At 43.4% G+C, this 71,874-nt stretch overlaps 2 protein-coding genes across 5 annotated transcripts; one reads left to right on the forward strand and one right to left on the reverse strand.

The window, feature by feature from the left end:
- Positions 1-18,935: 18,935 nt before the first annotated feature.
- Positions 18,936-35,723, reverse strand: YPEL5 (yippee like 5). Of its 4 annotated transcripts, none has more exons than XM_043604215.1 (4): positions 35,612-35,704; positions 32,652-32,879; positions 22,369-22,533; positions 18,936-20,850 (listed from the first exon to the last, which is right to left on the reverse strand). In XM_043604215.1, the coding sequence occupies exons 3-4, from the start codon at positions 22,507-22,509 to the stop codon at positions 20,626-20,628; spliced, it is 366 nt and encodes a 121-aa protein (XP_043460150.1). In that variant the 5' UTR covers positions 22,510-22,533; positions 32,652-32,879; positions 35,612-35,704; the 3' UTR covers positions 18,936-20,625. The 4 variants fall into 4 exon arrangements, with proteins under 4 accessions (XP_043460150.1, XP_043460152.1, XP_043460148.1 ...); XM_043604217.1 differs by lacking the exon at positions 35,612-35,704 and adding an exon at positions 34,538-34,660; XM_043604213.1 differs by lacking the exon at positions 32,652-32,879 and having other exon boundaries at positions 35,612-35,723.
- Positions 33,654-41,739, forward strand: LOC122467111 (translation initiation factor IF-2-like). The gene is made up of 4 exons (XM_043553338.1): positions 33,654-33,662; positions 34,542-34,880; positions 35,053-36,102; positions 41,359-41,739. The coding sequence occupies exons 1-3, from the start codon at positions 33,654-33,656 to the stop codon at positions 35,944-35,946; spliced, it is 1,242 nt and encodes a 413-aa protein (XP_043409273.1). The 3' UTR covers positions 35,947-36,102; positions 41,359-41,739.
- Positions 41,740-71,874: the final 30,135 nt, after the last annotated feature.

Here is a 71,874-nt window from a genome sequence, read left to right on the forward strand (position 1 = left end):
GGAGGGAGAGACCACAGAGAGAAGGCGCGGAAGCCGGACAGCTGTCAGCAATGACTGCTGTGCTCCAGACACTCTTCTGAACACTTTACCTGATCTCACTGTTTACCTCATAGCAGCCCTTTGAGGCAAGTTCTAGTGTCCCCATCCTACAGATGAGAAGGAAGCACAGGCATGTCACATAACAGCCCAAAGTAGGCACCCGGTGGCCCTAAGACCTGAACCCTCCTTCAGTCTGACTCCTGTTCTTGCCCTGACACTGGCTGCTTTCCAGGTAGTGGGAGCGGAAGCAGTGGGGAGCGGTCAAAAGTAGATAGAGAAACAGAGTTTTGTGACTGTCAGTGGGACTAGGGTCAGAAACTAGGGGCACCCACTTGGGAGGGGAAAACAAGAGGACCGGGTCACCAGGACAGCACTGGTCCCCGAAGGACAAGGAGCCCTTGTTCCGGGCTCCAGGGGTAGGTGGGGCCTAACCTTGAGGGTTTTCAGAGCTCAGTCCCCATAGCTGCCTTGGGCCTCAAGTAATAGCAGCGGGTCTTTGTTTCCTAGGGCCTGAGAAGGCCTAACTGACTTGCTTTATTATGTTAATTGTGCAAGATAATCATCTTGAGCTAAATGGTCGGAGAGAAGAAAAAGAGATTAGGGTAAATAAACCGGGAGCTCCAGAACCCAGCTGAACGGCAGCTCGAAAGACAAAGGAGTTGCAAGTCGAGGGACCTTTAAATCAGACAAAGCGTCTGTGTATCAAGGAGTTGCAAGTCGAGGGACCTTTAAATCAGACAAAGCGTCTGTGTATCAACACCACTGCCCAGTTAATCCCCATTGTGTTTCACAGTTTTCCATGGCTTTTCGTGTCCTCTGTTTGTCACATCAACCCTACGAGGCATGCCAGATAGGTACTACTATCTCATTTTACAGATGAAGCAGAGGCCCAGCGAAAGTAGGGTTTGCCTAGAGGGCAGCTGAGCCAGAAGGAGAAGCCCCGGTTTCTCAGGGGTGAGCAGGGTGCATCGTGTCAGCTCTCTAGAGGTGAGTGTGTGCGTCTTCTCCCAACTCCACATCACTGAAACCAGTCATGGTGAGCGTATTTACACCATGGAAATCAGCAAACAAATTCCGGGCGCCCCCACTCTCCCTGCCCGCCAGAGCTGGTTGTTCAACCTTTACTGATACACCATTGAGAATATCCCCATCATTTTTCAGGTTGGTGCTAAAGAAAACATTATGCCCCTTGAGATAGAAGTTAAAGATAATAACTGAGGTAGGAAATCCGTCTTTCCCATCCGGATGGCCAACAGGCACATGAAAAGATGCTCAATGTCGCTCCTCATCAGGGAAATACAAATCAAAACCACACTCAAATATCACCTCATGCCAGAGTGGCCAAAATGAACAAATCAGGAGACTACAGATGCTGGAGAGGATATGGAGAAACAGGAGCCCTCTTGCACTGTTGGTGGGAATGCAAACTGGTGCAGCCACTCTGGAAATGAAAGGCCTGAGAAAATTGAAACTTAAAAGCTTAAGTTACTGGAAACTGAAACCTAACCAAGCTTAACCAGCTTGTTCCGCTTCTGTACAATTGCTTGGCGCGCCCATGTATTCCTGATCAATCATTATTGCCTGGCACATCCGTATATTCTTGATCAACCATTGTTACTTGGCACATCCGTGTACTCCTGATCAATCATTGTTGCTTGGCACATCCGTGTATTCCTGATCAATCATTGTGATACCCGTACCCCCAGTTGTGGTCTGACCTAAAGGCAGGAACCAATCGAATACTGTTAAGTGTCCAACTTTAAACACCAACCAATGGCAGCTCTGTAACTGTGGAAAATTCCTGATTTCCCCATGACTTGTTTGTACCTGTCTATAAAAGGGGTGTAAAAACCTCTCTCAGGGCCTCTTGGCGTCACCGGCAACGGGGGCGCAGAGGTCCAGGTTCGAACCTGCAATAAATGACCCTTGCTGCTTAGCTTTGACTCTGGACTCTGGTGGTTTGTTTTGGGGGGTCTCTTAGACTCTGGGTGTTTCAGAAAACAGTGTGGAGGTTCCTCAAAAAATTAAAAATAGACCTACCCTATGACCCAGCAATAGCACTGTTAGGAATTTACCCAAGGGATATAGGAGTACTGATGCATAGGGGCACTTGTACCCCAATGTTTCTAGCAGCACTCTCAACAATAGCCAAATTATGGAAAGAACCTAAATGTCCATCAACTGATGAATGGATAAAGAAATTATGGTTTATATACACAATGGAGTACTACGTGGCAATGAGAAAGAATGAAATATGGCCCTTTGTAGCAACAAGGATGGAACTGGAGAGTGTAATACTAAGTGAAATAAGCCATACAGAGAAAGACAGATACCATATGTTTTCACTCTTATGTGGATCCTAAGAAACTTAACAGAAACCCATGGGGGAGGGGAAGGAAAAAAAAAAGAGGTTAGAGTGGAAGAGAGCCAAAGCATAAGAGACTGTTAAAAACTGAGAACAAGGGGCGCCTGGGTGGCGCAGTCGGTTAAGCGTCCGACTTCAGCCAGGTCACGATCTCGCTGTCCGTGAGTTCAAGCCCCACGTCAGGCTCTGGGCTGATGGCTCAGAGCCTGGAGCCTGTTTCCGATTCTGTGTCTCCCTCTCTCTCTGCCCCTCCCCCGTTCATGCTCTGTCTCTCTCTGTCCCAAAAATAAATAAACGTTGAAAAAAAAAATTAAAAAAAAAAAAACTGAGAACAAACTGAGGGTTGATGGGGGGTGGGAGGGAGGAGTGGGTGGGTGATGGGTATTGAGGAGGGCACCTTTTGGGATGAGCACTGGGTGTTGTATGGAAACCAATTTGACAATAAACTTCATATATTGGAAAAAAAAAAAAAAAAAAGGAAATCCGTCTTTCCAAATGGGTCAAGTTCCCCCTTTGTGGCAGAAATCCTAAGAGCTAACATTTATTTTGTGCTTGCTAAGTGCCAGGCTCTGTGCTGTGGGCTTTATTTTCTTTTTAAATGTTTATTTATTTATTTTGAGAGAGAGCATGAGTGAGGGAGGGGCAGAGAGAGGGAGAGAGAGAATCCCACGAGGGCTCCATGCTTGTCAGCGCAGTGCCTGATGCGAGGCTCAAACTCATGAACCATGAGATCACGACCCGAGACAAAATCAAGAGTGGGATGCTTAACCAACTGACCACCCAGGCGCCCCTCTGCTATGGGCTTTATCCGTTATCTAATGGATTCCTCATCTCAAGCCTTCTGTGACAATGAGGACATTTGAGGACTAACTTGCTCAAGGTCGCACAGCCAGAATGTGGTGAAACTAGGATTCAAATCTAGGTCTGTACCAACCTCTCAATCATGGTGCCATCACCATTATTATTTCATAAGGAGGGTAGACTTTTCTTTTCAGTTCTATAGCCCCCCTCCTGTTCCCATCTTGTAAACATATAACAGAATTATAACTAAAATCAATCAAGACAACTGATTTCTAACACACAATGAATATTTTAAGGGCGGTCTGAAATCTCAATAAAATTCCATAACCTATTAAACCGTTTTAGCTAAATTTATAATCATGGCCTATAGAGAATGTCAGAATTAATATTCGGCTCTCTTATTATTTCAGCCATCGAAGATATCTTACGTGATAATTGGCTCTTAGCAGCCACAATCTAATTTAATTTATTTATGAATACCTTGTATTTATATTTCATGGATATTGTTTTAATTATTAAGTCACTACATCTTAGAAAGAAATGTAATTTTGTTATACGGCAAATGTTCTTCATGTCAACATCTGTAATGTCATTTTAGAAGTGTATAAGGCCAAAGAGATTGCTTAGGCTTCAAAGACAAAATTTGTTGCATTTTGCCGGAAACCATTTCGTCAGAAAAGAAATACTACAATAGAGACCTATTTGGAGATCTAAAACAACTATTGTGCGGATAAAGGTACAAAACCCACCTACTAATGCACTCTAACCTATAGTGTCTGTGGTGTCTAAATGGCGTGTCTCTCAATCGGATGGGGGCCTTCATATGTGGGGGGACGTGGGAGCTGGAGAATTCACCGGAGGCAGAACAAAGAAGATAGAAGTTTACTGAATACACCGCAAGAGAGCAGTGTGCAGAACAACAAAGGAGAGGCTGTGGGTGGGGGCTGTTTTTAAAAGGGGAAGACGAGTTATGGTCAAGTATGGAATCTTCCCTTTTTTGGTAACTGTGCCTCGTTGTAAGTAGCTCATTGGTCAGTTAGGGCCTACAGATACTTTGACGTGGGTCACCTGATGTGCCTGTCTGTATTCAGGCCACAGGTCGTCGCTGTGGACCCTTTCTACATTCCAGTGCTCAAGCCTATTTGCCAAAAAGCTGCCTCTACAGTGTCCAGAATTAATATCGTATTTCAGAGAGGTGGACTGACTCGAAATAGGCAAAAATAAGCCATCACAGAGTCAACAGAACATGGATGTGGGGTTGGTAGCTAGATCCTGGCTTCAAATTCCAGATCTGCCATTTTCTATCTGTATAACCTGGGGTGAGTTACTGAATGAACCCACTCGGAACATCCGTTTCCCATTCTAAAAATGGGATCAACAATACCGACCACACAGTGGAGTTATAGTGAGGGTAGAACTGGGTAAAATTTTCAGAGTACAGTGCAAAATGAAAATGCAGGGTCCCTTGCTCAAAAGTTGTTAACAATTTCAAGACAACAACAGCAGAGCAGTAAACCAAGTGTGGGGGCCCTTCTGAGAGTAGGGCCCTCTGAACTGCACAGTCATTCACCCCCGAAGCCAGCCACAGGTAAGGATCACATGAAGTGCTACATGTAAACTGTGTCCACTTGGGAGGTGCCTGAAGAATGTCAGCTACCCGTGTTTTGGCTGTTTGCCACCTTATTTTTATGCAGCATGGAAAAGAAATCTAGTAGTCACTTTTGTTTTGAAGATGGGTATACCAGAATAGTTTGGTAGATATCAAGCACTGAAAGAGTTCAAAGTCACAACAGTCTAGGCGAAATGGGGCACAGAAGCCACGAGAGTGCCCCCCACCTTAGATGTCTATCAATTTTTGGAAGAGGAATAGAGAACACGGGATTCTGTTTTCTAGCAGAGGTCTTGAAACCATAAAGCTAATCTCATTGGGTTTTGCACTACATTGAATTAAAGCCCTAATTCTAATTTCACCAAATAGGGTTACCGGGAGAACAGGAAGTGAAGCTTGATAACTGAGTTCCACTGTCCAGAGGAAGTCAAGAGAGAACAGAAAATCAATTTCCTGACTGCGGAGAAACTGGTAGAGTTAATCCAACCTGTTGGGAACAGTGTGTTTCTTTGTAAGGAGGCGAAGACATTTCTGCAGAGACTTTTCATGCAGAGGGGGGCCATATGGTTTTCTACACATTTCTCTTTGGGCATCCTCTATCACCATGGACTGATGGAGCCTCTGCTGACTTTCTTGGTTCTTACCTCCTGCAGGTGAGAACACACTGACCAGGCTATAGATAGGAAAGGTGGGTGTCCCTGGGGTGGAGACATTCATCCATCTCACCTACCTCTTCCAGAGAGTTCCTTTTTGATTTTTTTTTTTTTTAATGTATCAGTACCCAGCTTCTGCCCAAGGTCCCCTTTGATCCTTACAGCTCCCTATTTTCTCACCTAGGCCACACGGGACCACCCCAGCTTCTCATTGGTTTCAGTGCGCTACTTAGGTAGAATATTTCTACCTAACCAACAACTTAGAAATGTATTGAACTTCAGTTTAGACACACCTTATCCAGCTGGTAGACTGAGGCCTTCACTTCATTCTGTGTGCCTTGAAAGTGGGAGACAACAATGAGGGTTGTTTTCTAAAGTACTTGTCCTTTATGGAGATGGTCCCTCTTTTACTTTATTTTTTTTTTTAGGTTTATTTATTTATTTTGAGAGTGAGAGAGTGCGAGTGGGGGAGGTGCAGAGACAGAGGGAGACAGAATCCCAAGCAGGCTCCGCACTGCCAGTGCAGAGCCCGGTGTGGGGCTTGAACCCATAAATGGTAAGATCAAGACTTGAGCTGAAGTCAGAGGCTCAACCCACTGAGCCACCACTCAGGGGCCCTCCTTCCTTTACTTTGTTTTTTAAATTTTTATTTATTTTTAATGTTTATTCTTTTTTGAGACAGTACAAGTGAGGGAGGGGCAGAGAGAGAGTAGGACAAAGGATCTGAAGTGGGCTCCATGCTGATAGCAGTGAGCCCCATGTGGAGGTTGAACTCAAGAACGGTGAGATCATGACCTGAGCCAAAGGCAGACGCTTAACTGACTGAGCCACCCAGGTATCCCTCCTTTACTTCAGAATTCTCTACAACCTGTGCCCAGAGCCTTATGTGCAGTAGGTACTGAATCATTAGTTGTTGAATGAATATATTCCTATGACACCATTCCTTTCATCAATGTAGTTTTATCATGCCATGTAGACCAAAGGCTCCTTGAAGCATTCGTTTATGGAAATATTTATCGAGTGCCTGCCACATGACAGGAAAGTTTCAAAAACAAAAGGAATGAATACCATTAACCCTATCAAATACTAACTTATCAATAACAACATGGTGGGTCCTCAGAGGGAAAGTGACCCGCTGGGCAGGCAAGTGCAGGTGCGGTCATCCAACAATAAATCCTCCCAGGGACTGGGGTTGACCTCTCTGTGAGAGCCAGAATCTGGAAAAAGTGAGGGTCTCAGTGAACACAGAATGGAGAAGGTCAGCTGTGGGATACTTTACGACAGTAACTATAGAATCAGACTTGTCAACCGGGGGCTTCCCCAAACAAGCCATAACCTTGTGTCTTCATCCATTCAGGCTGCTATAATAACAATACCGTAGACTAGGGGGCTTATCCCTCACAGTTCTGGAGGCTGGGAAGTCCAAGATCAAGGCACTGGTGGATGTGGTGCTGAAGCACACCACATCAGAAAGAAAATACACCTTCCCTACTTTTCTCCAATCCCCTAGAGTGTGGTCCTGCCTCCTCTCCAGTTCTACTGGCAAAGGAAGCAAGTATCAAGGATCATTCCTGGGCCCAGGGGTCTGCAACTCACAATGCATTGAGCTTTACCTTCTCACCCTGTCGGAAGACCTCTCCCCTCAGCCCCTACCCAGGCCTTATACCCCAACAAGGAATGGGGTTGAGTATTCAGGATGTGTTCTGTCCCTTTTCTCTCTCCCCTGAAAGCCTGGCTTTTCCTGGGCCAGGAAGAGATAGCAGGACTCCTTTGATAACCTTGAGTCTCGGGCTCAGAGGAGATGAGGGCCACTAGGGCTCTCCATTCTTTCTGGAGAACACCGAAGGAGAGCAGAGAGGTACGTTCAGCCATTGTGCTCACCTCCCAGCAGGAACCATGGCCCCACACTCTGACTCCAGCTGTCTCCAGCTTGCTGTGTGGCCCTCTTTAGGGCTGGCTATCTGGTCCTTAGGTGCACTCCCTGGTTTCACAGCTCTTCTGCAGTTGGGGCAGACCCAGTTGCCAGGTCCTCATTTCTGGAGGCTGGTCCTGGGTCTGCAAGTATGTGCTGAGGGCCCCCCAAAACCTCAAGCATGAGATGGGAAAGGTCAATGGCCCTCCTGCAGCAAGACCCTCACCTGCTGACTAGATGCAATCACAAGGGTGCTTGCTGACAGGGTGGGCTGGGGTCACCAGGACAGCAGACAGAGCAAGCTGTCTTCTCAGTGGCAAATAGGCCATTTGGAAGGGACATAGAAACCCTTCCCAAATGGTGCCTCACAACCACAGCACCCTGACCAGGGTCTCTGCTTTAAGCCCAAGAACAGGGGAGCCACTGAGGAGTTGTATCCAGGCCTGCCTGGAAACTTGTTTTAAAGCAGTGAAGCATGGGGTGCCTGGGTGGCTCAGCCAGTTAAGCATCTGGCTCTTGATGTCATCTCAGGTCATGATCTCACAGTAGGTGAGCTCGAGCCCCGCATCGGACTCTGTGCTGACAGTACGGAGACTGCTTGGGATTCTCATTCTCTCTCAGCTAAATAAATTTTTTAAAAAACTTTTTAAAAAGTTGTTAAAAAACATTAAAAAAATAATAAAGCAGTGAAGCAGGACTCTGAGCCACATTTCCTGGGCTTCCTGGCTACAGGGGTAAGGGGCCTGCTCTGAGCTGATTCTTGGGTTATTCCCTTGGGATCACCATCAGCTCTGCTCACAAGGAGCAGGGGCCTGAGGTGGCTGGCCTGTTTCCTGGCCAGTCTGGCATTTCCTTTGACCCAACCCGGATGTGCCCCCTATTTGAGGGAGAAAAAGGCTGGCATGGCCTGACCAGAAAATGGTCCAATGTCGCCCCCTGCTGTTCACATGCTAGACTGCATGGATTTGCAATGGAAATGTCAATCTGCTGTTACTTGGGGGACTTTTTTTTTTTTTTTTTTTTTTTTTTTTAACCACTATGTTAGTTAACTGTTGCTGTTTAACAAATGAGTGGCTTAAAACCAATAATGTATTCTATCTCCCGCTGTTTCTTCGGGTCGGGAATTTGGTTTGGCTGAGCAGTTCCGGCCCCAGGTCTCCCACAAGGCTGCTATCAGATGTTAGCCAGGCCTGCACGTCTCACGTCTCATGGTTTGACAGGTGCTGGGAGATCCACTTCCCAGGTGGTAGACTTGTATCAGGCAAGTTGGCGCTAGCTGTTGGCAGGAGGCCTCCTCACCCCTCCATGGGGGGCCTTTCCAAGGGCTGTTTGCATCTCAACACTTGGAGGCTGACTTCCCCCAGGGCAAATGATTCCAGAAGCTGAAGTGGGAGCAGCCATGGCTTCCTGACTTGGTCTTCCACTGTATTCACACTAATTCACACTGGCTGTGATTCGGTATAGGAGGAAACTACACGAAAATACGAGTGCCCGAGGGTGAGGCTCCCTGGGGAACCATCTCGGAGGCTGGCTACAGTAAGCATCTATCATGGGCTAAGCAGTGTATAAACAATATATAACAACAGCTGGAGCATACAGTTGGCAATTATCTCATGTTAAGCACTTTCCCTGAGTTAGCTCATTTATCCTCGCAACAACCTGACAAATCTGGTCCTTCTATTACACGTTGGAGAGATGAGGAAATTAGGGCTTGGGGAGGTTGGGGACTGAGGTCACACAACCAGTAAGTGGTTGACTGAGCATTTAAGACTTTGGCCTGTGTTCACTGTGCCGGAATGCCTCCGTCGGCGTTTAGAACTAACAACCAGAGACGTGGGCACAGATGAGGAAACTGAAACTCAGAGGTCAAACATCACGGTCAAGTTTACCAAATCAGTATATTGCAGAGCTGGGGTTGGAGTAGAGGCCTGATTCCAGAGACCATGCTCTGTCTAGCCCATCGCATTGCTCTGGAATGGGGCAGAGAGACACAGAAAGGAGAGAAGAATGCAAAGAACAAGGTGGCCAGCCCATCCAGTGCCTCCGTGTCTATCAGAAAGAATGCTCCCTCCTGGGTGGCTACAGTTCTGCAGATGCTTCTGGGCTTGGCAAGCTCTGCCCCCACTATCCTCCTGGTCAGGGCAAACTGTGAGTGTGGCCACCCTGGGGCAGGAAGGTAACATGAGAGAGATGCGGTTAGAGTGTAAGAGGCGGTTGCAGGGGCTAGAAAAAGAGGGGAGAAAAAATAAAGAAGAGAGAGAGGGGAGGGAGAGAGGGAGGGAGAGGGAGAGAGAGAGAGAGAGGGAGGGAGAGGGGGAGAGAGAGAGGGAGAGAAGGAGGGAGAGGGGGGGAGAGAGAGGGGGAGAGAGAGATGAGATTGTGAGATGAAGCAAGAGGGGGAAAAAATGGCAAAAGAAAACCAGACCAAGTACGTGGGATCTGATTAGTCCTCCGTAGCAGATGCTTGGGACCTTCTCTCCCAGTGGCTGGGAGCTCCAGCATGGCTAGCTGGGGAAGCAGAAGATCAAGTGCATGGGGTCCTGAGACTCCAGTTCACAAGCTCCTCCTCACCTCCATCACTAGTTGGAGGAACGGGGCATCAAGAAGACACTCCAGCATGTAGCTGGCTGGAGGAACACCTAGTTTCAGGGAAAATGGGGTGGCTGCCAGGTCAGCAGCCTCCCAGGAGAGCCAGGGAGACCCAGTCCAGATGATAATGGTTATAGCATCAGAGAGCTGATTGACAGATTAACTAGAGCTCAGACTGGAAGGTGTAACTGGTGGCTTCACTATTGTGTGTCTGTCTCTCTGTAGTTTGATCCCCAAAACGAATTGTTTAATTGGTGGGTTCAGCTTTGTTACCACTGTTCAATTAACGTCTGCTTGCCTTTGCATCTGAATTTGTCAAGTACGACTTTCACACCACACATGGAGTCAGAACCCACCCGGAGTTGCTGATCATTTGAAGTAGGAAGGTTATGAGACTCGGAGGCAGAAAGTCATGGCTTTGAGTCCTAGTTTTAGCAGCAGCTGTACATGAGGGATCCCCCACCCCAGAAACCTCAAGTGCTCCCACAATCAAGCCTCACTGGGGCTGCCTGTCCTGAAAGTTCAACAGCCTCCTGGAGGCCAGTATCTGGCAGGAGGGCAAAGAGGAAAAAACACTTTTTTTCCTGCCTCCAGCCTCTCTCTACTCCAGTAAGATCTTACAGTTGCCAACTGGTTTTCCAAAAAAATGTTTATTTCACCCTTCTGTGTTATACTCTGCCAATGCTTTCCATCCACTTACAGCTCAAAGTTTAAATTCCTGAGCACAGCAAGTTGGGTCCTTCCTGGTCCACCTGCTCACTACCTTTATATCTTGGATCATGATGCTCCTGTGTACTTCGTTACCTCTGGGCTTTTGTTCATGCTGCCACTTTTCATTAAAAACTCTTCTCCCTCTCTCTGCATGGTATACTCCTTTTCAAACTTCAAACTGATTATCCAATCATCCTTCCAACCGTCCAACCATCCTGCATCCTGAAACTCGACTTCAATGTTTCCCAAGCTTATCTGCACATTGGTTCACCTGGGGAGATTTGAAAAACATACTAATGCCCTGTGTCCCACCTTCAGAGACTGTGTAACTTAATTCATCTGGAGTGTGACCTGGGCTTGGATTTTTCAAAGATGGCCAGGTGATTCTTTTTAAAACAAAACTTTTTTAATGTTTATTTTTGACACAGAGAGAGACAGAGCATGAGCAGGGGAGGGGCAGAGAGAGAGGGAGACGTAAAATCCAAAGCAGGCTCCAGGCTCTGAGGTGTCAGCACAGAGCCTGATGCAGGGCTCCGACTCACAAACTGTGAGATCATGACCTGAGCCAAAGTCGGACACTTTTTAAAAAAATTTTTTTTTAACGTTTTATTTATTTTTGAGACAGGGAGAGACAGAGCATGAACAGGGGAGGGTCAGAGAGAGGGAGACACAGAATCTGAAACAGGCTCCAGGCTCTGAGCTGTCAGCACAGAGCCCGACGCAGAGCTTGAACTCACGGACCGTGAGATCATGGCCTGAGCCAAAGTCAGCTGCTTAACCAACTGAGCCACCCAGGTGCCCCCAAAGTCGGACACTTAACCAACTGAACCACCCAGGGGTTCAATGCCCAGGTGATTCTAACGTGCAGACAAGTTTCAGGACCACTGCCCCTCCCTGTACCAAATACTGTAATAGCCCGTGAGGACTTAAAGGTATAAGTTGGTTTAGACTAGATATTTAGTATTGGAGAAATATATCAATAAATATATAATTACCCAACAATACGCACAAGTGTTATGACAGAGGTAAGCCATGGACGGTACTCTCGAGAAGGTAGAGGAGGTATACACAGCCCGCACTGGTGGGATTGAGGGGTGGCCAGAGCTGTTGAGTCTTCTGGGACAAGGAGGTGTGTTCCAGGCAAAGAAGGGGGTGGGTACCCTAGTCAGAGGGAAAACTGAGCATAGCACGGTGAGCCAGAGAGAGCAGGTCACTTTCAGAGGCGGACAAAAACTCAGTAGGACTACAGCTTTGAGGCTCATGAGCCTGCAGAGTCAGACGTGGTCTTGGAGGGAGCAGGGAATGGACAGTCAACAAAGGGGGTGTCAGGGATGTGGCCTGGTCAGACTTAGTGGCTGTGAATGCCCAGGAGATAACAGCAGTTGGTGAACAGGGAGGGGAGACAGTAGGAACCAGTAGGAAGGCCTTCCCTTCTTCAGAGAAGTCTCCCTTACGTCTTCTCCACCTGTACACTCCAGCTCATCACAGACACCCTATCTTGGTGCCTCCGGCCCATGGCAAGGTCCTGGTGGAGAGTAAATGATCATGCCTCACGCCACATGGGGAGGTAGAAACGCCACAGGCTTCCGAGTCAGGCTGACTTGATTCAAGACCCTGTTCCACTCCTTACAAATGGTGTGATGCTGACGACGTCAGCCACATTCTCTGGACTTGGTTTTCTCCACTATAGCATGGAGAAAAGGCCAAACTCATATGGTTCTTTTGAGCATTAAAAAAAAAAAAATGTATATCAGTGTTGTTTTTTTTTTATCATGTAGGCCCCCCAGGAACAGCAGCTTCAGCATCACCTGGGAATCTGTTAAAATGCAAATTCTCAGGCCTTACCCAAGACCTGCTGAATCAGAAAGTCCGGGAGTGCAACCAGCATTCTGTGTTTGAGCACACCCTCCAGCTGATTCTAATGCACGCTAAAGTTTGAGAAACACTGGTGTGTGTAAACCGCTTCATCCCTGGACTTGCTTTTCCGGAAGCCTACACTATTCCTGAAAAGTAGAAAAAACCACCCAGCCACCCAGCTCTGGCCTCTGTTCCAGCCCCTCCCTTTGCAATTCTTCTCAGGTTGGTCACTGAGGATATAAGGCTGAGGAGGCCAGGAAATCGGTATGTCTGAGAGGGAGTGCCATACCCCCTGCGTGTGCATTTGTGCATGCGTGCAGACGCAGATTTTCGACCTCTAAGGAAAGCTGTATGACCTTGACCTCTAAGCGTGCATGTGTCTGTACGTGGGAGGGGTAATGCTAACAGGCTAGTCATTGCTCTAAGCACTTTCCACATTTTAACTCATTGTATCCTCACGACAGCCTTACGAAGTCAGTGCTATTATCAGCACCATTATCACTATTATCAGATGAGGGAGTCGAGGCACAGAAAGCTTAAGTAACTTGCGTAAGGGCAAACAGTTATTAATTGTTAGAGCTGGGATTCAGGCACAGGGACTCTGGCTGCAGGGTCCATGCTCTTAACCAGTCTGCCTCCCAAGGCTGCTGTGAAAATGTTAGCGTGCTCAGGCTTTAACATACTCCTGTTGGGCTCTCTGTTGTGTTAAGATGCCTCACCCCGAACAGAGTCTTCTCTCTGCTACTTAAGATAGCAGAGAACCTGCTACTTAAGATAGCAATAAGAACTTGGCTTTGTCATTTCTCCTCTCCTGGCCTTAGTTTCCAAATGTTTAAAATGTGCAGTTGGGCCAGATTAGGGATGTAAGCTGGAGCCCCAAGGCCCCAGAGAATAAGCTGTGTTTGGCCAGCTCTCTTGATCGGAGTTGAAAGTGATGGTCTTGAAATGGTATACGTTCTCACTCTCCACGCTGCAGCCCTACCTTCCATGGTCTTACACGGGCCCACAGGCCTCACCTCAGTGAACTGTCCAGCATCCAAAGGCACTTGAGTTTGAGATCACTCATCAGAAAAATGCCTAAATCTGAGGGCCCATGAATTTACAACTTGCCCCAGCCCCCGCTCCTCCAATTTAAAGAACACTTTACCTGAGATGTTTCTTGTGCAAAGAAGGCCCTGAGGCTTGGCTCCCACCTTTACGGACATCCTCTACTTGGAATGGCTGTCAGATGTGAGCAGTGTCCTTTCTTATGGCCATGTGCCCTGGAAATATTGATTTACCCTTCTCCTGGTTTGCCTCCTCCTGGAAGGGAGACAGATGAAGCTTGTTTTAGCATGGAAGGCCAATCCAATTTCAGAATCCATTGCACCTGCAGAGATGATTTCTGTCATTTTTATTTAATCTGGAAGTTTCCATCTTTTCAAACTTAGGAATGAATCGATTCCTGGAAGAAGGAAGATGCTCCATCAGCTTTTGCACCCCTATGTTGGTTGCCTTTCATTTCCTGCAGGAGGGATACAGTCAGTATTGATAAAGTAGCTTGGAGCATTTTTACTGGGCTTCATCTGGGTGCTGGGAAGTGGGTGCCAGGTGCTGCTGAGTATTAGCATATTGTCTTACACGGGGAACAGGCACTCAAACATTGCTGGATGGATAAAGGAATGAGCGAAATACTTTCTAGCAACTGGAGCCTATGCTAAATAACTCATTGACTCTCACTCAATTTATAGGAATGTATTTTATTTTTGGACTACTATATGGCTTATAAAGAATTTTCACACACATTCCCCATAAATTTTTTTTTCCATATTTTAACGTTGAGGCAACGAGGCTTCAGGAGGTTAACCGACCTCAAAGTCACACTGTGGCGTTCAGTTTTCTGTGACTCACGTTGTCATTTCCAAAATAAAAGCTAATATTAAAAAATAGCTGTTGAAAAAAATACTGCTTGAAGCTGTGTAAGCTGAAACTTTAGATACTAAAACAAACATGGAAGAAAAAAAATCACTTCTCCCCAAAACTAGAAACCAGACTATTTTTATAATCTTTGTAGTTTCCAAGCACGTTCTCACATCTGATTTCCTTTGACCCCCACAACAACTCTACCCTGTTGGAGTGAAGTCCTCTCGCATTTGGGGGCACTGTGAGACTGTCTCAGATGTTCTTTTCCAAGAGACAGGTCAGACTGGCAGTTAAGGGCGGAGCTTCTTGCGTACTCATGCCATCTACTGGTACTTTCCTGGGATCATGAGTCCCAGCTGATAGTCTATTAAAAAATATTTTTTCTTCATTGTAAACTTCAGCAGGGGCCACTCAACTGTTTTACTCCTTATTACTCAAGTCCTTGAAAATACTGCCTCCTCTCAGTCTTTGAAACTTGTTTTCTATGGAGCCTACTTTAACACAGGACCTAAGGTTTACTCAGAAAGGGATTGGAAAAGCTTCTGGTTCCTCTTGGCATATCGGCAGGTTTTACAAATGCGTCTGAGCATCTTCCAGTTGGCTTGGAACCTGTGGGAAGGGAGATGGCTTAGCTAAGGAAGGAGAACTCTCAGAGAATCTTCATGTGTTCACACTAACATCTCCACTTTGCCCAGTATTTTCTGGGAGGGCTACAGGTAGTGTTGCTTAGCTGAGAAGGTTGGTGGCCAGATGCTGACAGCTCACCCCATGGTACCTCAACAGTTCGTGGAAGGGGAGTGAGATTCTGGGGAACAGCTGAAGCCAACCTCCCGATGCAGGGGCACACCATGTGGGGTTTCTCCAACTGCACCAGATCCTGAAAGCCTCTGGCCAATCCTCAGGAACACAAATACCTCCTTTTTCAAAGCTGGGCTTTGCTCTGGATACGTTTTCTAAGTTATTAGATGGAATTGGTCTTTGTACTTTGCTTTAAATCCAGGGAGAAGACATGACGTGTTCGTTATCTTTGGGGCAAATCTACAAAGGAGGATCAAAATGAGATGATTTGGTATATAAACCATTTTTGCCATAATCTTGGGACTCTAAAAATTGGATCAATGCTATTATAGCAGTAGTGTGGAATAGGCTAAGACAACACAGGAGAAAGAAAATTAGGTTTGGAGTAGTCACTACCTATTAGTGAACATTCTTACAGGATTCTTCTCAAAAGTTATCTTGTCTGGCTGCGGGGGAAATGGAGGTTTTATTTTTTCTTTATTTACTTTATCATTGAAGTTATATTCAATGAACCTTTTACCTTTTCTTCCTTCTGTTCCATGGTAGGAGAAAAATAGGAGCTTTGACAATTTTTTAAAGCAAAGTAAAATGTCTATTCTTTTGCCTATGAAAGGCAAAAAGGTCAAGATGATAACATTTGATAAACAGCAGATTTCTTTCCCTAAATTGTTATAAAGGCATATTAAGACCAGGAAGGATTTCAAGAGCTTTGAAAGCATTCTGGCCATTCTTTAATTCAGAGTAAAATTGGAGTAAATTGTGAAGGATTGTGAAGGATTAATGAAAAACAGCATAGTTATTCCATACATTTGCATAATACTTAACAGGTTTTTAAGCCAGGTATTCCACTATGTTTTAACAAGAACCATTAAGATAGAACTTGTGTTTGTAATTTATACTTAAGAAAGCGAAGGTTAAAAGGTTAAAACGAAGGTGAAGCCAAGGAGCACTTGGGTGGCTCAGTCAGTTAAGTGTCTGACTCTTGATTTCTGCGCAGGTCAGGATCTCATGGTTCATGAAATTGAGCCCTGCATCTGACTGTGCTGACAGCGTGGAGCCTGCTTGGGATTCTCTCTCCCTCTCCCTGCCCCTCCCCTGCTGGCACTCTGTCTCTGTAAAAGAGCTTAAGTCACATACTTCCCAAAGTCACATAGCTAGTAAATCATACTCAACACTGAGTCTTTAAAGTTTAGTGATCGTTTAGAAACTTTTTCCCAGGAGACTCTTCCTCTCCTTAAAAGTTATTATCTGTTGGATTATTCATTTTAAGGATCACTGTTTTTAAGCAGGTGGCAATCTTATTAATCCTTTTTTCTCTCCTTCCTACTTCTCTATGGGCCTCTTGTGAGAAACACCTGTTTGTACCAGGTGGTAACCATAACCATACATTATAGTAGCCCCTCCCCACCCCCTTATCAGCAGGGAATACGCCTAAGACTCCAGTCAATGCCTGACACTGAGACAGTACTGAACCCTACACATAGTATGTTTTTTCCTATATGTACAAAAGATAAAATTTAATTTATAAATTAGTCACAGTAGGAGATTAACAATAAAGTAGGACAATTTTAACAATATACTGTAATAAGTTATGCAAATGTGGTTTCTCTCAAAATATATTGTACCTTTCCTCTTGTGATGATGTGAGAGGATAAAGTGCCAACATGATGAAAGTGAGCTGCATGACAAGGGCATTGTGATGGGAGTCACACTGTCAGAAGGATCATCTGCTTCCTGACCACAGCTGACCACAGGCAGTGATTGATTGCTCAGAAAGTGAGACCACAGATAATGGGAGACTACTATATTTCGAGTTTGAATAACCCTTTGAATAGTGATTATCATGTATTCACAGACAGGTTATGTTTGCAGTAGGGTAAAAACTCTGGGTTTCCTGGCTCCCCCTTAGAGACCAATCCAGTATCGGGAAAGGGAATGGGGGCATAATTCAGTTTAACAAGCTTCCCAGGTGGTCAGATTACAGATGACGTCACAAGCCTAAATATGTAGAGTGTTGTCCAGGGTCACAAAATCCTTAATGGTGCTTTGGAACCTGTATTTTACACACATAGTATAATATACAAGCTTCAATTTGTTAAGTCCCACTATTTTAAAACAAAGAAACCATACAATTCACACTCAACTTTAGATGGGCATCCATCCTAATTTTTCCTTTTAGTTCTGCTTTATTTCTATAGTAATTTTCGTATCAGTGCAAAGTGCTAGCCTTTAACAGTTTTTCAGTTTAATCTTGCTCTACTCCCAATTCACACCTTCCCTAGAAGGTTTTATATGGCTCCTGGTGGGAAGCTGGTGTTAAAACAGGCATGCAATAGTGGATATCTATTTAAACTGAGATATTTTTATAACCAGTGTGGAAATGAACCATCATAAACATGTCTTTGAATATTTTACAACTGGTAGTTTCCCAATCCTGCCAGATCAAGATTACCTGTGGACTGATTTCAGCCTGGGCTGGGGCCACCTCTGTATTGAAACATCCCATGTGACTTTTACGAATAGGTAAATTTAGAAAACAGACATGGTACTATTTTTCTCCTCCAGTGCCAAAGTAGCCACTCACAAGGGAAACATAAATCATTACAATAATCACTAACAAATGCTTAACCCCAGAAATATTCACTTTAGGTTCTCTTTAAATAAAAGCACTCACGTGGCTTAAAATCAAAATAACTCATAGCCACTGTCACTTAAAATTAAGAGGAAGGGTTCTGGGGGCGCCTGAGTGGCTCGGTCGGTTAAACGTCCAACTTCAGCTCAGGTCACCATCTTGCAGTTTGAGAGTTTGAGCCCCACGTCGGGCTGTGTTAACAGCTCAGAGCCCAGAGCCTGCTTCAAATTCTGTGTCTCTCTCTACTCTTCCCCTACTCACATTGCCTCTTTCTCAAAAATAAACATTAAAAATTAAAAAAAAAAAAAGGATTCCAAAGTCTTCAAATATTAAAGCTTACTCTGTCCATCCCTCAGTGACCCACTGATTATGTGATATACTCCCCTGTATTTGGTCAACCTCCTCATCCCAAAGCAAAATCCTTCCCATTAGTGCTTTCCCATCTCCAGTGAACAGTGTGTTTGCTTTTCCATAAGCAATCCAATTCAACTGGATCTTGCACGTTGCTTTTTTATTTTTGCAAAGATTTTAAGAGGAAGACAGAAGACCTTGTTGTTCATTGTGGTACCTGCCAGTCGCTGAAGTTAATGTACTGATGGGTCATTTTATTTGTTCATATACACTATAGTTCATCAGTGCCCGAGACAAAGTCATCTCACAGAAGTTAGTACTGGTAAATTCAGTATCTCCTGGTGGAGATTAGGTAAAGTTGAGCCAGAATCTCACTTTATCACTGCTAATTGAAGAAAGCCACAGCTACTCAAAGGTATGACATATGTGTTCACGTTAAAACTAAGACAAGATGAGGAGTGCCAGGGTTGCTCAGTCTGTTAGGCATCCGACTTTGGCTCAGGTCATGATCTCGCAGTTTGTGAATCTGAGCCCTGCATCGGGCTCTGTGCTGACAGCCCAGAGTCTGGAGCCTGCTTCCGATTCTGTGTCTCCCTCTCTCTCCCTCTGCCCCTCCCCCAACTCAAGCTTTGTCTCTCTCAAACATAAAAAGTTTTTTTTAAAACTAAGACGATTACTAGAGAAGGCTCAGTGGAAAATAAGTAATATTGCACCAATGCAAGACAAAATATACTTTATTGTGACAGCAAATGCTCATAGTGCTGCAGATAAGGCAGGCTAGCGGGGATGTGCATGTAATCCAAGGCCAGTATGGAAATGGATGGGAATGAAAGCTGGTTCTTAAAGCTTGAAGATTTATTCCACGGTGAAGGAAAGATCATTTGTGTCCACTTCTCTCAAATGCAGTATTATACACCTACTTCATCAGAGACCTATGCCTCTAACCAAAAGCCCGAAGGCAAAAAAGAGAAACTTAATCTTAACTGTACTCAGAAGTCACTTCTAATACCAATGACAGAAAGATTTTGCTAATTGAGGCAAATATCCTTTCTAGACAAAGACCTAGAGATTGAGCACGCAAACATCCATTCACACATTTTAAATAATTAGCCAATTTTAATGTTATTTATTCCACCAGAAACAAATACTAGAATATCTAGAAATAGTTTGGATAAAGAAACATTTATACTTTAATACTTCATAATGTTGTAAATTTGGGGCTAAAATAACACCCTGAGTCACATTTGATCCCTTTCTGCTTGAAAGGACCAAGTACAGTTTAAATTTCAATAGTTGAACTTCTGAGGGTAGATCTGAGAAAATAATGCTAATGACAGATCTAGTGCTTTGATGAAACTATTAGGTTCTACAGACTTGTCAAAATCAACACAAAACTGAGGACAGGCTGAAAACACTTTGCAAAGCAGTAATTTTAGATAGGCTCCTTCATTTCTCCGCTTCTTTTAAAACAGATGCAGATGAAATGCTTTCTGCATGGATGCACAGACATTCCGTTCAACTCTTTTCTTAACGCAGTACTAGGAGTTTAAACAGTATGCTTTAAACAAAGTAATCTCTACACACTCAATTTAGCTTAAGAGATGAAAAGAAACACTACCAGGAAAATTACTTATCAAATACTCTGCTCTTTTAAAAGGTGTTTTTAAAAGCAACACAGGACCAAAAACATCCAACTATCACTTTATTTATATTACTATGCTTAAGTTACATGGAAAAGACAACCAAGCAGTTCTGCCCCATTTCAGGAAAAGTTTCCAATCAACACCAATTACGTGGTGACAAATAACTAGGACTGGTGACATCTTTGGGTCAAGACTGACAAGGAAGGATGGGCTCTGGTGCTACGGTTCATCTCCAACAAGAATATGGCACAATGGCCAGCACAAGCCATACTAACACTGAACCTTTAGCGCTGGTCACAAATTCGGATCTCTTCCCTGAAGCTAGCAAATCAAGTGAAATAACTGGGTTTAAAAAAAATTTTTTTTAAATGAAGCCCAAATAAGTTTAAAAACCATGCTCTTGACACATTTTTCCTTTCAAAATTTACATACAACACACTTTTTCACTCTAATAGCCCAGATTTTTTTCCTCACATAGCCCATCACGTAGCTGCAGATAGACTATTCTGCCTCAAGATGTAAACACAGGGGAAAAAAAATTAACAGCATCTGCATAATATTCTCTCTACACACTGCTGCTGGATGGAAAATTGAAAATTAAAAAAAAAAAAAAGAAAGAAAGAAAGGTTCCATCTTAGATTCTCACAACCTCTTGTTCCGCAGTTCATGAATCCGACCCTGATGCTAAGGTGACAGTGTATGTAAGTAGATTTTTGTTTTCAGTGAAGGAGACCTGGGAAGAGATGGAGTTAGCTCTTTTTCTTCAAGAGTTATCGGATGGTACATGCTCCTCAAAGCCCTCGCTCTCTCGCACTAGAGCGCGCTCCAGGATCACACGGCCCTCCTTATAGCGCTGGCTGTCTTCAGTGGCAAACTCATAGATCCATCCCAGTTTGCTATTGCAGTTCTTGCAGCTCACGTCTCGAACCATGTGGCGGCCAGTGAGCATGACCCGGTCTTGAACTTCACTGTACTGCAGGTTAACTACCTAAGAAACAGGGGAACACAAAATTGCAGAGCCATGTGAGTTGCTGGCCCAAAAAGCACACACTATTGTGGTTGATGCAATGACAGCAACTTGAGAAAAGCAAACAGCAGTTGTTACTTTAGTCAAACCTACCATACCCTTCCCAAGGGCTATTTTTAGAAGCTGCCGGGAAAGGCAAATATCTGGAAATTGCACTGGACATCTAATGCAATCTTGAATTACTATACTATATACTAGTCCTAACCATATTATTCATATACACTAGTTACATTTCTGTGTTGCAGCGAAGAGTCCTCAACTTGGAGTCGTAAAATGTTGGTTTGGATCTAGCTGTCATCATTCACCATTCAACGAGGAGTTCAAATAAGGCTACCAATGTAAAAGAACCTAGTATGCAACTTGTATTCCATAAAAAAGGTTTGCCAAATCTGTTTCTGGAAATACATTTTATATACAAACCGAAAAAGACACACTAAGCCAACTATAGATCATACATGGCAATACAGTTTTCAAGTGGATTCAAATAATCTGTGAAGAATTTCCAACGATTCTGACCATCTGAAAGTCCTCTACACTTTACTCTTCTGTAAATGGCCAGATAGTAAATATTTCTGGCTTTGAAGGCTATATGATCTTTGTTCTAACTATTTAGCTCTGCTGTTGTAGCACAAAAGCAGCCACAGCCAATACATACATGAATGAATATGTCTGTGTTTCATTATTTACAAAAACAGGCAGCTGGCCTGCCATAGTGTACCACTCCTGCTCCATCCCTAAAGAAAGATCAAGGGGTATACACTATCAATTCTTTGAGAGAAAAGCTTATTTCTAAGTGGAACAGAGGGGTGTCCACAGGGGAAGTTTAGCTGACCTTTTAAGAGCAGTACCTTAGACTAGTTCTGTCTCTTAGCCTAAAAGATTTGGAAATTCAACTCTGCTAGTACACATTAGAGATTTCCAGGAGACAGAATCGGCTCAACCAATTTTAAAGCCAGCCAGAAATTAGAGAAGTGGGCAGACTAGTCATTAATTAGTAAATCGGTAAATGCTCTTCCTCTTGGCATGCCATAAGCCACAACATAATCAGAAGGATGACTGGTGAGCATAAATTAGAGCAAGGGAAGTTGGTTAGATGATCTTCATTCAGTTGCACTGTCAAGCTATGAAAGCTTAATGCAGCTATCCCCATGTAAGGACAAATCAGTAACATGGGTGTAGTGGCATTTCTACATTCTTCCACAGTCCATGAAGTCACTACTAAATTCTTACACTGAATGTTTTCTAAAGCAATGGAGACTACCCTTCTTATTGTAACAGTCTTCAAACTTTCATGGTAAAAAACTCACATTCTAGTAATCCCTTCCTAAGGTCCCAAAGGTAAGCTAGTGGGCACTCATTTGAACATGCAGATTATAGCTCTCATTTCTGGTATCTCCAAACTCTGAGAGGTATTCTAGTACTGCTGTCAAATACATTCACTGAACCCACTTAGGAAATGGAACTGGTCTTCCCACCAACCTTGTTAAAAAGAAATGCTCTGCCAGTGGCGCCTGTGAACCGAGTAGAGATGAGTTCTGAGCGGTTGGTCAGGATTGTATCGCAGTTTGCACAAGAAAACAGACGGGTACCACCAATGTGATCAAGGAAAATTCTGCCCATTTTTATAGCTGAAGTTCTAAAAACCTAGGAGCAAATGGAAAAGCACAAGAAAGCATTATGATTTAAAAAAAAAAAAAACTGCTGGTATCTACTTGGTGGGAGTCATTTATACATACATATATATGAGAACCATTTATTCATACATACATAAATTATATATATAAATAAAGTATCTACTTTGTAGTAGTACTCCTTTGCAGCACTATTATGGGAAATAGTTGACTCTGTACTAAAGGATCCAAGGTTCATTCACTGAACAAATAAACAGGCAAACCAAGCTAAGAACCGTTTAGAAACAGTGAGCCAAGGAAGCAAACATGTTTAGGCGAGGCCAGAACAAGATCACTTCTCTCTTGGTTGGTATGAAAAACACAGGAAAAAGTGGAGTATCAAAAACTGAATAATGAGAAGCACAGGCAGAGATGTCAGAAAGGCTTAGGCTAAGTGTTAAGTGTACATTCTGAGTATGTATAATTTGAGGAAAGACTTGTGGGGCATGAGTGGGATGATTCCAAGAGTAGAAAAAGGGGTGATCAGAAAACGAGAAGAGGGGAGTCTTGGTCCAGAGCATGGGGTGGCTCTGGTCATCAGGTACCTCTACAACCATGGAGGGGTGATGGCATTAACATTAGGTTGGAGTCTGTGGAGCACTAGGTGCTTTACTTATTTCAAAATTGTCATAATAACTCTGTGAGGTTATCAGCCCCACTTCATAACTTATTCAAGGTTATTAAGTGATCAAAGGTTACACAGCTTTCAAGTACAGAAAACCATGACTGGAGTGCAGTTCACCCAACCTAAAGCCAAAATTCTTCCACTGCCCTGGCATATGGCTAGGAAAACAAGAACAGAGAAGAGAAAGAGAAGCCATTATTATATAACTTATGTTTAAGAAATCACACTGATTCAATATATCACGGAAGTGCTGAAACATTGGGGGGATGGGGGGGGAGCTTTGAATCCAAATTCCAAAACAAGAATAATCACACTTCAGGATTTCAAAAGTTAGAGAGTGAATACATGCAACTCCTTCAATTTACAGCAACTAATCCCCTTAAACGCTATTTTTTAAAGATCTAGATATAGTCAAAAATACACAACAGCTCTCATTAAAAAAAGAATTTATTCCCAGTGTGGCTTTCAGCTCCTGTGTTTTAAATATTTGTATTACATACATTTTAAATGGCATGCAGAGTTGCTATAGCTGCCACTATGAAAAATAATCTACAATTTATGTTTGTAGTAAGAATCCACTGTCATTTTAAATTTGGGGAAATTTCATTACAAATTAAAAATTCCATTCCTTCTTACATCTGTGAACTTCTTCTTTAGTTATTAGGTGGTCCTAAGGTCATCAGAAAAGTCATTATCACAAAGATCATTATGACTTCCATTAAATATTTTGATATGAAAGTTTAAGAAGAACGAAAAACAAATGGTAAGTACAATTAAAATCTGTGGCTAGTGAAAGGAAAACCACTTCACTTTAAGCAAACATGCCAATGAATAAACCCTGGGTGAAAATGACACCACTTAAGAAATGGTATTTAACTTTTTGATTACATTTTTGCAAAATGACAACAGAAGGTAAAACTATCGTTTCAGCCTTTAAAATGATAGCTTTCCCTTTTCCAAAGGCTTAAGAACACAGTATTTGTTACATAAAGGTCAGAGGTTGCAAATTTGAGGCCTGCAGGCCGAACTCGTTTGGTGGCATAGGGGACACAGCAGTGAACAAGACAGGCAACCCTTTCCTTACAAAACACATGTCCACTGTGGACATGTTTAATGTGGCCCACACAGTTTATTAATAAAAAACAGCTGGGTCACTATTTAAGACTTGAGAGATTTCTAACGATAGAGCCTGTATTTTTTTTTTTTTTAAACAATGGGGAGATCTGGCACATGGGGCACCTGTTCTCATAAGGCAACAATGACTAGAGTTGAGTGGTAGCTGCAACTCCCCTGAGGTCATTCTGTCTGCTCAATCACCACTTTGCATCACATAATTACTTCCCCTGTAAGACATCGGAGTGTATGACTCTTCACATAACCAAAGCATGCAATGGCTTGTGAGCAGGTGATCTGGGTCATGTTTCTTAATACCAGTCATCTACAGAAAGTAATCAACAGCAAGGTTTCCTGTCCTACGTCTTAAGACACAGTGCTGGGATTCTGTATTTCTCTGAAAACTAGTATTTGTGCAGTTCACCCCCCTGCTTGGGCTTCTGGGACTCACTACTTTAAGGCCAATTTTTCTCCAAACTTTTAAATATAATATTCATAGTGTAACTTATTTCAACCATAATACAGAAGTATCTAGATGTTTTTGAATTGGCCATGGCAGACACAATGCTGTTGTGGAAAATGTACTGGGCTTCAAAACGAACTCTGCCTATACCCTACATCATTCTATCTTTGATTCAAAATTACAATATAGCTTGACCATTTGCTACTGGCCCTTTATCCTAAATGGGGTAAAGAGATTTAATATGCTTTCTCTTCCCTGCTTCAAATTCAGTCTATTTTTTACTTTTACCCAAGTACTTTTACTGGATTCAATTATATGATTCATTACCAAAACCAAAAATATCTGTGCAGAGTCACTATTTCTAGTTGTGGTTTCCATTTATAGAGTACTATATATGTACACAAAACTGTAAAATGTAGTTCTTATTTGCCAAAAAAGCTAAGTTGGAATGCCATGGAATCTAGCAAAAACCAGCAAAACATCCTTTTCTGTCAAAAGTCTTTAGGAAGTAGAAAAACCTGTGCAGGGTGGGGTCATCAGGTTCTAGGTGTTAAGCCTTAGCTTTGCAGGGCTAGGAACAACCTACTACTGACTCACACTATCCAAATTCTCAAGAGGCTGGTATCAATCACAACGCCACTTTATTATTTAAGGAGGAAGGTCATTAAAATGCTAAGACGTAACACCTGAATCAGGCTTCTTGGGATCTGGGGAATATATTAAACTCTGCCTTACACCTAGCAATTACTTAGCGTCTACACTGCATGGGACACTGCACTTGGTACTTTACATACCACATTTAATCTTGACTTTTCTTAACTAGGAATTTGTCACCCTCCTAGTTAGAGGAAGAAATAAAGTCCTGACACTGGCCAAGCTGGGGCCTGAATGAAACCTTGCCCCAGTTCTTTTGACTCTTTATTCTCTAGTGACCACTGGGCTGCCAGATTCAGATTTACCATGTACCCTTCCTGCCTCCATGCTGATCCCTCCTAGATTTCCTTTCTTGGTTGGTGGCCAATTCAAATGACACACTCTCCTAAATGAGAAACCCTGGCAACTTCTTAGAAAAACTGCAAAACCAACAGTACTTCCTAAATCACTTTTGGAGGTCTTTCCTCCTTCCCCATCAATGTCTTAATTCAAATTCTCATCCCTCCTAGATAAACCTCTTGTGGCTAGGGACTGTGTTATTATCAAATGCAACATACATTCACGGGTGTCACTATACTTGTGCTGAACTTAATAGCACTACGAAAATAAGGTCAAAGGAATGTGCTTTAGCCATCTCTAAGAGCTCAAATAGACTACTCCTTCACAAACTTTGAAACTTTTTGTCTGACAGCATATAGCTAATTCTTTTAAGAACCACCCCCCCAGATTTTTAAAGGAATAAATTACATACCATAAAATCTAGCCACTGTAAGTGTACAACTGAATGATTTTTAGTAAATTTATAAAGTTATGCCACCACTGCATATCACCACAAACCAGCGTTAGAATATTTCTATCACCTCCCCCAAATTCCCACAAGCCCCTCTTCAATCACAGGCAATCACTGATCTATTTTCTGGTTTTATGTTCAAAATATTTCCCAGATATGCTAAGTCCCTTGCTTAGACTTAGAAGAGTCCCCAAAACCCTTCAGCCACATATTTAAAAAAAACCTTAAAACTGAGCTTTCATAGATGACTAACGATTTCTGTGTCAACTGTAGGGACACCTTATCATATCTTAACTAGTAAAATGCACACTTTGGTCTCTGTCAGTGTTGAAGTTCAAGTTTATAACCAAAACTAAGGTCAAATGCATCACAGCTAAAGCTTTAAGATGTGTTCTTTCTTTTTAACATTTCAAGCAAAACACAATTTTAATAAGTACTATTCCCCCAGATAATTTAATAAATAAGGTCTCTTTGGTACTCCTTTTCTTAGTTCCAGGTTATTAAAATCCTTAAAAGCTTGAAAGAACTACCAAACGTGGTTGTTTATTGGTAGGCTATTATCAGTTTGACTGAAGTTACTGGAAACTGAGAAGCCAAGTTGAAAATACAAGTGAAATTCATAGATGATCTATAGATCACATTTTAGTAACTGTTTCAATTTCCTTCCCCTTGAATAGCACATTTAGCTACTTAGAATTTCCATTTTCTATTTTAATAGGAGACCCTAGTGAAGCAATCACATTTTTAGAAACTATACCTTTTTAACAGAATTTTTAAAAATTTACACGATTTACAGAACTTGTAAGAGAAAAAAAGAAAGGTTTTTTTCTCTTTGAAAAATCCATGAAAGACATCTCCAGGAATGGATTACAAGTGACTCTTGAACAAAATGAGGGAGAGGGGGATGGTCAGGGATGCCAACCCCTGCCCCCACCTTGCACAGTTGAAAATCTGCAAATAACCACAGACTCCCCCCAAAACTTAATAGTCTATTGTTGACCAGAAGCCTACAGACAACATAAACATAACATAAACCACAGCCAATAACATAAGCATCAAATAACACCTTTTCTATATTAGATGTATTACATACTGTATTCTTACAATAGAGAACATTAAGAAAACTATGAAAAAATACATCGACAGTATTTATTGAAAAAAATGCATGTATAAGCAGACTCATCAGTTTAAACTTGTGTTGCTCCAGGTCAACTATGTTAAAAATTAGACAATATGGGGGTGCCTGGGTGGCTCAGTTGCTTAAGTGCCCTACTCTGGATTTTGGCTCAGGTCACGACCTCATAGCTCCAAGCACAGAGCCTGCCTGGGATTCTCTCTCTCCCCCTGCTGCCCACACATACTCTAAAATAAATAAACTTAACGTGTTAGACAATATAGTCTATGTAATTTCCTAGTTTGAGGCCAAGTCAATAAAATATCTTCCTATTTTATTAAATAGCCATTTTTAGGTCAGATTTAAGTTTTGTTTTTAGCAGTTTTAGGTTCACAGCAAAATAAGGCAAGATTTTTGTCTTTCAGAAATGTGTGAAAGGCAGGTTTTGTATGGATAGAAGTTTTCAGCCCCTTTGGAGATGTACCAAGGAGTGCAATTGCTGGATTGTATGGTAGGTTTAGTTTTGTAAGAAACCACTGTGTCTTCCATTTTATATTCCTACCAGCAAGGAATCAAAGTTCCTATTGCTCTACACATCCTTGCCAGCATTTGGTATTGCCAGGGTTCAGGGTTTTGACCATTTTAATAGGTGCGTATTGGTATCTCATTGTTGTTTTAATTTGCATTTCCCTAATGACATATGACATGGAGCAGCTTTTCATATGCTATTTGCCGTTTTTCTTTTTTTTATGAAATTTATTGACAAATTGGTTTCCATACAACACCCAGTGCTCATCCCAAAAGGTGCCCTCCTCAATACCCATCACCCACCTTCTCCTCCCTCCCACCCCCCCCTGCCGTTTTTCAATCAGGTTGTTTTCTTTTTGTTCAGTTTTTCACAGTTCTTGGTATGTTTTGGAGAAATCCTTTATCAGAAGTCTTTGGCAAATATTTGCTCCCAATCTGTGGCTTATCCTCTTACTCTCGACATCTTTTGCACAAAAGTTTTTAATTTTAATGAGTTCCAGGTAATCAATTATTTCTTTCATGGATCATGCCTTTGGTGTTGTATTTAAAAAGTCACTGCCGGGGCACCTGGGTGGTGCAGTCGGTTAAGCGTCCAACTTCAGCCAGGTCACGATCTTGCGGTCCGTGATTTTGAGCCCCGCGTCAGGCTCTGGGCGGATGGCTCGGAGCCTGGAGCCTGTTTCCGATTCTGTGTCTCCCTCTCTCTCTGCCCCTCCCCCGTTCATGCTCTGTCTCTCTCTGTCCCAAAAAAATAAATAAAAACGTTGAAAAAAAAAATTAAAAAGTCACTGCCATATGCAATACCATCTAGATTTTCTCCTATGTTATCTTCTGTGAGTTTTATAGTTTTGCCTTTTACATTTAGGTCTGTGACTGATTTTGAGTTAATTTTTGTGAATGCGTGTACAGTCTGGGTCTAGATTTTTTTTTTTTTTTTTTTTTGCATGTGGGGGTCCGGTTGTTTTAGCACCATTTATTGAAAATACTATCTTTGCTCTGCTGTATTGCCTTTGCTGCTGTGTCAAATATCAGCTGACGATCTTTACGTGGATCTATTTCTGGGCTCTCTATTCTTTCCCACTGATCTATTTGTCTATTCTTTGGTCAATACCATACTGTCTTGATTACTGTAGCTTCATATTAAGTCTTAAAGTCAAGTAGTGTCAGTGTTCTGACTTTATTCTTTTCCTTCAATATTGTCTTGGCTAGTCTTTTGCCTCCTTATAGAAACTTTAGAATCCATTTGTTGATATTCACAAAGGAACTTGTTGGGATTGGGATTGCATTGACTCTAAAGTTGGGAAGAACTGGTATCTTGACAACATGGACTCCATTTATTTCATTCTTGATTTCATTCATCAGAGTTTTGTATTTTCCCTCATACAGATCTTGTCACATTTTGTTAGATTTATACCTAAGTATTTATTTTGGGGTACTAAATACTACTGTTCTTAATTTCAAATTCCACTTGTTCACAGCACATTTCTACACATACATATATATAAATCAGTAACAAATATGGTGTCCTGTTGGTTAGTTTGGCTCATTGCTACATACTTTCCTTAAAAACAGGGGTCAGGGGGCGCCTGGGTGGCGCAGTCGGTTGAGCGTCCGACTTCAGCCAGGTCACGATCTCACGGTCTGTGAGTTCGAGCCCCGCGTCGGGCTCTGGGCTGATGGCTCAGGGCCTGGAGCCTGTTTCCGATTCTGTGTCTCCCTCTCTCTCTCTGCCCCTCCCCCGTTCATGCTCTGTCTCTCTCTGTCCCAAAAATAAATAAACGTTGAAAAACAGGGGTCAGGCCCTCAGCTGCAGCAACTTCCTACTCGACACATCTCTGAAGGCAAGGGAAATAAATGCAAAAATGAACTACTGGGACCTCATCAAGATAAAAAGCTTCTGTACCGCAAAGGAAACCATCAACAAAACTAAAAGGCAACGGAATGGGAGAAGATATTTGCAAATGACTTATCAGAAAGGGTTAGTACCCAAAATCTATAAAGAATTTACCAAACTTAACACCCAAAAAAACCAAATAATCCAGTGAAGAAATGGGCAGAAGACATGAACAGACACTTCCAAAGAAGACATCCGGATGACCAACAGACACATGAGAAGATGCTCAACATCACTCATCATCAGGGAAATACAAATCAAAACCACACTGAGATACCACCTCACACAGGTCAGAGTGGCCAAAATCAACAACTCAGGAAACAGATGTTGGCAAGGATGTGGAGAAACGGGAGCCCTCTTGGCGGGAATGCAAACTGGTGTAGCTGCTCTGGAAGACAGTATGGAGGTTCCTCAAAAAATTAAAAAGAGAGCTACCCTATGACCCAACAATAGCACTACTAGGAATTATCCAAAGGATACAGGAGTGGTGATTCATAGGGGCACATGTACCCCATGTTTATAGCAACACTTTCAACAATAGCCAAGTCATGGAAAGAGCCCAAATGTCCACCAACTGATGAGTGGATAAAGAACATGTGGTATGTGTGTATATAGGTGTGTGTGTGTGTATATATATATATATATACACACACACACACACACACACACACACACACACACACACACTGGAATACTACTTGGCAATGAGACAGAATGAAATTCTGCCATTTGCAAAAATGTGGATGGAACTGTAGGGTATTATGTTAAGTGAAATAAGTCAGTCAGAGAAAGACAGATACCCTATCATTTAACTCATATGTGTAACTTGAGAAACTTAACAAAAGACCATGGGGAAAGAAGGGGAAAAAATAGTTTCAAACAGAGTGGGAGGGACGCAAACCCATATGAGACTCTTACATACAGAGAACTGAGGGTTGATGGGTGGTGGGGAGAGGGGAAAATGGGTGATGGGCATCGAGGAGAGCACTTGTCGGGATGAGCACTGGGTGTTGTATATAAGAGATGAATCACATGAATCTACCCCCGAAACCAAGAGCACACTGTATATAACGTATGTCAGCTAACTTGACAATAAATTATACTAAAAAAATAGTAACAAAAAATAAAACGTAAAAGAAAATAAAACCAAAAAAAAAAAAAAACAACCAAAAAAAACCCCAACCAAACAAACAAAAAACAGGGGTCAGGCAACTAAGGCCAGTGGGCAAAATTCAGCTCACCACTTGTTTTTATACCACCCACAAACTAAGGATGGTTTTCACAATTTAAATAGTAAGAAAAAAACAGAAAAATAATCAAAAGATTATTTTGTGACACATGAGAACTATGAAACATTCAAACTTTAATGTCCATAAATAAAGTTTTATTGGGACATAATCATGCACATTTGCTTATACTTGACAGCTGTCTCACCCCAACAGCAGAATTTGAACAGTTATGGCTGAAACCTTATGGCTTGTAAAATTCACAATATTCACTATCTGGCCCCTGACAGAAGGTGTGCTGACCACTGTTAAAAACTCCTTCAGATGGCGAACAGGGTTTTTCACTTAGAAAGCAGATAGTCTTTTTTAATTAAAAAAAAAAAAAAAAAAAAAAAGTAAACTTAGTTGCCACTCAGGGTTAAGGATCAACAGGAGTACCAGACAAGATCAATTTTATCCTGCTCCCCTTTTCTTCAGATTTTTCTAGCTAACATCTTTAACTTTCTATAATCAGATTAGCTCTAAAAAGATTACAAAAATAAATAATATATTCCTAGCTGCTGCCTTCTTCTCTCCCATTTCCAGGATTTAAATAACGTGGCCCAGATATTTGAATTCTGGAGTCAGACAGCCTGGGTTCACATCTCAGCTCTGCCCCTTGTAAGCTGTGTAAACTTTGGATAAGTTATCTTCTGCTTCTTCAGCTGTGAAACAGAGACAGCATTACCCATCTCTGAGTTGTGACAATTAAATGGAGAGAATACATTAGGAGAACAGTGCCTGGCACATCATAAATGTTAAACAAAGGTAAATGCAGTAAAACTAGATTTCCTTCTTCCACATTCCCCACCCCAACTTCTCCTTCCTATTAAAGAGGAGAAATCAAAACACAGACTATGAAACAAACAACTGGCTTCATCTCCTGTTCATCACTGCAAAGCTAAGTGATGAGGTGACAGAAATTAAAAGCAGAAGGAAAGTTAGAAACCTTGTGAAGCATCTCAAATTCTCAGTGTCACAGTTCCAGGTCTTAAAATAGGTACACGCCCTCCCTGTGGTTAATAATCCAGTTAGGATCCAACCCTGGCAGGCAGAATTCAGCAAAGAAAGCATTTTACTGTCCAACCCTAAAAACTCCAGAGAGAATAGTAAGCACTGATGAGTCTCTAAGGATCCACTGACGGGAAAACCCCCCATTCACAGATAAGATTCTTCCTCAGTAGAGCGATTAGTTTCTTAGGGCATTTCCACAGACCACACAATACTGGGACTCCACCTATTGCTGGGCCAGTAAGAGGGGCTTTTCCAATGCCAGCAGATGGTTGGCAAATACAAGGTACAAGGACTCTCTCCAGCAGGGAATGGTATAGGAGCCCAGTACAGAAAGGGCTGAAGAAATCTGCCCTTTTAGAGGAGACTGTGTTTTGCAATAGTTCTGGTAAAATGAAAACATGCTGGAGCATGTTTATCTACTTTTCAGTCTCTCCCGTCTCCAAAACAAAGGAACAAAATCTAAAGACTTTAAATAGTTGATTACTATAGTTAACATTTAATGCTGTTATCTCATCAACTATTTTCATACTGATTTGTGATGGAATTCTACTTAAAAACTACAAGGGAGAAAATACGTTAAATTCATAATGTATCATAAAATCAATTTACCAATTTTTGTACAAAATATTTACCAAGCCAAGGTTTCAGGGACAAAAGCAAGCTGTGTTTTCCTCTTGTTAATTCTCTTGCGATACCCGATCAGTTTTCTTTACTGTGTCAAATGATGTTCTAGTGGTGGAATCAGCTCTTCAACTGACAGTAACTTCACTATTTTTGTTCCCGTCCTTCAAATAATGCCTTTGTTGTTGTTGAATGTTTTCCAGGTTTACTATATTTCTATAATACGTATTTAGTCATCACTAGAAAATAGGAGTAGTCATGTAACTCAGTGAGTCAGCTAAACAATCTGAGTTGGTAATCTCCCCAAAACACCCACTGGCAAGACAAATTCAAGCTCTCTCCTTTGTTGTGATGCAATACCATGAGTCAAAAAAGCCTCTTATTGGATACACTAGAGTATAAATTAACTGTCTGGTTTCCTGATTCAGGTGTCAAGTAGAAGTTCATGTCATAGCTAAGGTTCAGTTCCTACATTACCCAGCCATTACTACACAGGATTACCAGAGAAACAGATGATTTCTACAGCCATTCAGGCTCTATAAAACCTAAAGTGATATTCTTGGTGCAAATATACTTAGGACTATGTTCATATCTCATGAATATATTTAGAACTAACTTTCACATCTCGTGAACATATTTAGGAGTGTTAGGCCTGTATTGGAGGGTACTGTCTAATTTAACATCTTTTTAGACTTATTTTGGTTTTATTTCCCCTTGCTTTTTAATGGTTTCTAAACCTTTTTCTCTCTCCTACCACTTAAGTAGAACAAAACGCAAGTAAGTCTAGGGAAAAGTCCTTGATAATCCAGACATGTGGTTTAGAAACCACATGTATGTTACCAACCTTACTTTTCTAAAAATCCAACTTCCTTAGTTCCCCTGTACAGAACTAAATAGTTTACTTGAGCACATTTTATCATCTCCCTCTCTCATAGAGAAGATGGTTGCTAGAGATAAACTTCAAAAACAAGTCAACCAGTAGGCCTGCATTGGGCACTGAGCTGGGTGAGAGTATGATAAAGGTAGACATCAGTCTTTCCCAGGAAGTACATTCTACCTGGTGTTCCAGTACCTACCCAGAAAGATAATGGGAGATGGAAAATTCACTGTGTGCCAAATTCCACCAGCTCCACCTTCTCACTATTTGTAAATGGTCCAGGCCTATATTTCCTTCTAGGCCTGGATGTCCCCCAAAGACTCCCGTTTTCCAGGTCGGGGCAATACCGGTCCAGTTCGAAATGCTTCCTACTTGACTCTTACCCATTTTTTTCACTGCCCCGGTTTTTCAACCTCTATAACACTTATTTCGTATTTGACTAACGTTTAAGTTTATATGGTTACTCAATTTCATTTGTTCATGACTTTTTACTAAGTTACAGGCTTCTAGAGAAAAGACCATGAGTTCTTGGTAATTTCCATCTTATCTAATACAGTACATATATGCCATAAACTTTCAGGAAGAGAATACACCTAGACACTTCACATCTGGCACAAATATTTACCCAGGAAACACTTCATGTATTTTGGTTCACCTGTGTGCGAATTCGGCTGCAACACTGTATGCGCAGCTACGCAAAGTGAGCTAATATCCTATTACCACCCCCCCCCCCCCGCCCCCCAGTTACTTCACCAGCAAGGCTAATTTTCCAAAAACACAAGGTTAGCTAGCCTGAGGTTACTTCAGGTTTTCCATCTGTCAGAGAGAACTGGAATAAAAATCCTCAGATTACCAACAAGGCCCTGTAAACAGAAAAAGTTTAAAAATAAATGAGCTGTACACCTTCCCAGCCTCTCCCTTGAAGGGGGGGGGGGGGGAATAATAAGAGTCAGGATTAAACAGATCTTTGTAGCAGTTCCGTTTTCCAACTCCCGCTGTTCATAATACTCATTGTCTTACCTAGCTGCCTAAAATAAAGAAGCTGCGAGAGCACGCCCACCCTCCAGCCGGCGGCGGGGGCGGAGAAGGGAACCGGGAGGAAGGGCGCGGCCCCCTCCGCCGGCTGCCGGCGACCGCGCGACCCGCCAGCCGCCTGCGGCCCCAGCTGGCCCCAGCTGATTGTGGGCACGTGACGCCGCGGGCCAATCGGGAGGGGCCGACCGAGCGAGGCGGCCTCCTCCCGCACCACAAACACGGGCCGGAAACAGCTGAGCGGGCGGCGGCGCGGGGTCCCGGCCGGCCCGCCGCAGCCCGGGACGCCCGACGGCCGCCCAACAGTCCCACCCCGCCCTCCGCCAAGCCGGCGGGGCCACACGCTCGTTCCTGGGGCCAGCCAGCGAGCTGCAGGGCAGGGTGGCCGGCAGTCACCCGGGGGGGGCAGACACAAAGCCAACGAGGCCCCCCGCCCGTGCCTAGTGCCGGGCAGCCTGGACAGCGGCCCTTTTTAAAGACGACCCCTGCCCGTTGCCCAGCAGAGCTCGGACTTCACTTCGACGCCGGGGGCGCGGCGAGGCTGCAGAAGAGCAGGCCTCCCGACGACCGCGGCGGCGCGGAACCCCGGCGCGCCCCCGACACTGCGGCGGGGACGCGGCCCGTGGGGGCGGGGCAGCCGGGGCGGGGGAGGTTGCCGGCCAAACTGCCCGCGGAAGGGCCTCCCAGGCTGCGCGGCGGATACTGGCCGGGCGAGAGACTGCGGCAGGAGGGCGCGGGCGCCGAGCGGAGGGGTCGCGGCTGTTGCGGGCGCGCCGGTCGCTCCGGCTGCGCGGCGGGGGCGGGCCGACGGCGGCCGCCGCGCCTGGGCCTCACAAAGAGGAAACAGCCCAGCCCGTCTACCCGCAGCCCCGGCGCCGGGACCCGCCCAGAGGGGTCGAAGGCGGCCGTACTGGGACCCCAGGGGGAGCGCGGCGAGAAAGAGGCACTTCCTGCCAGGGTCCCCCGCCCCGGGCCGATTCCCGAGTGCTTCGAAGCCGTCGACCTGGAGGGCTCCTCAGCCTCCACCGGGCTCCGAGCCCGGCCCCCGCCAACCGCACTCACCCCGAGCGGCTGTGAGATCCGCGGCCGCCGGCGGTTCTTGGCTCCTCAACTGGGATGAAGCCCCTCGGCCACCCGAGTCTCCAGGTTTAGTCAGGCCCTGGCCTTGGCCCCGCCTCTCCCTGGTTGGGCCTCAGCGTCAATCACTCGGCGTAGCTCCGCCCCTGGAACAGTGGGCTCTCCCAGTTGGCCCAGAATGCCCTTCATTTCTAGGCCCCGCCCTCATTCCCGGCACCCTGCCCCTTCCGCTGGGCCCCGCCCCTTTTCTGGTTCACCCTCCCCCACTCCCTCACCCCTCCGCGGCGCTGCCCACCCCTCCCAGAAGCCGCAGATCCTGAGCCAGCTCCCGCAGCTCGCCCCGCCCCTGACTCTACTCCTCGTACTCGTGCAGCCAATCAAAGAGGCTAACTCTGCCCCTTCTCGGGAAGAGGCCAATGTGAAGAGACTTAGGATCCACCTCCTTCCCAGCTGAGAGCACACAACACAGCATCCACGTGAGTCAGCTTCTTAAAGGAGAAGGCTCAGCTTTCTAATTGCGGCAGCTGTAGGACATCGCGCGTCATTGGCGTCACCAGGTGGTAGCTAAGGCCTAGCTTTTTGAGGCCCAGTAATGACAAATGAAAACAACAGGCTGTTTTTCTAGGCAAAGGAGGTGCCTAGATAGTTAAAACGTACCGTGTAATTAATTTCCTTGAGACTGCTTACTCTAGTCACTCCTTATAGAGCGCCACCATTTACTTACAAACCCCAAACCCTTTGAATCCCAGCATATAGGAAATCCTGAAGAACATCTATGGAAAACGGCATTTTTCAAGTGTGCTCGACTTAATTTACAACTCTCTGAGTTTTCTCTTGGTAGTGGAAGTGATTTTCAAGAAGATGAGAAAATTCAGAATCTTTTACATGGAGATTGTCTGCCTATGAAAGTCTGAGGTTTGTTGAAAAGGGTAGCTGTTCCCATAACCATCATGAACACTTGAGATAGAAGCTTTGCGTCTCATTTCATTAGCATTTCCCAGGTAATTACATTATGATCTTTGCTTGATTTTCAGGATGAAGTATAAATATTTGATGATGCCTATTTCTCAGACAAAAAATAAAGGCTAACATTTGAGGTTAATCTGCAAGGTGTTTAAAGCCATCAGGGGCGCCTGGGTGGCTCAGTTGGTTGGGCGTCTGACTTTGCTCAGGTTATGATCTCACAGTCTGTGAGTTCGAGGCCGGCATCGGGCTCTGTGCTGACAGCTCAGAGCCTGGAGCTTGCTTCAGATTCTGTGTCTCCCTCTCTCTCTGCTCCTCACCGGCTCACACACTCTGTCTCTCAAAAATAAGTAAACATTAAAAAAAAAAAGCCATCTTTAATGAGTAAGAGGTTTTGAAGCAAATACTAGCAATTTGACTTCTCATCAACCTCAAAAAAAACCACAGGTATTTTTATGCAGTTCAGATAAAAACCTGATCATCAAAGGAAAACAAGCAGATAGGAAGTTTTTTTCTTTTAAGTTTTATTTATTTTGAGAGACAGAGACAGTACAAGTGGGGAAGGAGCAGAGAGAGGAGAGAGAGAATCCCAAGCAGGTTCTGCACTGCTAGCACTGAGCCATGAAACTGTGAAATCATGACCTGAGCCGAAACCAAGGAGGTCCAATGCTTAACCAGCTGAGCCACCAGGTGCCCAGAGATAAGGAAGTTTTAAACATTTTTAAGTTTTTTTCTCATTGTTTTGTTTTTACTTAACTTTAATTACAAAGTAACACATGTTCATTGTAGGAAGGTCATACAGCCTCATTTCCTAACAGAAACCTGTGTCCTCTGCTTACAGTTTCATGTACATCCTATTCTTCCTGAAACAAATGTGTATGAAAGCATATTGCACCTCTTACCCCGTGCATCTAAAAGCCAATGCAACTTTTATCTACAAATTTACTTTTGTCTATATCCACAGTTTTCCGTGGTATGACTTCACCATCTTTTATTAAGCATTTTTTTTTCCTACAGACATTCTTCAATCTTTTTCTATTAAATGTACTGCTGTAAGGAACATTTGTGTTCACTGATAACCTGTTTGTCAGGTATTTCTGAATATAATCATTTGAAATGGACATATAGTGTCTAAACCCACAGGCATGAGTTGTTCTTAAAAGTAAGCACTTTTGAGTGCCAGGTAAAACAGTAGGGAAGACTATTTATTTAACAAATACATAGTGCTAACTGTTCTAGGTTCTCTCACATTAACGCAGTGAATTTTCATGAAAACTCTGAGTTCAATACTGTTATCCCCATTTTACAGATGAGTCGACTGAAGCACAGTGATTAACAAATGTGTCCAAGGTTGCCTGGTGGATATAAATTACAAATATTAAGCACAGCATTTATAAACTTGGAAGGGAATGATGAAAATCATATTTTAGAAAGATTAAATGATAGTGATATGCAGAGTTAAAGCCCAAATGTGAGGTAAGAAGGGCAGGTAGGAAAGGAACAGAAGTTGCAGGTTTGACTTTAACAGAAATGGCTGCACTGGACTGATTGATTGTTTGTAGGTGGACTAAGAATTTTCCCAGATAAGCCAGAGATTTTCTAGGTGACTGATGGCCTCCTGTTGCCGGGTATAGGGCTGTTGGGAAGGTCAGTTTGGGGTGGAAGACGATGGATCCCCCTGATGGTGGCACACCCATTAGAAATAAAGAATATACAGTTGAAGATAATGTAACAAATATGGAAGAGAAATGAAAAAAGGTAAGAGATTTTTAAAGATGGTTTTGTTGGGCTTTTGGTTACAGTTGTGTTATACCTTTCAGTTTAATTAAATTTGTTTTTTTAACGTTTATTTATTTTTTAAGACAGAGAGAGACAGAGCATGAACGGGGGAGGGTCAGAGAGAGGGAGACACAGAATCTGAAACAGGCTCCAGGCTCTGAGCTGTCAGCACAGAGCCTGACGCGGGGCTCGAACTCATGGACCACGAGATCATGACCTGAGCCAAAGTCGGCCGCTTAACCGACTGAGCCACCCAGGCGTCCCCCTTTTAGTTTAATTAAATTTGGGACAAATTAGTACTTTATAATACTGAGACTTTCCCACTAAGAACATGGTATGTTTATCCATTCTTTTATGTCTATAATTTCATGGTACAGCTACCATCCGTTTGGTTGTTCATATATCTTCTTAGGGCTCTATTTAGGTATTGTATATTTTCTGAGGATATTATGGGCTGAATTATGCCTCCCCATTCATATGTTGAAGTCCTAACCCCCAGGTATCTCAGAATGTGACTGTATTTTGAAGTCCAGCCTTTAAAGAGGTGATTGAGTTAAAATGAGGTTGTTAGAGTAGGCCCTAAAACAATCTGACCGGTGTTTTTATAAAAGGAGATTAGGGATGTGAGCGCAATCTGGCTATGACATTTGTCACCCCTTTGATCACCATGGTTGATTTGGCTGATCTGGCTGGCTAGGGAGGTGTCTCCTTCCTCCCTCACCACTGCATGTGCCTGTGTCCCTCTCTGAAGCTGCATACTTGATGGAAGAAGACGACCTTCCCTGTTAGAGAAGGACCATTCTTCAGTCAAGGGGAGACAAGTAGCTTCACTCCTCTGCTAGAACCTCCAAACAAGTTCTCCAGGTCCATTCGTAGGAGAATGTGAGGCAGTCAAGCTTCCACAACTCCAGACACCTCCAAATGAATTACAGCTTGTGGATGTTTGCCTTTCTTAAAAAAGACAGAGATTACTACATAAAAAGGGATACCAGGGATGTGTGTACATATAGAAAAGACTGTGTGAGGACACAGAGAGAAGGCTACCTGCAAGCCACAGAATAAGGCCTCAGCAGAAACCAAACCTGCTGACACCTTGACTTTGGACTTCCAGGCTCCAGAACGGTGAGAGATAAATTTCTGTTGTTCAGGCTACCCAGTCTGTGGTATTTTGTTGCATCAACTGTAGGAAACTTAACAGAGGGGTTGCTGTGAATGGAACTTCTATTATATATTATAACTCTTCTTGGTTATTTATTTTGTAGGAAAAATAATGATTTTGTAGTTTATTTTCCCAAATATTCTAGATAGATTAGTCTGTCTTCAAATGATCATAAGTTTGCCTACTTCTTTCCAATCATTTGCCTTTTATTTGTTTAAGTTTCTTTGAGCACATGTGTGAATATTTTGGTCAAAACTTCCTTTGGGGTACCTGGGTGGCTCAGTTGGTTAGACATCTGACTCTGGTTCCGGTTCAGGTCATGATCTTGTGGTTGGGGAGTTCAGGCCCGTGCTGGGCTCTGTGCTGACAGAGCCCTTGCCCTTTCTCTCCCTCTTTCTCTCTCTCTCTTTCACACACACACACAGTAAATAAATAAACTTAAAAAAAAATCTTTTATTGCTCGTTTGTAAGGTTCCTTTTTCAAAAATAAAAAATGGGTGTGAAAATTTATCAAATACCTTCTCAGTGTCTATTAAGATAATCATGTTTTTCTCTTAGCCTATTTCATTATATGATATATTACAGTAACCCATCTCTAACATTAAACCAGCTTTGCATTTTGGGATAAAAACTTTTTTATCACTTGATATGTGCTAACTCTGACATTGTTCCAATACATAAAATCAGAAACATGAGCATATCAACAAACACCAACATACTCTGTGCATTATTCTGGTTGCTGACTATGCTTTCTGGTGGAAACTCTCTGATATGCTCCAAATAGGTAGTTCAGTATCACAACTACAAACCTGGGGTCTGACTTTCAGAATGCCCTTCTGTTGGTGCTTCCGTGGACCTCTCCTTTGCTCTGATTTTCCTTCTCTTGGTTTGAAGGACTCTTACACTGAAGCTGGGCCCTTGGAGATAAGACCACCTTTCAAGTGCAGGCTTCATGCCCAGCTCTAATCTAAGTATCCCTGCCTCCTCACACTTCCCAAGGCCTTGTAAATCTCTTTGCTGGATAAACCCTGAAACACTTGGACCTCCACCCACCTCTGTTACTCTCTGCAGAAAATCATGCAGACAATTTAGAGTCAGATTAAGACTGCTGGAGATGAGCTACCTCAAAGTTTCTCAATCTCAATATTTCCTCCTCTGTTTTCTATTTTCTTGGCACTTTCTCCAGTTAGAAGAAAGACAATCTCAAAAAAAAAAAAAAAAAAAAAAAGGAGGAAGAGGAGGAGGAGGAAGAGGAGGAAGAAGAGGTGGAGAAAGACCATCTTTTTTCCTTTCCAAAGGCTGATGGACACCTATACCTGGAGAACAATTCTCGATCTTGAAACTCAGGCAATCTTTAAGAGAATCCACATCTTGTCTTAATAGTACAAACAACACATATTTCCTTTTTTCTTTTTTTTAAGTTTATTTATTTTTATTTATTTTTGTTTGAGAGAGATAGAGCATGAGTGAGGGAGGGGCAGAGAGAGGGAAAGAGAGAATCCTAAGTAGGCTCTGTGTTGTCAGTGCAGGGGCTCAAACCCACGACTGTGAGATCATGACCTGAGCTGAAATCAAGAATCGGATGCTTAACTGACTGGGCCACCCAGGTGCCCACAACACATATTTCCTTAGGCGTAGGGTTGTCACTCCCCTCTTGTGCCTGTTAATAGACCACAATCCCCCTGGCTCCTTCAACCGCTGCAAGTACTTACCATCTCTCTCTTGTTGGGACCCTACATACAAGTAATCTGCCCTCACATCCAACACCTAGGTTTAGCCCCAAGTAACCTCTTAAAATAACTTGTCTATCATTTCCCTTGTTTTATATTAGCATCACCTTCATTCCTCCCACCCCCATCCTGTTGCCTGGAATGTGGATGCCGCCTGGACCACAGGACCAGGACTTTGCCCAAAGGATGGAGGAGCAGACGGCTGGAAGGAACGTGGACCCCAAACACTGCATAGAGTAGAGCTGCCATACTAGCCTGGGACTGCATGATTTGGGTTTTGTTTTGTTTTGTTTTGTTTTGTTTTGGTGAGGGGAGGGGAAGGACACTGCATGTTTTTTACTTTAACCTGAATTTATGAGAACTTTGGGTAATTTAAACAGACCAGCTCCTTTAGGCAGAAACATATATGTAAGTCCAGTCACAACTTGGTAGTTAAAATATCAATGTTAATTAAAATATTAATAACTTTCTCTTGAGTTGCAGCCCTGCCACTTTACTAAAAGCTGTCTCAAAAGTCATTGTTCATAAAATTCAGCTGAATCTTTTTGGACTGCACAGATTCTATGTGGTATTTGAAATCATCAACCAAACATTCAGTCTTCCAACTTTTTATTCTCCTGGCTTTGGCAGTAGAGTAGTTACTTGTGGTAGACGGAATGACGGCTGCCCCCCTCCCCGCCCTACCATCCTCCACAATGGCTATGTCCTAACCTCCAGAACCGGTGAATGTGTTACCTTACATGACAAAAGGAATTTTGCTGGTGGGTTAGTTTAAGGATCCTTAAATGGGGAGATTATTCTGGACCATCCAGGTGAAGCAATTGTCATCACAGGGTCTTCATAAAAGAGAGGTAGGATGGCCAATAAGCATATGAAGATGTTCGATGTCACTAACCATTAGAGAAATGCAAAGCAAAGCCATAGTGAGAAATCACTTCATACCCTTCAGGATCGTTACCATCAAACAAAACAAAACAAAACAAAGATGTTGGCAAGTACTTGGACAAATTGGAGCCCTGTACATTGCTGGCAGAAATGTAAAATGGTACAGCTGCTATGGTAAACAGTATGGCAGGTCCTAAAATGTTAAAAATAAAATTACCGTATGATACAACAATTCCACCTCTCGGTATATACCCCAAAAGAATGGAAAGCAGGGTCTCAAAGACATGCTTGTTCACCCACGTTCATAGCAGCATTATCCACAATAGTGCAATACAATGATTTATAAGAAATATGTATGTGGTCATTCGGCCTGCTGGTGTCCAAGAATTGCTTGGTGTTGTGTGTGTGTGTGTGTGTTGGGGGGGAGTTAGGTCTGGGAGCCTAAAAAATAGTCAAGAGCTAGAAGCAACCTGAGTGGACTTCAGTGGTTGAATGGATAAATGAAACATGATACATATACAAAATAGAATATTATTGAGCCTTGAAAAGAAATTCTGACACATGCTATGACATGATCTTTCAAGACATTATGCTAAATAAAATAAACCAGATACGAAAGGACAAGGATTGTATAATTCCCGTTATACACAAAGTCTAGAGTGGTCCCAATTCATGGAAACACAAAGTAGAATTCTGCTCCCCAGGGGTTAGGGGGAGGAATTGTTGTTTAATGGGTACAGGGTGTAAATATCCTTAGTAATACCAGGCTGTACCCTCAAAAATGGTTAAGATGATCAACTTTATGTTTTGTGCATTTTACCACAATTAACAAGTAAACTAGGTTTTCTAACGAAAATAACAGTAATAACAAACTGCAAAAAGGAGGTAGAAGAGTCAGAGAAGATGAGGGATGCTAGAAGTAGAGGTCGGAGCAAGCAGGACCTCAAACCAGGAAAAGGCAAGGAAATGGATCCTCCCTAGAGCCTCCACAAGGAACACAGCTCTGACGACACCTGGATTTCAGCCTCAGGAGACTCATTTTGAATTTGTGACCTCCAGAACTGTAAGTTAATAAATTTGTATTGTTTTAAGCCACTAGGTCCATGATGATTTGTTACAGCAGCCAAGGAAAGTTAACAACATCCCCCGATTTTCCTAAAGCCATATTTTATATTGAGTTTTCTTACTAATGACCTGGTGCTGTTTATAATCAGGATTAATTTTGTTACTGCACATAACTATATTCTTTCTAACGTATGTTATTTTCAGAAGTCTGACTCAGCAAATGTTGGAGGTGTTAGGGAACAGAACCTCAGCCCACAAACCCCTAAGTCTTTTTTGCAACAGATTGTATCAACCAAGAGGATCTTGTAATATCCTACCCTAAATTTCTTGTAAACCACCAACAACGGTGTTCATAAAATTTCCACGAGCTTTCTCAACACTAAGACCTTGTACACCTCAAACCCTGAGTCCTGGGGTAAGGATAGGTATGTGTCCGAAGTCAGGTGGGGGCAAATTGGAGGGGAAAATAAATGGTGGTGAGGAGCATGGGTGTTTGGGTTATGTAGCCTGAGGTCAAACCCCAGCACTGCCATTTGCTAGCCACCTGACCATGGGTGAGAACTTCAATTTAATTACTAAAAATAGAGGTAATCTTAGGGTTATTGTGAATATTAAAGAACATAACTAATGTCAAGTGCTTAGCCAGTGTCCCCGACACCTATCAAGTGCTCAATGAAAGTTGCTGTTGTGGGAGTTCTTGTTATTATTTTCATGACTCTTGATTATGAAGCTGAGGCTAGAAGTCCAGAGTGAGCAGGCTTTGCTCTGTTTCCCCTGTACTGTCCACATTGCAGAATGGTAAGGTCACCTGGCAGACTGCCAGGCAAATGCCTGCTAGCTCTCTCATGTGGTTCAACCCTGAATCGAGAGAGTACTTGAAATACTGCCAACAGTCTGACATGCTTTATATCATGGAGATGACAAATGAGCCATTCAACTTCTTTCAAAACCTACCTGCCCACAAAAAGTCAATAGCAGGGGTCTCTCTGGGCTATAAGCTAGAATTTCATCAATGGGATAACATGCACTCTTAGTGACCGCCATTACTAATGATAGTCATTTAGGAGTCACTTTGAACACAAAATAAACATTGACAATGCCACCAAACACCAATGAACTGATATATTACGGTGTCCAAAATACATTATTATGTGGAAAATAGCAAGCTGTGGGATTACATGCATAGTCTTATCCAATTTTTGTAAAATAATAAGAAAACTCTATGTATTTATATATGTAGAGATAAAAATCTGAGATACTCACTTTATACACTGCCCTCATTTTCATAAACCTATCTTACAATGCCTGTGTTTAACTTGAACAATCAGAAAACTGATAAAATGTTATTGCCAAAAGCATTTTTAAGTTTAGTTTGTACTCAGCTTTTATTGAGGATGACACAAAAGATGATCACATGAAGAATTTGCATCTTCTGCTAAACTAGCAGTATCAGTCAACTCTGGTAGGTTGTGAGTAGCAGGAATCCAATTTGAGGTAGTTGAAGCATAAGAAGGAATCGTACTGGCCCACATCACCAAAGAACAGGAAAGGGTGGTTTGATCCAGCCTTAGGGAACTTGGATGCAGCCAAGACTGGCTGATTCTGTCTCTACTTCTGTTTCTCTTTGCAAATTGACTATTGTACTTCCCTACCATGGCATCAACCAACTCCGTGTTTGCATCATTAAGGCTTCTGACCAGAAAGGAAAGAAAGCTCCAGTTAGAAAAGTCCCAGAGAAGGATTCTGACAGGCTGGGTGGATCAGGGACCTGTCACCGTGGTCAGATGTGTGGGGTCTTGTGATCCCATCCTTCCCTAGTACCATGGATTTGGAGCTGGGGCGATGGCTCTCTTAGTCAGAACAGGCCACTATAGCAAAGTCCTATATATAGGTGACTTACAAACAACAGAAATTTGTTTCTTGTAGTTCTGGACATTGGAAGTCCAAGATCAAGGTACCAACATAGGTTCTGGTGAGGGCTCAGTCCTGGGTTGCAGGCTGCTGACATGTCATTGTATCCTCACATGGCAGAGAGAGAGCAAGCTAGCTTTCTGGCCTCTTCTCATAAAGACACTAATCCTGTTATAAGGGTTCCATCCTCATGACCTAATAATCTACCAAAGGCCCCACATCCAACTACCCTTACATTGTGGATTTGGGCTTTAACATACAAATTTTAGACAAGCCTTCAGCCCATAACAATGGCATTCCCCAAAAGAAGAGTGGTTCTGTTCTGGGCAGACAGCTATATGTTTCTGTTGCTGGAGACACTGCCAACATGCATTCCAGCATCTGTTGTAAAAGTTTATCGGTGACTAATGTGCCCTTAAACAAAGGCTCAGAGACCAGAAGTGTCAGTGTGCTGAAGGAAGAAAGGAAGACTGAGAGACTCTGTTTAACAGAATAGTATCTGTAGAGGGCAGTGTCCAGAGACAATATTGGAAACCCAGGTTGAGAATAAAAGGTAGATAGACCATCAGCACCAGTCTGAGAAATTTGGCCAGACCAATACATTTATTTTAAAGGGTTTGGTTTTTTTTTTTTACAGGTAAGTTTATTTTTAATCTCAAAGATTTAAAGGTCTTAAGATCCCCAACTTCAAGTTATTCAAAACCTACATTTTCAGGGACAGAAGCCTCACTATTGACAAAGGAATACTCTATGCAAAGTTTTATTGAATGTCAAATAAATGAGTCTGTTAAACACATAGGTGATAGGACTGATGGATTTAGGAGTTCTATAAAGATACCTGTGTTAGGGCTCGCCAACCAATAGGACATGGATAGATTACTAGATAGATAGTTATAGAGGAAGAGATTTATCACAAGGTATTGGTTCATGTGATTATGGAGGCTGAGAAACTGCACACTTGCTATCTGCAAAAGCTGGAGACCCAGGAAAGCTGGTGGTGTAATTCAAGGGGCTGAGAGCCAGAGAGCAAATCATGCAGATTCCAGTGTGAGTCTGAAAGCCTGAGACCAAGGAACACTAAGGGTGGAAGAGATCCATGTCTCCGCTCAGTCTGGCAGAGAGAGATGGAATCCAACCTTCCCCTGCCTTTTTATTCCATTCAGGTTCCAATGAATTGGATGATTCCCACTCACCCTGGGTAAGGGCAATCTGATTTATTCAGTCTTCTGATGCTTAAATGCTAATCTTTTCCAGAAACACTCCCAAAGACACACCCAGAAATAAGGTTAACCAGAAATCTGGGAATCCCATGATCCAGTCAAGTTGACACATTAATAGTAACTATCACAATACCTTTATGTCCTTACCATAATTCTGAATTTTTGTTGAAGCCAGCTGAATAAGCTTTGATTTGAAGAGATGTCATCTTATGGAGTTCATAGAAAGCCCTTTGTTTTGACAAAGGTTGTAATTCTATCAGTAATCGGGGAGGTGGTTCAAGGCTAGCACATTTTTACCTCTGCAGATATGTTCTCTGGCTCCAAAATGGACTTTGGAGCATGGGCAAATTAATCACTTCTTGGAAGAAATAGAGAGAGAGAGAGATACAGAATTTCAAAAATACAAAGATAATGACTATATAATAGATAGCTCAATGCTTGTTTATCACATTGTAAATAGCCATCTCTTCCCTAGTGCCATGGTCATTGTGTTCCATTGTGTCCTGGGAAGCCTCATGTCATTTAGCACTCACCAGGCAAAGAGGTTAACTGTACCGACTGTAACAGCTCTGTGTCACTCATGCATCTTAGCCCAGTGAGAATTCTGCAGAAGACATCAAGTGGGGCTGAGCATTGTCTTTCATGGATGTGCAGTCTCAATTTCCAGATGAACACACCATGAATATTAACCAGTGCCTTTTGATGATGGAACATGGCAGTTCAGTACACTGGCAGCCTTCCCTCCCGCCTCCCCCCAGAGCAACACTATGTGTTTATTTTCTAAAAATCATTGAAAGATATTAGGCTTTTCTTTTTTTATCCAGTTTTTGAGTGCCATACATAGAATGTAGAATAGACTACATGTAGACATGTGCACCAGTTGAAGAGGATGACAAATTTAATAAAGGGTGAGAAGGTGCAGGTAAAAGGGATAAAATAGTGAGAGAAACTTTTACAATTTATGAGAATGTGATGCCTTTTCTGTAAACAAAAAAAAAGTATCAAGACGTATTTAGGTAGCTCTGTTCTTCACAAAGTAATGCTTTCTGTGCTCACAAATAAATCACAGCAATGACAGTATGACAGTACTTACACAGCGTTTACTATGTGCCACTCAGTATTCTAAGTATTTTACGTATATTTTGATTTATGTAATCCTCGCAACTACTCTATGGGATGGATACTATTATTATCCCCATCTTATAAGAAAACGGCGATACCAGGCACGGAAGGTTAAACAACCTGCCCACAGAACGCAGGAAACCGTGGTAGTGGTGCTTACATTAGCCCTGGTGAATGGGACCCGTGTCCTTACAGAAAGAGGTCAGAGAGCGAGCTCTCTCTCTGCTGTGTGAGGACGCAATGACACTCAGCAGTCTGCATTAGCACTCAGGCAGTATGGCTCCAGAGCCCATGCTCCTGATGGCTATGCCACGCTACCTGAGGAGTCATTTTCCCATTTTGTGCAGAACTTTGCATCCTAGAAGAAGCTTATACATCTAAACAAAAACCTGGAAATGATCTGAGTGTTCGAGAGAAATGGTTTTATAAATCATGGTTCAAATATAGTATAATATCTTATATAGAGAGAAGGGGGGTTTCTACACATGGACATAGAATGAGGTTTGCATAATATACTTTAAGTGAAAAGAACAAGGTGAAAAGAGTAGATATAGCATGAAACCATTATTTTTAAACTCATAGATACATATATATGTTTTTATTCTTTATTCAGTAACTATTTACTAAGGTCTTACCATGTACTATGAGCTGCTTTAGAAACTAGGGATGCAGTGCTGGGTCAGACCAAATCTGTGCCCCTCATGAGGGTTGAGCTATAGTCAGAGAGTCGTGGAACAAGTATACAACTAAATACTTGCAGATTATTTTTACTGCCTTGAAGAAAACTAAGCACCATCTAAGGGAGGGGTGGGAAGACTTTTTGAGGCTGTGTAAGAAGGGATATTTGAGAATGAAGCGCCATGTGAAGATGCCATAGAAGAATGTCCCAAACTGAGGGGACATAAAATTGAAGGTCCCTGTGGGGAAGGAGCTCTGCATAGCCTAGTGAGCCAGGGGCATAGGGAGAGAAAGGGGGGCAGGTCATGCAGGGCCAAAGGGGTTGGATTTCATCCCAGTTGTAATAGAAAGTCAGAACAGTCGTTTAAAGCTCTTTTTTGGGGGGGGCACCTGGGTGGCTCAGTTGCTTAAGCCTCTGACTCTTGGTTTTGGCTTGGGTCATGATCTCATGGTTCCTGAGTTGGAGCCCCAAGTAAGGCTCTGTGTTGATAGCTCAGAGCCAGCTTGGGATTCTCTCTCTCTGACCCTCCCCTCCCCTCCCCTTTCTCTCTCTCTCTCTCTCTCTCTCTCTCTCTCAAAATAAATGAATGAATGAATACAAATAAATAAATAAATAATAAAGCTCTTTTTTAAAAATTTATTTTGGAGAGAGAGAGAGAACCCCAAGCAGGCTCCACTCTCAGCGTGGAGCCTGATGCAGGGCTTGATTCCACAAACCCTGGGATCATGACCTGAGCTAATATCAAGAGTAAGATGCTCAACTGACTGAGCCACCCAGGCGCCCGGAAGCTCTTTTTAAGTGTCTGCCTGGCTGCTGTTGGAAACATGGAGATCAGTCAGAAAGCAAATACAGTCATTTAGGTGAGAGTAGAGGGTGGCTTGCACTAGGGCCATGGCAAGAGACACCATGAGATATGGCAGAATTAGGGTTGTATTTTGAAAACAGAATCAGTAGGACTTCCTGATACATTGGATATGGGGTGCAAGGGAAAGAGAGAAACCAAGGCTGACTCCCCGATTTTAGCCTAGATGAGATGAAATTTATGGCCCCGTAGTGACAGGGAAACTCTGGAGCAGGAAGTTGGGCCAGTAGTTAAGTGGCCCATCTTGGACTTATTGTATTTGAGCTGCTTATTTGGAATACAAATCAAGATATCAAGTAGGTAGTTGTACATTCACGTGCAGGTATTATCTCCTGGGAGTTGACCTACATTGGTGAAGCAGACCTTACTTTGTAAGCTCTGAATCTTCTAATAAAAATTTTTTTTGCATTAAGCTTATGGGTTTTTTGATAATTTTTAAAATGCAAAAGAGAAAATGTATATAAGTGCAAAGATAAGAGTTTGTGTAAAAGAGAGAAAGGTCTGGAAAGAAACACATCATGGTCAGCAACGATGACGCTTAAGCAGTTTACCTTTTAAAAAGTTTTTTTTTTGTTTTAAAGTTTATTTCTTTATTTTGAGGGGGGAAGGAGCAGAGAGAGAGGGAGAGAGAGAATCCCAAGCAGAATCCATGCTGTCAGTGCAGAGCCTGACATGGGGCTCTAACTCACAACATTGAGATCATGACCTGAACTGAAATCAAGAATCAGATACTCAACTAACTGAGTCACCCAGGAGCCCCACGCAGTTTACCTTTTACAGTTATGTATTAAAAATTTTTTTAATATTTATTTATTTTTGAGAGGGAGACAGAGTGCAAGTAGGGGAGGGGCAGAGACGAAGACACAGAATCTGAAGCAGGCTCCAGGCTCCAAGCTGTCAGCACAGAGCCCAACGTGGGGCTCGAACCCAGGAACTGTGAGATCATGACCTGAGCCAAAGTCTGACAACCGACTGAGCCACCCACGTGCCCCTACACTTACATATTGATTAGATCTTTTTAATTAAATAAAGAACCTATAAACTTTTTTCAGTTTCAAAAAGAAGTCCATGATAGTAAAGGCAGGTTGTGATCTCTGCATCACCTCTCGTTCCAGAGGGAACTGGAGACACCATATCCATTTTGTTCCTGCTCGTCTGCCTGGGATTAATAACTGCACCATTCACGAGAAAGACTCATCCTAGGTGTAATTTTATCAGTTAATAAAGACAATCCATCTTTCTCTTTGATGATAGAGGCCACCTCCACAAATTTGAAATCTTAACGAATTCCTGTGATAGTCTGTGACACTATGGAGCTGAAGAGACCTGGAGCTTCTGTCCACCTCTCCCATTTGCAGATGAGGGTGGAGGTCTAGGCTCCCCGCCTGGCTGCCTCTGCTGAGAGGGTGCATGGGGCACAGTGTTTCTTCTCTGTTATCTGGCTGGAGTTGAGTGGTTATTGTGTAAAAGCTCCTCTTATGCTAGACTGGACTTTCCTTGGTTCTGTGGCTGGAGGAAGCAGGCTTTTGTGGCTGGTTTTTCATGCGTGCTTGTTGCCATTTCTGAGTTCCCGATTCTTCAGCTCCAAGTCTGGGATCTATAATGGAGAAAGAAAAACCCAGGTTGCTCAGCACTGTGTTATTCCTTGTGTCTCAAGGTCCCTAGCCCATCTTCCTTCCTCTCTCCACCTTCAGAGTCTTCTTTTGTTTGTGGTATATAGCATGTCCATCATATAGTTGAATTTAGCAGGACAGATAGGGAAAAGTACACCTATTCCATCCTTCTGGAGGCAGAAGTCCTTTGTGACATTTTTAAACTACAGAATGGAAAAATAAAATCTGGAGTCAGCTCAGTCCTTCGTTTCCTCAGAAGACCTCCAGTCTCCGCAGCAATGGCTGCATGGGGGGTAGGGAGGAGGGGAGCAGGCAAGGCTCCTGTCACAGGCTGGCTTCTCTCAGAAGCAGACTCTGAGATGGAGCTAGCATGTGGAATGTTCAGTAGGGAGAACTGTGAGATCGACACCCATGGAAAGGGAGGGAAGGGAAGGAAGCAGGATTTTGTAGAGGAAAGATGTCAAGTCTTCACCTCCATGGAAGCTTCAGCTGACCTTGCAGGGCATTCTGAAGAAGTCCCAAGTTGGACAGACAGGGTCAGACCTTTAGGCTCCCATGTCATCAGTCATGGGATGTGGGTCACCAGAAAAAGGATGTGACTTTTTGCAAGGCAGTTTTCTTTATTGAGGTCATCTCTGGAGGGGGCTGCCAGCAATGCTCCTGGCAGCTGGGGAACTAAGTCTGTCCTTCTGAAGGGCGCTCTGGGTGATACATCACAGCTTTTGTCACACATGACTTTCTGCAATCAGCTGGTGACAGAGAACTCCAATCACTATCCTTAAGTTGTGGCTTGACTTGGAGGTTGTTGATTTCCATTGGTTTTCTGTAGTTTTGATGACTATTTTCAAGGAAAGGGTAAGCCTCGGATATGGGAAATTTCTCTGGCTACACAAAGCTAGATCCTAGCAATGAGAGCAGAGAACAGACTTCTTACCCTGTCCTACCCCATCTCATCTGGCTCTAGCCAACCTTGCTTGTTAAACTCTCTTTCTTTAAGACTGAGCAGCCACCTCTAAACATGTTACTGTGAACAGCACTACTCATATGGCCATACTTTATTGTGCATCACTGTGTTTCTTCAACTCACATGTTTTATTTTGAGTGCTCCCAACCACTCTGGATGGTAGGAATTCTTATTCCTTATTTTCCTCTGCTTTTCCCACTATACTGCTCTGTCTGTCTCTTATGCATGAGGGCCTCAGGCAGCTTAACAGAGCCATTATTTCATAGCCTGTGTACCTCATGCTCTGTACAATATGAAACTGTCATATGCAGCTTCAATTTAAAAAAAAATTTTTTTTTATTTGACGTTTATTTATTTTTGAGACATAGAGAGACAGAGCATGAACGGGGGAGGGTCAGAGAGAGAGGGAGACACAGAATCTGAAACAGGCTCCAGGCTCCGAGCTGTCAGCACAGAGCCCGATGCAGGGCTCGAACTCACGGACTGTGAGATCATGACCTGAGCCGAAGTCGGTCGCCCAACCGACTGAGCCACCCAGGCGCCCCAGCAGCTTCAATTTTAAAAATAATTTGAAACTGGGTGCCTGGTTGGCTCAGTCAGTTAAGTGCCTGACTTTGGCTCAGGTCACAATCTCACAGTTTGTGAGTTCAAGCCCCGCATCAGGCTCTGTGCTAACAACTCCAAGACTGGAGCCTGCTTCAGATTCTATATCTCCCTTTCTCTCTGTCCCTCTTCTGCTGGCACTCTGTGTGTATCTCTCTCAAAACTAAATAAACATTTTTAAAAAGGTTTTTTTAAATAAAAATAATTTAGAAGAAAATATTTCAAATATTTACTTTGGCTATCTCCAGATTATTAGAGTTACAGGTGATTTTGTTTTCTTCTATACTTTTCAGTGTCTTCTAACATTTTTGTAAGAATACATATTACATCATAAAGTAGAAAAAAGCCTTTGAAAAAAGAAAATAAACAGTCCGATAGAAAAGACGGTTCAAAAGTGAAGCCAGCTGTCAGTGGGCAAAGTGTGAAAAAAACACAACACAGTCCGAGAATAGACACATCTATATACTCTGCCCTCATTTGTAGAAATGATTCCATTTATGTATTAGATGAGTTTCTGAAATGTTGACTCTAAATCGGTTTTTTCTAAGTTGAAGCCTACTTTAGAAAGGATAGGGAAAGTACTTATATAAGTAAATATTGTAGTAACTCCCTTTGTATAGTTACAATAATACATTTAATTGCACTTTACTGTTTACAAAACATTTTAATGTACATTGTCTGGTTTCACCCTCCCAACACTGATGTATGGAGCACTGTTTTTTTTTTTTAAATAATTTTTAATAGCTTATATATTTATTTTGAGAGAGGCAAAGACACCACAAGTGGGGGAGAAGCAGAGAGAGGGAGAAAGAGAGAGAATCCCAAGCAGGCTTCATGCTGCCAGCACAGAGCCCAACATGGGGCTCAAACTTTCGAAACCATGAGATCATGACCTGAGCCAAAACCAAGAGTTGAACGCTTAACTGGCTGAGCCACCCAGGGGCCTCTGGGCACTGCCTTTTTCCTTTTGTGGGCCCAAACGTGTCTGAGACTCAGAATTTTCAGTACATTGGCAATCACAGCTAGAAAAAAATCCATCTAGGACTTAAATTCATGTCTTATGACCACTCAATCTGGCCTTCTTTCCACTATACCAGCCTTGAATTCAGTTACTTACAAACACTGATTTCCATGTCTACTTGATGTGAATTTGTTTATAAGGCATTTCTTTCATTAACTCATTCTGAAGCTACTGAGTGCCTGCCATGTGCCAGGCCTCCTCGCTTGACTGGGAACACAGGTATGTACGAAACAGACACTATCCTAGTCTCATAGAATTTAGAGTCTGGGGGCAGGGCTTAGGGGTGTGGGAGAAAGAACTGACCAGGACCATGTCAGGTGGTAGCTGAGTATGATGAGGATGACAGGCACGACACTAGAGCAGAGAGACTCAAGGTGTGTGTGGGTGTGGGGGTCACTTCAGGAAGGGTCATCTGAGGGCCCTTTCTGAGTAGGAGGAAACTAGATAACTCAGGGGATTAGAGCATTCTGGTGAGAGGGAATCATAAAAGTAAATATCCTGAGGTGGTAGGAATAGACTTGGTTTGTTTGCAGGACCAGAGGAAGGTCTGCAAGACTGGAGTGGGGGGTTGGGGCACCTGGGTGGCTCAGTTGGTTAAGCGTCTGACTCTTGACTTTGGCTCAGGACATGATCTCACAGTTCGTGGGTTTGAGCCTCCACATCAGGTTCCATACTCTTAGCATGGAGCCTGCTTGTGATTCTGTCTCCCTCTCTCTCTACCTCTCCCTTGCTTGCTCTCTCTCTCTCTCTCTCTGTCAAAATAAATAAAAATAAAACTAAAAAAAAAAAAAAAGACTGGAGTGGGGGCCCTTTATGGCTGGTGGACTATAGCTAAGAATTTGGCACGTGACTTATGATCATGGGACAGAGCCCAGCTCTTTCTTGAGGCTATTGTGTGAGCAATGGCCAGTGTGGTCTCGTGGGTTCCAGGCCTGACCCTGGCACTGACTCATTCCATTCTTGGGCAAATGGCTTCTTGCATTCCCAACCTCAGTTTCTCTCTACCCATGAAGTACAGAGGTTGTCACTGTCCTTGTTTCCTACTGAATTCATTCCCCCTGCCCCCTTCCTCACAAGATTATAAGCACTGTGAAGACTGGAACGAGGTCTCTGTTTTATATCTAGCTTCTTCACACCACAACCCATCCGTCCACCCACACCCAGAAGCACTGAGGCCATTTTTGTTAAATCATGACAGATCAACTGTTACAGAAGGTAGAGATTTAAGAAATATCCAGGGGTTAGAATAAGCTGGATTTGTTGACCAATTGTAAAAACTAACAATCGAATTAGCTATAAAAAGAAAAAGGAGGCATGTGTAGGCACTTGCAGCTGGTTTCCTGCTAGCTCCCAGCAGCCCTCACCATCTGGGACCTGAGGGTAGAGCTCCACACCCCAATTCTCTCCCTCACTCAGGGGTGCCTTGCTGGGAAGAAATGTGCCATCTTGCCTGATAGGCTCTTTGGAAGTCAAGCCTGGTAGTCTGGAAGTCTTCTGGGAATGAGATTTACCTACCTGAACAGCCCATGTTTCATACCGATGTCTCCACCCCAACCGTACCTTCTTTGAAGACATTAGTAAAGAAAGGGATAGAAGATGTTTGCTCAGCTTCAGCCTTAGGAATAAAAGGTGAGTCTTCCAAATCCAAAAGTGATCATTTACTCCCAGCTCTCCCAGGGCTCCCCATCACCCTTAGAAGGAAATCCAATATCCTTACAAAGACTTTCAAGGTCCCGCAAGTTCTAGATCTTACCTCCCCTCCCAGCCTTACCCCACACCATTCCGCTTCTCTCTGTCTTCTCACCTTCTCTTAGTCCCTGGGATTGGCCATCCTGACCTCCTCCCATGGCTGGGAACTCTCTCTGCCTTTCCCCTTGCCTTTCTCATTGGCAGGTGAACTCATTCCTATGCTCATCCTTTGCATGTCTGGTGGAATATGACTGCTGGGACACAGGCTCTTCTAGTCGAAGTCCCACAGCCCTCTAGGGCTCTATCTGTCAGACCTCATTGTAATTTACCTTTAATGCCCTGACTTCTTGAGGGCAAGGGCTGTGTTGTCTTATTCACAAGGTAGCCTTCCTGCCACACCCAATGTGTGGCATAGAGGCCAAAAATCTTTGTTGAATAGATGAACAAATGAACCAGAGAGGCCTTTGAAACTTGTCAGCATTAGATTTTAAGGTGAAATTTGGGGGATTGCTTGAACTTTTGTTTTTTTGACTCTGGCAGTTGTTGAGATGAGCAGAGGTTAGGAAGGGGAAGGTGGGAGAACAGTAATAATGACAAAAGCATTTTTGTGCTCTTATGTCAGGCTCTGCTCTAGGCTCTTTACATGAATTGGCTCATTTAAACCCCACAATAAATATTATTATCTCTACTCTGCAGTTAGTCCTGGTGGGGAGGGTGGGGAGGTGGGCAGTATGTACTAGGTAGGCAACTTTAAACAGAAAGAAAGGTAGGATCAATCTGGGAACTGCTTTAAGAAAGGGAAGAAGCCCTAGGACTCTGGCTTCAGGGCTGGGAACTGGCTCTGGGTTGCCCACTCAACAATAGACAGGGTTTACGGGTTCTTGCCAGTTGCTAGGCACCAGGCTACAAGTGCTTTCTATGCACGCTTCATCCAGTGTGCCCAGCAGCCCACTGAGGAAAAGGAACTTCAGAAAGTTCAGGCACTAAGGTCACCTGCTTAGTGTCACACAGCTGGTTGGTGGCAGAGCTCTGTCATCGTCAGCTAGGACGGCTATAACAAAATACTGTAGGTTGGGTGGCTTAAATAACGGACATTTATTTTTCACAGTTCTGGAGATTGAGAAGATTGAGATCAGGATGCCAGAGTGGTGAGGGTCTGTTGAGAGCCCCTTTCCTAGCTTGTGGGCACCTGCCTCTTTGCCGTGTCCTCACATGGCAGAAAGAGAGAGAGAGAGAGAGAGAGAGAGAGAGAGGAGAGTGCAGGAGTAAACACTGGTCTCTTCCTCTTCTTATAAGGGCATTAATCCCATTAAGGGGCTCCATTCTTGTGACTTTATCCAAACTTAATCACCTCCCAAAGGCCTCGCCTCCAAATAAAATCACACTGAGGTTTGGGTCTTCCACATTTGAATCTGGGGGCGGGGACACAGACATTCAGTGCATAACAACCCTGAGGTCCACTTGCTCACCGGGAGAGTCCCAGATGCTCAATGAAGCGCCATGTTCTGGTTCACTTCTTGAGTGTAGCTGAATGTGTTTCCTTGGAGCACTGAAGCTGTATTAGGGATTTATACAAACAATGTACTGCCCAGGTCAGCAAGTCTAAGTTTGGAAGGGCAGATGCAGAACTCACTTTTGCCTCAGTAGAAGACAGATGATTTTAACTGAGATCCCTCAGTCTGGAGGCCCCCAGAGAATCCCCTAAGCTCAGTCTGGTATCTTGATCCAAGATATTTTTGGCTGGTGCTCCAAGTACTTTCTCTGTTCCCTGGCTGAGCCTCCTCCATCTGATACCCACAAAGCCCAATCTCTTCTATAAAAGCAAAATTTCTCTTTCTCAAGCCGAGTCTTCTGTCCTGAGCCAGATGCCTGAGATCCCTTCTGTCTTATAGCTTCTGCTTCCAGAGTCATTTTATCTCTCCATGTAGGCTGACTAACTCATCTCTGTTTGCTGGGGACTTCACTGGTTTTATTTAGCACTTACAGTCTTCTGCCTTATGTCCCCTTTCAGTCCTAAGTAAACTGGGATGGTAACTTTACATCAAGATAGGGAAGAGGAATGTGTTTTGTCATCCACACACCATTTCCTTAGCCCCTAGTATATACATCTTGTCTGATTGTGTGACAAACTTTCATCCCAGGTCCCAGAGATTGGCAGGTTAGAGACAAAACACTTGTGCAGACATAGCAGATTTCTTTCACGGCTGCATGTCCCCTTTTAGACACTAGATGGCAGCCTCACCCCCTTTGTTTAAAGAAAAGACTGCAAATACCACTTACCAGGCCTCTTGGAAATGCTAGCCATCTGGGAAAACCACGGGGCCAGAGGATTAAGAGAGAGAGAGAGCGAAGTGAAATATATATGCTTATGGGACAGACTGGAATGAGCAGATTAGTGTGAGATGGCAAGTAGTGAAAAGCAAAAATAATCAGATTCAGCACAAAATCTTTCAAGCGTTTAGAATTGAGGGGGGGAAGAAAGGCATGCTGTTTCACTGCGGGGTAGGTCTGCTTTCACCATCTGATCCAAACAACATGTCCCTGTGAGCAAATTGTATAAAAGAGGAAAGAAAAGCCAACTGGAGCGAGAGAAGCCAAATGCAGGGGATAGACCATCTTCTGGGTCAATTTAATCACAGCTTTGGTTCTCTGGGAGAATGAACAGCATAATACAGGAGACGTCCCTTGAGGTGTGTTTAACCGGACCCAGCTGACTGGCCGAAGACAGGCTGGCAAGCCTGGGGAGAGGCCCCTCTGGAGGCGTGACTCAGACCTCCTGCAGAGAGCACCGTTGCCATGAGCCTGCTCATCATCCTCGAGGAGCTAAATTTATATTCTGAGAAAAGAACATTGTGGTGCTGGAGCTGGCAGGAGGGAACAGGGAGGAGGTGGGAAGGGAGAGCTGCACCCTCTTGGGGTGGGTCTTTGTTGGCTTTAAATGGATTCGCATCATAAGGGCTTCTGGGAGTGAGCCCGAGGGATTTTTCACGGAACAAGTAGTGTATGAGCAAATCTAGTTTTCTCTGTAAGCATCTTCCCCCTTAAATTTCAGCAAGTGCTAACAAACTCTGAGTGTATGAGGCACGCAAATTGTGCCACTGACTTCTCCTCCCCATCTCTCAAGGCCTTATTTGAATTCAAGATGCATACACTGGCCTTCATAAGCCATACTTGTTAACCCAGACAATGGTGGAACTGGACGGGCCTCAGTGGCCTCAGTGGTCCCGGGGCTTTTCAAACCGTTGGAGAGTCCTAGCCACCCAGGGTTACTGCAGGAGTTCCTTAAACAGAGATGCCTTTGACTCTGCACATAGAATAATGTAAAAATGTCTGAAGAAACAGTAACCACTTTCATCTCTTTTATTATGGGCTCTGGAAAAATTTGGTCAAAAAAAAAAAATCCCTTATTACAAATAAAAGAAGCCCACAGATCAAGTGTTTTGGGCCCAGAGTGGCCAAGTGGAACAATGGCCTTGTCTGGAGCTGATCGTGCTGGATGTTTAAACCCACGTGGACACGGCTGGTCCTGGCAGAGCCCAGTCAGAAGACATACTTTCCCTGTGCTGGATCCCGAGGAGCAGGTCAGAAGAGGGATCCGAGGCTGGGAGTCTTGAGTGGAGTCGCCAGTAGGCAATGAGACGTTTTTGAGGAGAAAGCTGAGGAGAGGCATCATGGAAGGTGCTTCCGCTCAGGCGTGGGAGCTGCTCTCAGTCCGTCAGAGGGAATTGGATGGCTGAAGAAGTTGTATCCCCTTTTGCTTTTAGGGATCAGAGGAATGTTTTTATGCTTGTGTCCTCAGCATGGGAGTCTGACACGCCAAGAGTTGAGGACAGCCCTGAACTGCCCGGCTGATGGGAATGTCCCCAACTGGAGGGAAATGTGAGCAAAGGGCGGAAGGAGCCCTGAACATGGGATACGTCGGCCTCTTACCTCTGAGTCTCAGGGTCTTCAGCTGTAACATTAGGAGTTATATTAGAGGTTCCGTATTACCATAGAACCTCTAATATACGATCACAGGGTCGTTTGGAGAAACAAGTAAAATGGTAAATGTGGCAGGTGTCTTCAAATACAAAGTCGAATAATAAAAATGGCTGATAGCTTTGGGGCACTATGTTCAGCATAGGACTACACTTGATCTTAGCCAAAAGGCTGAGAAGCGATTCAGCATAGGACTTATACAGCCAGTTCTCACGGAAGGATCTGTAGAAAGCAATGATGCCTTAACACAAAGGACATGGGAGTCCCCCCTTGTACCAGCTAAGAGCAGGGAGTTTGGCATCACACAGGCCTGGGTTTGGTCCTGCCCCCAACAGTTCCCGACTAAGTGTGATGCTGAATGGGTTACTTAACACCTCTGAGTTTCACTTTCCTCAAGGTAATTCCTGGTGTATAGGATTGAGGTTGTATAGATTAAATGAGATCGTGTATACAAGACATTTAGAAAAATGCTTATCAAGTGCTTGCAAAACATCAGCTTAAAAAGGATGTTTTTATATGAGCTTCTGTAGAGCTCCTATCCTAGTCACTAGGGGTACACTAACATTAGTAGGGCATCGTGTCTGCACCTGCCTAGCAGTGTTTACGATCAAATTGGGAGGTAAGATGTAAATGTAAGCAGATCACTAAAGTAAAAGACAGTTGACAAAAGATAACAAATAAGTGATCCAAACTTTACATATTTTAAGGAATTTAGACTAAGGAGAGCAGTAACTTCAAGGTGGGGGCAGGAAGTAGGGCAGGAAGATTTTTTGCAAAGCCAGATTATATGTCCATGTAATTGATATTTTGTCACTCTCAGGGCAACCATGTAAGGTAAATCATGGCTAAACTCGACATCTTGTCCTTTGGGGATTAGATTTCAGCATATGAATTTGGGATCGGGGCACAAACCTTCAGTCTGTAACACCTATGCATTTCTGAGAACAGTCCCCTCCAGATGTTTTCACACATAGATATATGAACTCTGCGAACCCTTCTTGATTATTATAGTTAAGACTGGTGTCCAGAATGACCCAAACCTGGAAAGTTCTATTTTATAGTGAATATATGCCATTTGGCTTTCTCTCTAGCTAGCTACAGAATGGGGACTGAGCCAGGCCAGGCTTGTCATTGTAGTTTATTCTCTTGGCCACAATAATTGGTCAGTGGAATGAGCATTGACAAAGGCTGGGTAAGTCAATATTATTCCCTGGGATTTTTCATACATAATTAAGAAAATCTGGTATCTCAGGTTATGGGTTGTGGTAGATTGTTATTTTCAAAGATGTTCACAACAATGTCTCCCAGAGTACAGCTCTTCTTACAATGTGACTTTTTCACTTCTATTGGGAAGTAGGGCTTATGTTCCCTCTCCTTGGATCTGGGTAAATTTGAGACTATGGTGGAAATAATCCTTTGTGATATCTGAGTGTATGTAATTAAAGATAATGCACTTTCCACCTGGTTCTCTTGGGGTACTTGCTTTTGGAATCCAGCCATCATTCTGTGAGAAGGCCCAAGCAGCCGTGTGGAGAGGTTATGAATATATGTTCTGGCTGATAGCCCCAGATGAGGTCTCAATCAACTGCTAACATCAATCATCAGACAAGTGGGTAATCTCAGATGATTCCAGATCCCAGCTATTATCATTCCTAGTCTTTGAGACCCAGATGATGCCACAAAGACTAAAGATGAGAGCCTTGCCCAAATTAAAGATTATAATGGTGATAATTAGTACAGGTTTGTCAGCAAAATAAATGATTGTTGTTGTACTGAGCCACCAAGTTTGGAATGGTTTATAATATAGCAATAAGTAGTTGAAACATGGAACCCGATAATAAGAATTTGGAGTGTCCAGCAACAGTGTCCTCTATAGCAAGACAATTTACTGGCAGTAGGAGAGAACAATGCCAAGCAGAGGTCAAAGTGAAAAGAGAGTTCCAATGATGATCAAGTCCCCAAATTCAGTCCCTGAGCTTCTCAGATTTTCATCTGCTTCTACTCCTTTTCCACTCACACTGTTGAGCTACCTACTTCAGCGTCCTTCCAGCACATCCATTTTCTTGCTTAAGATAGTTGGACTTAGGTTCTACCATCACTTTTGTGAAGAGAGAGGTCTTAATGCCCCTTTCTGTCAGAATGTGCTACTTGGGATGTGGTGTGTAGACCAACAGCATCAGTCTCAATTGGGAGATTGTGAGATATGCAAATTTCTAGGGACCATCCCAAACCTGTTTGTGGGGGTGGGGCCCTGGAATCATTTTTAACAAGCTCTCCGGGGAAGTCTTATGCTGTTAAAGTTTCAGAGACTCACTCTACATTCTAGCAGTGCCTCACTGTTTTTCTCACTCTCCCTAAAGTAGGGACTAGGGAATGATGTAAGCGACATGAGATCCGAAAGGTAAACTCCTGACTCTGTCTCTCCACTGTATCCCTCTGAAGCTGCCTCCCTGGGGAATGGATAAGGAAGTGTGGCCGATGGTGACACGGCACGAAAATAATTTTCCCATAGAGACTATGCATTTGAAATTGTGTATTCATAACCATTCAGTTGCTGTATAGAATTTGCCAGGCTCTGCCTAGTTGTTGGGAGTGCATCTAGGTATTGACACAGTTTCTGTCCCCAGGGTAATTAAAGCTCAGCTTTGGAAAGATGATCTGAAGAAAAGAATTTAATAACACACTGTATGTAGCTCATGCCAAAAGCCAAATGACAGATACAGTCATGCATCCTGGACACTCTGTATATTCACCATTTCAAATATTATGTTCCCTGGCCCCATACACTATCACACCATCCTCCAAAGTCCAATTTTTGAGCATTGGAGCCATGTTTCCCAGACTGTCTCTCACATCTGTCAACAGCACAAAACTCCACATCCACGTGCCCCAATTTTGGGTTCAGAAATATAGGCTCTATAGATAGGTTTTTAATGGAAGGGAAGATAAATTAACATCTAGTGGTGAAGCCAAGAAAGGATTTGCAGAGGATGTAAAATTAAGCTGGGTCTAACAGGAGGGGCAGCGCTTGGATTCTAGGGGAGAAGGGGGAGGGGCAGCCTAGGGGGTGGAAGAGGAACCATGTGACGTGAGGAGGGCTGAGGAAGTGCTGGGAGAGTGGCCAGTGGGTCTGTTAGGTCAGACTGTAGAGAAGAAAGGTGGAGAGAAGGGGTGGGTATTGTACTTGTGCACATAAGTCATGGAAGATGACAGGAAATGGGAGAGCAAGGGCCCGCCTGAAAATGATCGCTGAGAAAGCTGATTTTAGCCGCAGTATGCAGGATAGGCTGGAGGAGACTGTGGTGGGCCTTCTCTTAAGGCCCTGCCATGTCCCATGTCATTTTTGTTCCATTCTGTGGGAGGATGGCACTGTGCTTTTCAGGGCCTTTAACCCCATATGAAAACGGTCCCAGGTTTATTTTGATTGCAGTCTTGACCAGTCATTTGCCCAAGGAGGTGTGTTCCTTTCCGCATGCATTGCAAAATACTAAAGCTCTCTCTCTTTTCTTTTTTTCAATATATGAAATTTATTGTCAGACTGGTTTCCACACAACACCCAGTGCTCATCCCAAAAGATGCCCTCTTCAATACCCATCACCCACCCTCCCCTCCCTCCCACCCCCCATCAACCCTCAGTTTGTTCTCAGTTTTTAAGAGTCTCTTATGCTTTGGCTCTCTCCCACTCTAACCTCTATAAAGCTCTCTTTTTAACCTGTGCACAGTTGTCTGGCCTTTTGGCCACCATCCACCCCCCTCCCCCACCCCCACCATGCCATCCAGTCCAGCCTTCTCTGCTTGGATCAGTGTTTGGCAGACTGTGGCAATGAACAGAGAGTGTTTAATGAGAAACAAACCAGCTTCGTTGAAGTATAATTGGCGGACAATAGATTGCACATATTTGAAGCATACAATTTGATGTTTTGACATATACATGTATATATAATGATTTTATATATATGGTGTATACATATACCCTAGGTATATACACATACACAATCATTACCACGATCAGGACAATGAGCATATACATTATTCCTGGAGGTTTTCTCATGCCAATCAGGGGACAATTTTAGCTGCATTTTATAGATGAGGAGACAGAAACATAGAAAGAGATTTTCTAAGGGGCCAACCTGATTGGAAATGGAAATTGGTAAACCAGAGTCTTCCAATCTGTAATGGAATTTTATGCTTTGGTGCTCCTTAAATTGTCATATTTTAAATTATTTAAATTTTTTAAATGTTTATTCATTTCTGAGAGAGAGAGAGAGACAGAACATGAGCAGGGAAGGGGCAGAGAGAGAGGGAGACACAGAATCTGAAGCAGGCTCCAGGCTCTGAGCTGTCAGCACAGAGCCAGATGCGGGGCTGGAACTCAGGGACCACAAGATCATGACCTGAGCCAGAGTGGGACACTTAACCGACTGAGCCATCCAGGCGCCCCTGTCATATTTTTAACTGTATAAAATAAAAATCAGGTAATCATTGTGTTTTAAAAAACGTTTGTATGTACCTGTATTTTTACTCGTCTTAAGCTACAAGTGTATACCTATAGGAAAACAAAACCACATTAAAGTAAGTATTAAATTTTGGCCTTTTGGGTACTGTTTTCCCTTTTTTAGGGAAAAAGGACTGCTACTCTTCAGGCGGTAACACAGATTAAGGAAACAATGTTTTAATCATAGCTGCTCCAGAGTTAAGTGGTTCAGGAGAAAGTTTAGATTGGATTAGGCCAAAGATACTTTACATTTTTTTTCCAGAAGAGAAACATTTCTACATAGGTTGCCTATTTTAGTTTTTAAACTCCAAATCAATTCAGAGTCCTTCAGACTAAGGCATTTATTACTCCAGGTGCCAATTTAGCTTGTACAGATATTTGTACAATTAGCTCGTGGATGAAAAACATACTTCCTTCTCAACCTCCTTCTATTATAAAAAGCAAAGTAAAAGAATAGAGCCTTTTTGGTAAGTCAGCTTTTTTGCCTAGTGTGAAAGCTCTTCCTTGGTTTTGTTCCCTTATTCAGGCAAAGGCAGCAGAGGTAGGTTCTAATTCAGCTCCAAGACTAACTGGGTTTTTACACTGGCTGCTTTAAAATCCTTGTTGGACACCTGTGTCATCTTGGTGGTGCTTTCTCGATTGTCTTTTCTCAATCAAGTTGAGATCTTTGATGTTGCGTACGTTTTAAAAAAATTTTTGTTTAACATTTATTTATTTTTGAGAGACAGAGCATGAGTGGAGGGAGGAGCAGAGAGAGAGGGCGACACAGAATCCGAAGCAACTCCAGGCTCTGAGCTGTCAGCACAGAGCCTGATGTGGGGCTCAAACTCATGAACCACGAGATCATGACCTGAGTCAAAGTTGGTTGATGCTTAACCGACTGAGCTACCTAGGTGCCCCAAGTAGTTTTTTTTTTTTTTTAATTGAAACTAGGATATCTTGAGTATTATGTTCTGAGACTCTGGATCTTAATTAAATCTTGTATGTTAGCAGGTCTTTGCTGATGCTGCTTTGGTGGAGGAAAGGGGGGCATTGCCTATTCCTGCCAGGTGGGGATGAAAGTACAGGTCCCCCTCCTGGCCTCAGTGGATACTCGAGGGGGAGAGAGACTCCTTGTCACTGCTGGACAGCAGTGGGTGGGAGTTAGGCTCCCCACATGGGTTCCACTGACACCTTGGGGTGGGGGTTTGTGTGGTGAGTCTCATTATTGCTGAGTGGTGGCCAAAGTCCCAACTCTCCGCTGGGCCCCGTCTGATCCTCCAACAGCACCCCAGCAGGAAAAAGGAGGGGTGCCTTGCTACCACCTGGTGAAGGAAGAAGTCCAGGTGCCCTGTAGAGTCTCCACTGACCCCTCCACATGGTCGGGGATGCTTGTTGTTGATCAGCAAGAAAGAAAAGCCCAGTTTCTCACTTGGCACCACACCAGCGAGGGGGTGGAGGGAGGAAGAGAGTTGAGAGTGTGTTATCACAGTCTGCAAAAGTAAAAATCTAGGCTTTCCTTTGACATTTACTGGTAAAGGTGGGAGTGAAGCTGCAACAGTTTTGGGGGATATTTGGCTGGAGCTGAATCATTTTTGCCTAAAAGTTTTCTGTTTTGTTAGGCTGTCCCTTTCTTGGGAGGGAGCAGGCTTTTCTTGGAGGTTTTTTTTTTTTTTAATTTTTTAAATTTTTTTATTGTGGTCTACGTTTATTGTCATTTCTAGGTTGCCAACTTCTCCAGCACTTAGACTGGAGGCAAAAAAGAAAACTCAGAGAACTCACTACTCAGAAAACTCACACACTACTGTGTGGTTTCTTGGGTCCTGAGGTTCCTAGTCTGTCCTCTTCTGTCTAACTTTTAGAGTCTTCTTGAGTTTATTTTAAGGTCAAGGGTTTTTATCTGCACTTAGCAGGGAAAAGGGACAAATATGTCTACTCCATCTTTCTGTAAGTGGTAGTCTTAGGGTCAGTTTTAACTCTAGCAGCCTGTGACCCTGGAGCCCTCTGGAATTCCTTATGGATTTGGTGAGCCAGTGGTACCCAGTGGCTGAAAGGTCGTTCAACCCAAATGATGACTCTGCTCTGACTGCTGTGTGACCATAGTCAAGTGACTGCCTCTTTCTGATCTGGATTTCTTACATGTCCTGACCTGCATTGCTAGAAATGTAGGGTCCTCAAATTCAGAGCGTTCTATTCTCTTTCCTTCTTGTTTTCCTTCACCATTAACTCTGGCCCTGTTCCTTATCTCTTTTGTCTTTTCCTTCTCCTCTTGTCTTCTTACCCTCTTTTCATTCTTTCTTCTTGTTCTTCTGACTCGACCTGTAATGTAGAGACAAAGTGTCAGGCAAGCCCCTGAGAGAGCACACCTTTTTATCTTCCGGGGGTGAACAGAGTGGAAGGAGGTTTTTCTGGTGTGATACTCATGTTAGTTCTGTCCAGTGTCTTTCAGGGTACTTACCAGCAAGTGTCCTTCCTAGCAGGTGCTCACAGGAGGTTGAGGCGTTGAGACCCTTAGGTCCCAGCTAAACAGAGCTGCTGTACCTCTAACTTTGTTGACTGTTGCCACCTTGTGGAGTGAGAGGGAAAGTCAGATGAGAGGAGACTGGAGAGGATATTCCAATATGTGATAAAGATGTCCCCTGAGTAAACTGTCCTTCCTGCCTGATGACTTTCTTTCCTTGAAGTTATATAATCATTTCAACTGGTTTGTGATTCTGACTCACATATATCCTTTTGAAGGAGAGTGCTGTGGGAAGCATAAAATGTAGACTTTGGAGTCCCAGAGAATGAGGTTTGAAATTCAGCTAAGCCTTTGTGGGAGCTATGTGACCTTGAGAAAGTCACCTGACATCTCTGAGCCTCTGTGAAAGAGGGAGTCATCCCAGAGTGATCCTAAGAAGGGTCAGGTAAGGGGGAAATGCCCAGGAGATGTTAATTTCCTTCATGCAGTGATGAAAGAGCATTAAGAGAAAGGCTTCCACTTCATTCTGGGGATCATGGCTGCAACTGAATGCACTGGGTCAGAGGAGGAGGGGCACTGACATTTTTTGAGGTACAAAGTGCCAGGTACTAAGCTACTTAAATAATTTCCTTTAGCCCTCCAAAAACCCTGAGCAGAAAGCACTTACTTTATAGGTGATAAAGCAAGCTTGTGTGTGTGTGTGTGTGTGTGTGTGTGTGTGGTGGAGGGTGTTTAACTCAACTCTGCTACCTCTCCCTCCACCAGGTTCTACTTCTTCCTCCAGCATCTGCTAGGGGGGTGACGTTGGGGTTCTCTAATGAGATTTGAGTCCCTGGCTGGAGTAGGAAGGAGTGGGAAGGCAGCCCTGGAGCTGAGGAGCTGGGCTGAGCTGGAGACGCCAGGGAAGGTGACATGGGAAGTGAGATTAGAGCTGTTAGAGATTCCTGAGACCTGCTTCCATGCTGGGAGTAGCCCTGGGAGATACTGGTTGATAAAAACTGTTGGGAGAATCGTGACTTAGATGGTCTAGGAGATCTCAACTGTGCTGGAGGATGTTGGAGCCACTGTTGTCCTTGACTGTGGGTTGGTTGACTATACCCCTGGGACATCACACTGGCCAAGGAGGCCTGGGGGAAACTTTTAGGTTGAAGGGGGGGCTTGTTTCAGGGTCATTGCTGGAGCAGTAACAGTGGGGAAGGGAGGGAGAGAACATTGGTCTTTACCATTTGTGTACTACTTGCCATTTTTTTTTTTAATTTTTTTTCAACGTTTTTAATTTATTTTTGGGACAGAGAGAGACAGAGCATGAACGGGGGAGGGGCAGAGAGAGAGGGAAACACAGAATCAGAAACAGGCTCCAGGCTCTGAGCCATCAGCCCAGAGCCCGACGCGGGGCTCGAACTCACGGACCGCGAGATCGTGACCTGGCTGAAGTCGGACGCTTAACCGACTGCGCCACCCAGGCGCCCCAACTTGCCATTTTAAAAAAAGTTCTTTCACGTCTGTCACTTAAGCTACCATTTAGCCAACAATGCATGTTGGGTTTACTCTGAGCCCAGAAGTGTGCAACAGTGAACTGTGCAACCGTTGTGAACGAGGTTTCCCATAAGGAATGGGATAGACACACCCTCTGCTCTCCTAGAGCTTACAGTCATCATCACAACCTTGTGAGGTGGACACATCAAGTACGATCCCATTTTGCAGGTGGGAAAACAACGTTGGTGACTAGTGTATGGTGAATTGGGACCTGAACCTGGGTTTACTTGCTCTGGGGACCAATGCTCCTTCTAGTGTCCATGCAGACTCTATTGTCATCTGAGTCTGTTTTGAATGTGGGTCTGCATTCGAATGTCTTCACTGTTCATTTTCTATTTTTATTCCCTTCAACTATGTTTGAATAGCCTTTCTGAAGTGCCCCAGAGTCCTGCAAATAAACCCCCTAATCTCTCTTTTTCATTTCTCTTCTTCAGTGTGAGCTGGGAGTTTCTTAAATTGGCAGTTTAGTACAGAAAAGGATGGAAATCTTAAGAGAAAAATAAGGAATTCATCACCTATGTTTACTGATATTGTCATTGCAAAATTACCTGTATATTTATATATACACTCAAACACAAATATAAACAACCTTAGCTGACTCATGCCCTTCTCTAAACTTCATGGCCTATCAGCATCCTCTCTAGCATATACTCTTAAGTATCTTGCCCCTGTTTTGTTTTGTAGTATTCTCAGAGCAAAACTCAAACTTGGTTGAATGTAATTCTCTGGTTTCTCTCTGTGTGTACTCCTGCAGTCAAAGATGGCTGGAAAAATACACAGAACCATGCTGATCAGCCTTCCTCTAAATTCAGTACTGTAGTCCTATCATGTTTTCATAATGTTTCATAACCCGTTCAGTGTCTCCCACTTTTAGAGGCAATATTTTGCTCAGATTTTCTATGATGATGATTATTATTAAAGAATATTTGTAGCAGCTTTATTTGTAACAGCTCAAACTGGAAACAGCCAAACTATCCATCAATAGGTAAATAAAATGTGGTGCATTCAAACAATGAAATATTACTTATTTATCCATAAGAGGAATGAAATATTGATACATGCAGGAACACGGATGAATCTCAAAGTAATTAGGCAGAGTGGCAGAAGCCAGATACTAAGAGTAAACACTGGATGATTCTATTTCTAAAAAAATTCTAGAAAACACAAACTAATCTGTAGTGTCTGCAAGTAACCCAGGGGCTGCCTGAAGGGTAGGGGGAAGATGGAAAGGACAGAAGGGAGGCATTACAGAGGGACACAGGAAACCTTTCAGAGTGCTGGATATATTCACTGTGTTGATGGTAGGGATGGTTTCATGCGAGTCTCGTATCTTCAAACTTATAAAATTGTACACTTTATATATGAGCAGTTGTTTACATGTGAATTACATGTGAATTAACCTCAACTAAGCCCTTAATTTTTTTTTTAAAAAATTTATTTGTTTTTGAGAGAGACAGAGACAGAGCATGAGCAGGGGAGGGCAAAGAGAGAGGGAGACCCAGAATCTGAAACAGGCTCCAGGCTCTGAGCTGTCAGCACAGAGCCCAATGCAGGGCTCGAACTCACGAACTGTGAGATCATGACCTGTGCTGAAGTCCGACGCCCAACCGACTGAGCCACCCAGGCACCCCAGCTCTTATTTATTTATTTATTTATTTATTTATTTATGAACATAAAGAGTAGTAAGTCAAATTAAAAAAAAAAATCTATGTAACCAGTAAGGCCTGCTTCATGTTGATCATATTTCTTTTTTGCATCTGTGTAAGGAACTAAAAGACCTCTACGAAATTTGATCTGCTACTTAGAAGTATCAAAATATACATTAATGTCTTAGATTTGGGATCCTTTGGGGGTTTTGTTTTGATAGGGAAAAATCTATTATAAGATGGCAGGTAGGATTCATACGGGAACTCCAGTCCCCGAACCAAAGATTCCCCTTCCTGGTTCTTCTTCCTACCCCGCCTGCTTGCGCAGGCGCCAAATTACTACTAATACGGAATGCGGAAGTAACAGACTATAAATTGTTCCTTCTGCTTCCCCTTCGGGGCTCAGACCTGTGGAGAGTCATTTCTGAGCCCCACGGTGGGAATAAACCTGCCTTCCAAGATCTCCGAGTGCCGCTTGTTTCCTCCTGCCTTCCAAGATCTCGGAGTGCCGCTTGGTTCTTCCGTCGGGTGATCCAGACCAGGTTCCGTAACAGTTTATTGGTTTATTTGTTTTCTACAGTTTTAATCTGGTACACTGGAAAGAAAACGTCACATGATTTTGGTAAATGACAAAGGAGACTGTTTCAAAACGAAATGGTATAAACGAGGACGCTGTGAGAGGCACACCAACATCTCGGGGGGCCTGCATGGCAGGAACCAGATTGCTACTGTACCCATTTCACAGCCCACTGAGGATGGAGAGTGCGAGGGGAGGGACCGCTTGCCCTGAGACCTACTCCATTTGCAACAGGGAGTCCAAAGACAGAACCTTCCCCTGGTTTTCTCTTAATCCTTCACAGAACTTTACCCCGCCCCCGGTTTCTCATTTTCCTGCTATATTGTAGATCCAGACTGCGTTTGCATCTAATTTAAATTTGGAGGTTTTCTTCTTGTTAGTCTCCCTGTTCCCCATTTGACCAGTTCACAGATATTGGGATTTATTTCTGCAACGATGTTCACTGCCGGTGTCTCGAGAGCCTGTCCCAACAGGAAGAGCTTGCCCACGGTCAGGCGGTCCAGAGCTTCCGCTGCCTCCCCAAAGGCCGAGCAGACGGGGCGGCGCCCCTCTTCCTGGGCCTGGGTGTGTGGGCTGGGGCCTAGGAGCTGGGACCTGGGGGCTGGGGCCTAGGGGCTAGGGGCAGTGCACTGGTGACTACTTTGCCCCCCTCCGCCCCGCGACATTTTCTATTTTAGCTCCTTACTCTAACTTGGAACACCACTTTCTTAGAGCAAAAATCAGAAGGAAACTTCCCCACTACCACATTGACCCTCCATGGTCTGTCCTCTTATGCTGGGTCATCCTTCCTGTTACTTTCAGTTTAATTCTCAGGCTGCTAAATTTGGCCGACTTTGGCATTCTGTCCTGTCTTCTCAGGTCTCAAGGGCATTGCTTCTGAAGTTCTCCTTCATTTCTCATCCAATTCCTACATCTTAGTTCTCTCCACTGGATCATTCTCGTTAGCATAGAAGCATGCTATTCCTCCCCACCCTTCCTGTTTTTTTTTAAACCTGCTTTTGACCCTGCTTCTCCCTTTAATACTGCCCCATTTCTGATTCCCTTAACAGTAGAACTCCTTGACCGAATTTTTGTATACTCATTTTCTCTGTTTCTCTCTTCCTGTTCTTTCCTAAACCAATTACCAGAAAGGCAGTAAAATAAAACAAAGTACCACTTTGTATTGAATTTATATTGAAATCCTATGGTCAATTGAAATCAATTGAAATCAGTTTATATTGATTTATATTGAAATCCTGTGGTCAATTTTCAGCGTTATCTTACTCTATTATTAGTGTCCCCCTTGAAATATTTTTTTTCCCCATTTGTTTCCAGAACCCCACGCTCTGACATGCCTCCAACCTCTCTGCCTGTTCTTCAGTGTCTTTTCTCCTCAACCTCTCAATGTTGGAACGCCCCAGAGCTTAGCCCTGGAACCTCTCCTCTTTCCATACTACTCTCTTCATGATTTTCCAATCCCATGTATTAAAATGCTATCGACTTACAAATTTTCATCTCTAGCCTAGACCCATCCCATGAACTACATATTGGTGTATCCAACTGCTGAAAAATATCTCAACTTGGATGTCCAGTAGACATTTTAAATTTAACCTGCTCCAAATGATTTTCCTGCCTTAAAACATGCTTTACTTTCAGTCTTCTGCATCTTAGTTAATGACACCTTTAATCTTTTAGTCCCTGGATAAAAATCCTTGGGGGTCATTTTTGATTTCTTTCTCTCACATTCCACATTCAATGTCAGGAAGTTATATTGGCTCCACCGTCAAAATAGATCCAGAATTTGACCATTCTTACTGTCTATACTGAAACCACTCTGATCTAAACCTGCCTCATCTCTTATCTGGATTATTTTTACAGCCTCCTAATAGTTTTCTATTTGGGTGACTTTATGACCCTACAAGTTATTCTGAATACAGCAGCCTAAGTGATCCTTTAAAACATGAGTCAGATGATGTCATTCCTTTGCTCAAAATTTGCTAGAGGCTCCATTTCCTTCAGGGTAAAAGCTAATGCCTTACACTGGCTGAGGAGAGTCGATACCCTCTGGCTAATTTTACCTTCCAGACCTCTCCCTTACTGGTTTCCTCTTTTTCTCTGAGGTCATACTGACCTTTTTGCTTTGACTTAAATATGCTAGGTAAGCTTGCACATCAGCCTTTGCAATGACTGTTCCCACTCCCTGGTATACCTTCCCCCAGATATCCATGTGCCTCACTTCCTTTCCTTATTTAAACCTTTGCTCAAATGTCATCTTCTCAGTAGGCTTATCCTACTGACCATTCTATTTAAAATTACTACTTCCTCAACCTTA

The sequence above is a fragment of the Prionailurus bengalensis genome, chromosome A3 (genome assembly GCF_016509475.1).
Source record: "Prionailurus bengalensis isolate Pbe53 chromosome A3, Fcat_Pben_1.1_paternal_pri, whole genome shotgun sequence".
NCBI classification, from domain to species: domain Eukaryota; kingdom Metazoa; phylum Chordata; class Mammalia; order Carnivora; family Felidae; genus Prionailurus; species Prionailurus bengalensis.

Bases quoted from the DNA above. Each gene is read 5' to 3' on its own strand.
- LOC122467111 (XM_043553338.1), top strand. The intron at 34,881-35,052 runs GCGGGGCCACAC...GTTGCCCAGCAG, and splicing joins CCCCGCCCTCCGCCAAGCCG to AGCTCGGACTTCACTTCGAC.
- YPEL5 (XM_043604213.1), bottom strand. From the start codon at position 22,509: ATGGGCAGAATTTTCCTTGATCACATTGGTGGTACCCGTCTGTTTTCT. The intron at 20,851-22,368 runs GTTGGTGGGAAG...CCTGTTTCTTAG, and splicing joins GAGCATTTCTTTTTAACAAG to GTAGTTAACCTGCAGTACAG.